The sequence below is a fragment of the Mus caroli genome, unplaced genomic scaffold, assembly GCF_978045245.1.
Source record: "Mus caroli unplaced genomic scaffold, Mus_caroli_1 scaffold_7, whole genome shotgun sequence".
NCBI classification, from domain to species: Eukaryota; Metazoa; Chordata; class Mammalia; order Rodentia; family Muridae; genus Mus; species Mus caroli.
The window spans coordinates 145,975,019-146,047,107 of record NW_028227262.1 but is presented as its reverse complement, the minus strand read 5'-3'; the positions used below and the strand labels follow the sequence as shown (position 1 = coordinate 146,047,107).

Here is a 72,089-nt window from a genome sequence, read left to right as displayed (position 1 = left end):
CTTCCCCTTTTATAAGTAGACTCTCTAGTAAACTGTAGGACCTTGAACAGAATCATGTCTTGGCTCCATTAACCTCTCACCGTCTAAGTCTCTTTCAGCCCCAGCCTGCCTCCCTGGTGTACCCGGTCCTTGTAAGCCGCAGGCCGGCATGCAATGGGCCAGGGACCATGGAAACGGCAGGAAAACACTGAGGGAATTGCTGTCTTGTACGGAGCTCCAAGGGAAGGAAAGAATCAGATCGTATTGGGCATGGTGAGCAACAGGTATTTATGTTAGCTCTGGCTTTAAACTTCATTTTTTTAAAAAAGTGTTGCTGGAGGTGCAGAAGGATATGGGCTAAGTTTGGAACAGTGCTAACCCGGCGCTCTTTCCACTTAGGATTTGACAGTGAAATATGTGTGGGACTAGAAACTGTGAATCAGGCGGTTGTCCACATCTTTTAAAAGCTGTTTCAGGCAAGAGGAACAGAGTTTAAAATAATGAAACAGGCAGTTGTCTGCAGACGAGAACTGCGTCAGGCCAGAGGAATAGGACTTAAAATGATGGAGTAAAATATATAGAGGAAAATGGATTTTGAAACTCTCCCAGAGACAGAGAGAATTCGGGGGACACCCTGCTTTATTCTCTCTGGCTCTACAGCAGAAGTTCTCTGCCCTCTTTGTGTTGTCTAATGTATGGTGTTGATTCATGTGTGTTTTGTTTCGTTGTCTGAATGACTGAATGTTCTATGTTAAATGTTGGAAAATAAAGATTGCTAAAACTTTATCTGCTGGTTTAGCAAGAGAGTGGCCACATGTTTTAGCCAGGATCAGGCACAGCAGGAGGGCTCCTGCTGGAAAAAGCTGTTTTTTGAGAAAAGGAGTCTGCAGCCTCATGGTTTTGAGGGAAAAAAGCTGATAGATGGTTTTTTGCCTGGAGGGTTCTCTGCAATTGTGATTAATGTGTTTAGCAAATGACAAAGTGCTTTTTATTTTATAATTATAGCTAGAAAAATTAAAATGCTCTGATTGGTCTAAGTGTAGCCGCTTCGTTTGGCTTTTTACTGGTCTTAGAGGTGTAATATGCTCTGCGTGTCTTCATCGTAGAGTACTAGCTTATAAGTTAGTGGGTATGATCAAAAAGGTGCAACACTGGTTACTAGAAAGTTAGCTTTAAATTGGTAACTCAGGAGTCTTTCAAACACGTGGCATAAGCAGGCCAAAAAACCGGGCCTCCTAAGACACTTCTAGCTGAGATAATATTTAATGTGATTCTTATCCTAGAAAGTAAGATTAAGATAAGATTTAAAGCAATGTCTCTTTAATGAAGCATTAAAGCTTGTACTGTCATGCATTCATAGGTATAAATTGGCAGCCAAATCTCGCAATGTGGTAGTGAAGTTTTAATGTTGATTCTAAGGTGATAAATTGTTTTGAAATTGGGCTTTGCTTTCCCAAAGTTGTAGTTATGGTCTAATATAGTAAAAGAAACTTAGTAATTCTAAAATCTGTTTTCATGGCAAGAGGAACTAAGTGGTTTGTGTGACTTTCTTTTGTCTTGCAAAGAATACTGTTACAGATCTACCCAGATGTTGTTCTAATAAAGTTTAAATTCTAAATTTATAAAAAGGGTCAATCAGGCTGTAGAATTTATCAGGACATTGCGATTTGACTTGCCTACTTCATGTGAAGTTATTATAGACTTAAGAGTTTGTTTTTTCCTTTGCATTCTGATAATTGTAAAGAGTTTTCTTCTAGTGAACTGGTAATCACTGGAAAATATTGCTGTAGGTATGGCTAACACAGCTTTACATTATATAAGAAAAATTTTTATCATTTCTGCTTCTATACAAGAAGCTAAGAGTTTGAATCTTTCAGTGTATATTGTTTCCTAAGTGAAAAGTATGTTATTAGCTAATGCCTCTCAAGGGAAATTTACCTTAAAGGAGCTTTTAAGTTCTGGGGAGTAGCTGTTGCTCCAGAAAAGATTCAGAGGCAATATTCTTTTAATATTTAGGGTTTTAGTTATACCATAATATCGTGGTAGAGAAAATCTAAGAAAGAGAAATTGATTTGCTTCAAAATTTTATTTTTAAAAGCTTCGAGGAGATGTTAATTGGCTAAGACCTCACCTTAAACTCACCACAGGAGAACTTAAGCCTTTATTAGGTGCTATTAAGTGAGACACAAATTAACTGACAAACAATAAAAGGCTTTGCAGAAAATAAGAAAGCTTTTATAATTGTTATCAATTATAATCAATGGTAATTAAATATTACTTGCTTATTTTAGTTATGTGCCCACAACAATTCCTTGGCAAGAGAAAACATTGTTGTAAAATCATCCTTCTTCACATCAAAGTAAAGTTTTAACACCTATTAAGGCCTCTGTGGTGCTAATAAAGAATTATAAGATAAAGTCATATAATTTGGGATAACTATAACAAAAACTGTGTCTTAAGAACCTGACAAAGTGTCTGTTCCTTGTTCAAAACAGCAATTAATTTGGTTATTACAGAATATTAATAATTGATCTATTGCATACCATCATTTAAAATAAAGTTGACAATCAATATCCCAAAGATAAGTTAAAAATTTGTTTTTATGCATGCTTTTGTATCTTCTAGAAATTCATGCATGCATGCATCCCAGTTGCTGTGTTTAAAAACAACCCCTCTGTGGGAAATAAGTAGATGTGAATTAGATCACACGCTTATTCTTTTGAGCTTCCCCCTGCTTCAGCACAGTTAATTAAGTTGTGTGTTGTAGATGGTGCTTTAAAATGCTGAACAATCAAACTTTAATTTGTATATTAGTAGTCCATATTATATCTCAGAGTTCACAACTGGTTAAGATTGTTTGTCCCTCGGATGCTATTAATTCTCAAATTTGCAATTGCTTATGCATATACAACTCATAAGAAAAATAATACTGTCTTTTTAAGAAGGCTGTTTTTAGACATTTAATAAATAGTTCTAGATTGCCTAGACATCTTAAAGCAATGCCATGCTGGATTTATATCTCAGGCAGTCTATAGGTCCTACATATAAGATAGATTGGATATATAATCTCGTTCTTTATATATTCAAAACAGTTATAGTTTAAGATAATATTTTAATATTCTGAGAAATTGTGCATATCAAATTATAAAAATTTCTTTGCTATTAGTTTCCTCAGTTACTACTTGTTTCCACATAATAGTGTTAATTCTTGAGGACTTATACTTAATAAATTGCTACAAATAAATGCTCATTTCTGATTTAATAAATAAATAAGTTATACTCATGTGACTACTAATAACTTTTCAAGCTTTCTGGATACAACTGCTCTTTAAGAGAAACAATTGAAAGTACAATTAGTCACTGCCCATGTTAGAGTAAAACTGACTATAACAGTCAAGTATTTGTGATGTTTTGTCAACAAATTATTAATTCTCAAGGACAAGGTATTGTGGAATTTTAAAACTTTAGCTTCTTAAAAGACAAAGAAGGGGGAAATTATATCCCCGTCCATATTATTTAGTGCATTCCCATGCACAATATTTAAATCATACTTTTATTTTAGAATTTTGAAATTTGGATGTCAAAGAACGTAATAAATGCCTTATAGTATCTTAAAAGGATCTACTTATTGGCATATGGCTTGATCCTGAACAGCTACCTTATTAGGAAAGGGAAAAGCATAGGTTCTCTCCACAGAACGCTGCAGAAGCATGATGGCTAATTCATGTGACAAGACAGGTGAGTTGGCTCAGTGCCCTGACTGAAGTGACAAGGAAGCTGAATTGGGTTCATGTTTTCGACCCATCCTTGCTTGCCATTTTTCCAGTTTGGACAAGCGAAGCTGCCTTGCTTCAAGCTTTTTAACCTTATGGTAAAAAAGAACATCAAACACTGTGGAATCTGACTTAAAAAGATTAGTCATAAGAAAGAATTATAATGATTCTTCTTTTTCCTTCAATGTGACAAGTTATTCTAACTCAATCTTGCACTGGTCTAGTAATAAGTCCAATATTAGAGATTCCTATTGAAGATAGCTAAAAATCTTACTTACCTAGCAAAGTTAATTTGGAGCACAGCCTTCACTTCCAGAGAATCTCTGGCCTTTTTGCTAATTCTAAAAGCCAGCTACCCCACACCTGGAGGCCAGAGCCTGAGCTTGATTGTTGCTAATTTGCAACTGAATAAAGGACCTGGGCTTCCACAAAGAAGCTTTTATATTGTTGCTTTTCACTGTCCCACCTTTGTTTCTCAAGCAGACCAGTAACACACTTCAGCCTGACTACAGCAGATGTAAAACCTCCCGTCCAACAGAGTGAAAGACCCACAACGTGAGGACTCCCTCACGTTCTGACTCAGGAGAGGCGACACCCCAAAATCACCCACAAGAAACGATCTTGCTGCAACTGCAAGAGGATTTTTATTCGAGAGCGTTCTCGGGCCCATGGTCATACACCACGCAGGGGTAGAGGACCATGGCGCCCTTAGTAGCTGAGTAAGGGGGTATTTAAAGGAAGAAACCACAATTCATGGAGGTGGGGAGGGCGTTGTTGGAAAATACCAAAAATACCAGTTAAGAGTCACAAGGAAGTATAAAGTCTCAAGTGTCAGGTTATCTCTCAAGACAGTTTCTAAGAGCCCCTAACAATCTAAGAGCCCCTAAAGATAGCACATTTGCATTGCAGGTTCCAGTAATGGTCAGGGTGCCATTCTTTGAATTGAACCCAGGAAGCGGGTAGGTGGAGGAATGTCGCTATCTGTTTTATGACCAGTACCTGGAGCACTAAGCCACAAAGGCTACACTCCCAAGCCTGGGCCCAAAAGCCTCGAATTTTGTTTTTACTTTGCTATACTTTTTTAATACTTCTTCATTCCCCACTTCTTCTAGTTAATAGTTCTAATCTTAGAACTAGACACTATCTTCTCCCTGACATAGTTGATCCTTTAGGGCATGGTACTGTTATCTCAAAACTAAAAGCCACTCTGCATTAATTCTTGTTTTAATAAAGGTGACTTGCCTATTTAACACACATGGACCTATAATTAAAAGCAGAAGCAAAATCAAAAGGGGTCCCATAAAGGTAGAAAGTAGGGTGGTCAAGAGTACAAGATAAGGGCCTTTCCACCCGAGTCTCAAGGTTTTCTACGTGGAGACGTCTAGCAGGTCTTCTGGAGCAGGCCTTCTGGAGCTGCTTTTTCGCTCGCTGTCTCACTCACTGGAGCACCTTGAGCCTAGAGAACAAAGGCTGGGAAAGCAGCATGTCAGCACTATGTACAGAGGCTATTTTTTACCAGTGGAGGGGGCCCCCTGTAGAGTAATTCATAAGGGGGTCAGTCTAAACTGTCCAGGGGTGTTTTTAACCCTGAAGAGCAAGGGTAGGAGAGCTATCCAATCATTAGCGCCAGTCTCCGCTGTCAATTTGGTAAGGGTCTCTTAATGGTTCTATTTATTCTCTCTACCTGTCCTGAGCTTTGGGGCCTGCATGCACAATGTAACTTTTAACTAATCTCTAATATCTTGGCCAGTCCCTGATTTACCTGGGCAACAAAGGCAGGTCCATTACCTTGGGAAGATTTCTTTTAGGATCTTCAGTCCTGGTAGGAAAAGCTTCTATCCATCTTGAAACGGTGTCTATAAACACTAACAAGTACTTGTTGCAATATCTAGCTGGCTTAATTTCTGTAAATTCTACCTCGTCATAGCACAGGCCTTGCAGCTTTTGGCTATTTCTTCTGCCAAGTCAGAGAGTCCTGTAACATAGTAGTCAAAGGACCTAACCACACCTTTGAATTTCTTGGCCCCCAGGTGGGTCAAATACTGTCCAAACTTGATAGTGCTCAGGGGTGTATCTAAAGCTGGTCTCTCTGATGTCATAATAATCTTTAGGCTCCTTGACTGCCAGGATCATTGCTCCTTGAGTCACCTGTTTGGCAGTTAGATCTACTATCTGATTTTCTTTAGCCACAGCATCTTAGGTCTTTCTCTGCAGATGTCAACAGCCCTCTTTGTCTGTATATTGCTCCGTACAGTGGCAAAAGCATACCTGCTGTCAGTGTAGACTTTTCTTTTGCCATTTATGGACCTTGTCTCAAAGTCACAAGTTCAGCTTTCTGGGCCGACGTCCCTTCAGGGAGGCTGCTGGCCTAGATCACTTGCTTTCTGTCCACCACCATACTGCTGTCCCCGCCTTCTGCTTACCTTTAACCTCGAGGCTACTGTCATCAGTGTACCAGCTCGAACCCTCAGGCCAAGGCTGATCTGATCCTTCAGATCATTTCAAGAACCAGTTTCTCAGCACAGTGATGAGTAGGTGCAGTCTCACGCAGTGGGACAGCAGGTGGAACGAAGCGAAGGTCACTCGTTCAGTCAACAAAAAGTTCTGATGTGTCACAGGAGCGTTGGTAGTCATCCATCAGTCAGGGGGCTTTTGGATAATGCTTTCAAGAGCGTGGGATGCCATTACAGCTAGTTACTGTCCCAGAGTGAGCTTATCAGCATCCTTGACAAGCAGATTATGGCAATAATAGCTTACGGGCAAGAAAACCACCTGCTGGCAACAGGGTGTAACTTCTTGGTTAGGTAAGCCACTGGCCTTTTTCAAAGTCCCAAAGTCTGAGAAAGGACTCCTCTGGTGACCCCTGATCTCTCTTCCACATAAAGAGTGAAAGGCTTGGTTAGGTCAGACAAAGGCTGGCCATCAGTAGGGCCTGTTTTATTTCTCTAAAGGCTTTCAGGTGATCTGGGATCCACACAAACACTTCCCCTTCCTTGGTTAGGAGGTACAATGGGAAGCTAAGGTCGCCAACCCAGGTGTCTAGAGTCTGTAGAAGCCAGCAAGTACCCAAGAATTTTCTTACTTGCCTTGGCGTAGTTAGCCACTACTTCCCGTCTCGAAGGGTGTATCTCAAGTAAGTAACTTCAGTCTGACACAGCTGAGTCTTTTTAGCTGAGGCTCGGTCTTCAGTTGCCCAGGTTTCCTGTCTAGATCCTGTCTTTTTCTTTCTCTCCTATCAAATTTCTCTCTTGTCTAAGATCCCTCCTGTTTTCTCTTTCTTCTGCCTCCCGCCTCTCTCTCTCTCACACACACACTTTCTCTGCCTCTTTCACTAGATCGCCTAACTGTCTCCCTCTTTTCTCTGAAGCTTCTTTCTGATATCGGGGGCCAACTGCCTTATGAAGGCCAGCCAGGCCACTGAGGCCTTCTGGGCTTCCGAGGTAAGATTAAAGGGAGTGAACTGCCTGAAGGCTTCCATAAGTCTTTCAAGGAACATTGAGGGAGGTTCGATCGGCCCCTGCATTACCTCTTATCTTAGCCAAATTAGTGGGCCCATCTTGAGGCACCTTGGAGACCAGAGCCTGGCATTAGATTTTCAAGCTCTCCTTACCTTCAGCCATGTTGCATTCGCAACTGGGGCGAGTCAAAAGGAATCCCATGTTGATCTCATTTTGTAGCTGTGTAGACCGCCGTTGGCTTCCGGGCCATTTTTCTAGCCTCTAACAGAATTCTCTCTCGCTCTTCGGTTGTTAAGAGCATCTACAACAGCTGTTGATAATCATCTCAAGTAGGCTGATGAGAAAACATAAGGAACTCTACCAACCCTGTGAGGCGTTGGGGATCCTGAGAAAGGGGGTGGTTAGTTTTTCAGTTATAAATACCAACAGAGGAAAATGACCAGTACTGAAGGGTTTAAAGTTTGGGCGGGTCCACCAGAGTCTGCCCGGACTCTGTGCTCTGCAGCTCCATGTACCCGCAGCGGTCCGTCTCTCAACACCCCGAGGGGTTTAGGGTTCCCTCGGCAGCTGGGGTTGAGGCCGTGGATAAGGGGAAGGTTGTGGACTAGGCCACTCAGGAGGCTTCATAGATTTTGGAGGAGCCGAATTGGCTGGTGGCTGCGATTTGGGAGAAACCTTCAATTTTTCTTGTAACATAAGAGTACAACCACAATTTTGAGAAGCAAAACCCAATTTTAACAGTGAAAACAATCTAGTTTTTTCTTTAAAAATGAACTCTAAAAACATTACTTGCTATAAATTTTGGCTGCCTGTTCCTGCACACAAACACAAGAAGGTGTAGCCGCCAATATTTCAAAAAGACAATACCCTAAATCTTATCTTTTATAAATCGGATTTCTAGGATAAGAATTACATAGAATATTACTCAATTTAGGCGTATCTTTAGAGACCTGTTCCCATGGGTTGTCTCATGCTGCATGTTGTAGTTCTAAATTACTCTAACCCAGAGTTAACAGTTTTAAGTCAACTTTTTGTTACCAATGTTACAAATTTTTAATCATAACTAATAACTTATGAGCCACTAATCTATAACCAAGACATATAAAAACATATTTATACTTTTGAAACTATTTAGAAACAAAAATGAAATGGCCGCATACACTTGCTCATTTAAACCAACCAAAATTCTTAATTTTTCTAGCTGTAACTTCAAGAGAGGAGCACCTTGTCACCTGATGAATCTAATTATCACAAGCACAGAGATTTTTGTAGAACTTGAGAAGCTGCTGGTCCCTATAAGAGCAGAATTTATAATCAGCTCCTAGCAGGACTTCTCTAGCCACACTAGATTCCTAACTACAGGTGCAGGGCTCCAAAGACCAATTAATACTGTTTATTTTATTTTATTTTTTACCAAATTATCCCCAGATAGTCGGAGAGTACTGCTTTTCTCAAAACCCATTCTCTCACATCTCAGGTGTAAACTATCTCTAGTCAGGGTATAAAGCACCTATGAGAATTACCTTTGCTTTTCTAGATTTTTACATAGCTCTAAACACATACACAAAAACACATAAAACAGAAACCAACAGATCCAGACACATTCGACCCTTTTTTGTCCTCCACAAGCAGGCAAAAGAATTAGACGATTTTGGAGGGGGAAGCTTCCGCTTCAACAGAACTCGGTCCCTCTGACCGATCCGGAGACGGCCAGGCGTCCCTGGCTCTCCTTACCTCCCAGGGCGTCCCCCGGGGCCACAGCCTGTGGTCCTCCTAGCACGTCTGCCGACCACAGTCCTCGGTCCTTACGGCCCAAAAGGACAGCTGCAAATACCGACCGCGCGCGCATTTCAGACCCCATCATCTACAAACACCAGCATCTGTTTCTACCTAGACGAGCAAAACCAGAGAAGCACACTTGTTCCTCACTCTGCCAGGTGTAAAACCAAGGCACGAGGTGGGACTCGAACCCACGATCTCGCAACCCGAAAACCAAGACACAAATTCAATAAACTCAGATGGATCCGAACTCAGACTTCGCCATGCTTCAGAAACATAGGACAAGACACAAACAACCCAACACAACAAGCACATGTTCCAATGTTCATTTCAGAAAACAGACACTCAAAACAGAGACACCGGCCGGCACACACACAAGAGGGGATCCCCATACCTCCAAGTCGGTTCTCGGGTGTGAGGGGTGGTCGCGTTTCCCGGCCAATGCACCAAATGAAAGACCCACAACGTGAGGACTCCCTCACGTTCTGACTCAGGAGAGGCGACACCCCAAAATCACCCACAAGAAATGATCTTGCTGCAACTGCAAGAGGATTTTTATTCGAGAGCGTTCTCAGGCCCATGGTCATACACCACGCAGGGGTAGAGGACCATGGTGCCCTTAGTAGCTGAGTAAGGGGGTATTTAAAGGAAGAAACCACAATTCATGGAGGTGGGGAGGGCGTTGTTGGAAAATACCAAAAATACCAGTTAAGAGTCACAAGGAAGTATAAAGTCTCAAGTGTCAGGTTATCTCTCAAGACAGTTTCTAAGAGCCCCTAACAATCTAAGAGCCCCTAAAGATAGCACATTTGCATTGCAGGTTCCAGTAATGGTCAGGGTGCCATTCTTTGAATTGAACCCAGGAAGCGGGTAGGTGGAGGAATGTCGCTATCTGTTTTATGACCAGTACCTGGAGCACTAAGCCACAAAGGCTACACTCCCAAGCCTGGGCCCAAAAGCCTCGAATTTTGTTTTTACTTTGCTATACTTTTTTAATACTTCTTCAAGAGCAGGTGACAGTTATTAATTTTCATCAAGAAGAATTATAAGTACATATTGTGGCTTTGGTCTGATTTGGGAATTAGGTGTGCTATGAGGGCCAGTCAGTCAATGACAGGCAACCAGATGCTGGAATCATATCAATCTAAGACAGGGGTACATGCCAAAAGGCTGTGGCTGTTGATAATACACCACAGAGCCATGTTTGTGTGAAATATTACACAAACTAGCCGCATGTAGCCTCCTATGACAGAATTGGAATATTCGAGAAGATCTGAGATCCTAAGGCGGGCACAGCCGAGAGCCACCATAATTCCCAGGCAGGACTATGGAGCATAAATAAATTTTATGCCTCGGTCCAGCTATTTTTATTATATAATCAGGTAGGAATTGTAGCCTCCCTCACCCCTGAAGTAGGCTGATTCAGATGTTGACCTTGGTGCCACTGTGAAGGAAATTACCTAAGGTGGAGCCTTCCGACCTAGATGGCTCCCTGCCACTGCTCTCTCCAAGACACTGCTACCTGCTGAGAAGTACCTGATACATTCCCAAGGAACATCCTATTCTGCACTTCACCTACAGGCTGGCTCCAGACACCAAGAATGGACTGGCGGGGGATGGGCCTTCCCCATTTATAAGTAGACTCTCTAGTAAACTGTAGGGTCTTGAACAGAATCATGTCTTGACTTGCCATCTAAGTCTCTTTCAGCCCCAGCCTGCCTCCCTGGTGTACCGGGTCCTTGTATGCCACAGGCCGGCATGCAGCAACCCATGACTTCCTGGCTGCACTCAGATGAGGAAAGATATAAAAATAGTCCAACCCAAAGGTATAAACTTACTTATAACATTGTGAGTTTGTGTGTGTGTGTGTGTGTGTGAGAGAGAGAGAGAGAGAGAGAGAGAGAGAGAGAGGTAGAGAGAGAGAGAGAGAGAGAGAGAGAGAGAGAGAGAGAGAGAGAGATATTTCTTTTGTAAGTGGACGGCATGGTGTTGAAACATTGGATTCTCCTCTACCATGCAAGGGACTGCAACAGCAAACTTCCTCATACACACCTCCATTAACATCTCACTGTAGATGCACATAAGCCACCAAGAACAGCTCAAGAGTACAATCCTTAAAGTTATATATTTCAAATGATCAAGTTTCCTATGCCAGAAGCCTGCTCAATGCCAACACATTTTGCACTTTACTGCTTATTGTAGTAACATTTATCACTTGATTGGCCGTGTTTTAAAACAAACATTCTACTCTTTATTTCCTGGGAGAAGTTCACAATTCAATATAGAGCCTGTTTCTTCAAATCTAAACTTCATATATATAAATGGACAGATAGGTATACTACTTGATATAAGTTTATAACATTTCAGCATATTTAGTATTGGTTAGAGCAGAAAGGGAAGATTCTGAATGACACAGGCATTGAAAGTGCTGTCTTCTCTGTGTGCAGCAGCCCAACTTGGCCTAATCCAAGCCAGTGTGAACTTCCCAGCACTTTCATCATCACAGTTTTCTAATTCTGTTTAATTAGCAAGCTGCAAAGCAAAACAGATCTCCAGAGCATCAATTTCCACATCTTCTGTCTACATCTTCCTGGAGGAAAGTTTTATGGACTCAACAGAAATGACCCAGGCATGATAAAGAGATGTGTAAATGACAGAGTACTGCCATTTGCAGTCTGTCACCATTTCCTTCTGTACACTTGATCTCACGTGAGCAAGAGGAAGGAGGCAGGAAAGGACCATTTTTACTGATATTATAGTTGTCTAACACCTGATCCCACTGCCCACTCGTTACTCTTACAGAGAATCAAAGGTTCATATACTCACATGCAACTGTCCAGCTCTGACCTTCAGCTACTCACTCCCTGGTTTTGCTATGCTGTCCAACCACCTCTGCTGCCCAGTCACTCCCAACACATGAGTGAGCACATGATGGCCATTTGGATGCCTGGTGTCCCCAGGCTCTTGATTACAAGCCCAGGGCTCTTATGCAACATCTAATCGGGATGCATGAAGTCTTCCTAACTTCAGCAGTAAAAATTTCTTCTCACAGTTATACATATGTCAGTCCCCACCTATTTTCGTGTAATAGTACAAAAATGCAGGATGAAGTCATGAGTCAGATGAATTACTCATACCTGAGCTACGTGCCAGAAACATATCAGAATATAAAGTTGAGTTCTCATATCAGGGTTGGAGGCAGAGAGATATGGGCAGAAATATTTGGTTGAGAAACTAAGCAAATAACAAAAAAAGGGATGAATTTTCACTATTTTCACTCACAACTTATGAAACTGAATAGGTTTCACTTTTCACAGTGCTTCCTCTAAAACCGTTGTTCTTGACCTCCCTAATGCTGAAACCCTTTAATACAGTACCTCACAGTCTGGTGACCCCCCTCCCCCAGCCAGAAAATTATTCCATTGCTACTTCATAACTGTAACTGTGTGACAGTTATAAATTATAAAGTAAATATCTGTGTTTTCTGATGGTCTTAGTCATCCCCAGTCAAGACTCACAGGTTGAGAACCTCTGCTCTAAGGCCTATGTTCAATCTTAATAGCTCTTCCTTGAATCAATCCCTTAAAACCACAGAAGAGGCCACTTTGGAGACTGTATATGCCACTGTATTAATGGTTTCTTCAGAATATCCCATGCTTCTAAAAGGCTTGCACAAACCTTAAAATGTGCTGCAGAATCACACGTATATAAAAATCCCTTAGGAAAAGAAAACCACAGGAAGGCTAATTAGGACTAAAAATAAGTGGTGTGTGTGTGTGTGTGTGTGTGTGTGTGTGTGTGTGTGATTGTGTGTGACAGTGTGTGCATGTATTTTAAAGTGTTCCCAGAATTGCTTATGAGCTTATATAGTATAAAGAAGAGATAGAATTTATATGACTGAACACACACACACACACACACACACAAGAATTGTAGGACTTGTCAGTTTTTCTCAGAGAAGTTAAAGAACTCTATTAACATTGTTCCCCTAGGCCCTTGAATGACATTTGGGGTGAAATATCAGACCTCAGCCCCTGATTCTTACCAGGCACATAAAACTGCCATGATTCCAAACCTTCCTGGCAGAAGCTCTGTGAGCAATCTGTTTCTGTCTCCAACACATGGACTTGACATTAATGTCCAACACACTATGGAGGATGTCATTTTCTAAACTGCCTATTCCTTAGAGTGACTGGAGGACTATGTTTTACAGTAATAGATCATTAAAGTGTTTTTTTTTTCTTTTTGAAGATGCTGCTTATCTTTAAAGGCTATTAATAGAACTGTGCCTAATTTTCAAAAACATTTTTTAATGGAATATTATGGGCACAGTACCATTTACAACAAACACAGACCAGAAATTTTAAGCTCAGAAAATTATCAGCTTTGTTTGAGAATATACTTAAAACATTCTAACCTCAAAGTTTACTTTCCCCTCTTCCATAAACTGTTGCTGTGTAGACACCAATAGCAACAACAATAATAGGAAAGAAGAAATTTTGTACTTACCCAAATTTTCAAATTTCTTCTAAATAAAAAATTTTTAAAAGGAAAAAAGAAAAAAAAACTGTCCATTTTAGTAAAGAAAATCGCTGGATTCTGTATTCTCTTCCTCTTAAGATGTCTGTGAAAAACAACTTCATTTAGTCTTGGTGGTCTTAACCAGTCTGCTTGTCTACCTTAACACCAGCTTAAACTGGCTGAGAGACACCAGGGTGTGGCTGCTGCTGGCAAGGGTGTAAGGAAGTGAAAACCACCTCTGCTTCAGTTTCCAGTTTCGATTCTGATACAGAAAGAGACTTCCTGAAATGCTTTTTTTTTTCTCTTTTTCTGCTCTTTAGCACCAACTATGCCACCTGCTGGTTTGTTTCGGTAAAATCCAAAGTCTGAGGGTTTTTTCCCCCCATTAATTATTTATTCACTATACATCCCAATCAATCAAATCCCTCATCCCAGTTCCCCTCAACCCCCACAGTACCTCCACAATCCCACCTCCCCTTTTCCTCTGAGAGGGTGGAGTATCTCCCCACCCCCTTCAACTGGCACATCAAATCTGCAGGGCTAGGTGCATCCTCTCCCACTGAAGCCAGACAAAGCAGCCAGGTTAGAGCAACAGGATCCACAGGCAGGCAAGATTAAGGACATCTCCCCACCCTACCCCCACCAGTTGTTCAGTACCCACATGATGACCAAGCTGCACAATCGAGGTATACATAAGTGACCCTAAAAACTCTACAAAAAGAACTCCTACAGCTGATAAACACCTTCAGCAAAGTGACTGTGAAGAAGTAACAAAATTCTAGGCCTTTAGGATGAGGCTTGGGAATGTGACCTTTGTGACTCATTGCTCCAAGGTATGCTAATCATACCTTGATAGCGACATTCCTTCCTCCACCTACCTGCTTCCTGGGTTCAAAGAGTGTTCATTCAAAGAAAGTCACCCTGACCAACACCGGAAACTGCCATGCAAATGTGCTATTGTTAGGGGCTCTTAGAAACTGAGAGTTAACCAGAACAATTACCAGGTAGTCTCTGTGACTCTTGTGACTTTGCACTTCCTTGTGACTCTTAACTGGTATCTTTGGTATTTTTCCAACAACGCCCTCCCCACTTCCTTGAGTTGTGGTTTCTTCCTTTAAATACCCCCTTATACAGCTACTCGGGGCGCCATAGTCCTCTACCCCTGCGTGGTGTATGACCATGGGCCTGAGAACGCTCTCGAATAAAAATCCTCTTGCAGTTGCAGCAAGACTGTTTCTTGTGGGTGATTTTGGGGTGTTGCCTCTCCTGAGTCAGAACGTGAGGGAGTCCTCACGTTGTGGGTCTTTCAACTGCTGGATGCAAAATTAACTAAAAAAAAAAATCAGTAGTTCACCTTTATACAAATGATAAATGGGCTGAGAAAGAAATCAGGGAAACAACACCCTTCACAATAGACACAAGTAATATAAAATATCATGGTGTAATTCTAGCAAAACAAATGAAACACCCATCTGACAAGAACCTCAGGTCTTTGAAGAAGGAAACTGAATAACATATCAGAAGATGGAAAACTCTCCCATGCTCATAGATTGGGCTTGCATAGTAAAAATGGCCATCTTATCAAAAGCAATTTATGGATTCAAGGCAAATTATGAGTCTGTTTAACTGATCTCCCTGGGAATACGAGTTATTTATTTATTTACTATAATTAATATTATTTTATCATATATTCTGTTTCTATAACTGAAGACCACAGACTAGGTGTTTCATATTTTTTAAAAAAAAATGTGTTTCTTATGGGTTTTGGAATCTAGGAAGTCCCAGGAGAAGGACCTGTACCTCAGGAGAACCTTCCTGCTGTCTGAGATCTCTGCAGAGGGCACAGATAGCACAACACAGGTTTAAGTAGAAGCAAGCTGGCTTACTTGTGTCTCTCTTCCTCTTCTAATGTCACCACTAAGGATATCATGAGGTTGTGTGACCTCATGATTGCATATAATATTAACTGCCTCTAAAAGGCTCTAGCACAGGAGACCATTAACATTAGACTCCAGTGATCTTTAAATCCCCATTTAAATACAAGTTTTAAGAAACTACAGATTATAGCAGTTAATGTATGTCAGTTTCAAGTAAAGCTAATATTTTTATTGAAATGACAATACTTCAGAAGATCATTTTGATTTTGCTATTAGTATTTATAAATTTTTATACTAAACAAGCCATTAAAATAATAGTGCCACAAGAAGTTGTTAAGCATCCTTTGGATAATTCAAATACCCTATTAATTTAAAAAAAAAAAAATCTGTTCTTTCTGAGTAAATACAACACAAGCCCTGCAGTGGTACTGATGGCTAAGGATGTTTTGGGACTTTTTAAAAGGGCCATGCAGGCTGCTGGTGTAGAATGTGCTTGATGATCTTATCCAGCTAGTCACACTATATATTGACATGCCAGGCAAGATCTGTCACTGTGCATGGCTGTCAACTCTTTTCTGACTATATTTGAGTTCTACTTCACAGAAAGAAATTTATGTCTGGTATTCTAAATTTTGTCAAAAGCCTATGCTGGGGAGATCACAATTCTTGCTGTTTTCCTAAATGAACAAGTCAAACAGCTTTCTGAATGTTTGCTTGGACCACTTCAAACCTTGGTCAACAAGTGCTTCACATCTATTAATGAAGAGACTCACAACTAGTCAAGGTCTTGAGAGTAATTTACTGTTGAGCACTTAGTGCTGAGAGAGACATGTGTCTCACTTTTTCCAGGACTTGTAGAGAATCTCAGAAGAGGTGGTACCAAAAAAAAAAAAAAAAAAAAAATGTGAGCCCTAAAAGATCGGTGGTGTGCTATGACACACTGTCTTGAGGATATGCCATAGCTATTGCAATCATAAGCTCACAGCATCTGTATTTACCTGCATAGGACCATGAGAGTAGGCTCATCAGCCTTCTATCATGGACAGAGAGGGATTCATGAGGCGTGACTGACCATTTCGCAGTTAATGGTTGCTCAAGGAACGAGAAGTCACTTTCTTCAGTGATGAAGCCACCAAAGGGGCACATAACTCCCTAGCCATGCATATACAAGCAACTCTGATCAAAATCACTGCATTTAGGAGGGTGATTACTTGAGGGAAAACAAGAGGCTTATCAGGAGTGGGGGGGGGGAGAATAAGAGAGATTAATGAGGGACAAATATCAAAATATATTGTCTACAGGTATGACAATATAAAAAGTTCAAGTACAAACTTCCTGAAAGTCAAAAGTCTATTACATAGGTATAGCCATAATATTTCTTTTATAGGTATTGGTGATTCTACATTGAAACAGTTTTTAATTGCTATTTTTAAAAATTAGGTTTGCAGCATTATACTATGTTGATGTTTCCTATTTTCATTCATCAATTAGGTATGCTAATAGGCATTGTCTTAAAGATAGAAAAATAAATGTAATCTCAGGATAGAGACACTAATTAATACATAGAAGATGCTATGTATATGTTAATTTTCACTTGAATAAGAGCACAAAAATGAATTCAATTTCAAGAGACTGTAATATAAGACCTAAACTTATGAAGCTGATAGAGGGAAATATAGTTAAAATACATTGGGATATTGGCATAGAAAAGCCTCCCTAAAATCAGCGTGGTCTCATGTATCTAACATGACTGGTATTTCTAAGTTTAACATAAATGTATTTTTTTCTGATATAATTTCTTTGTTTAGCTGGTCAGTCTTGTGTTGGGATGAAACATGGGGAGCGCTGTCATTATTGAAATGTACAACCTGTGTATCAGCTAAGATCACTAACAGAAAATATTTAGGAAACCTGGAGGTGAAGGTTGTCCCACAGCCCTCTGTACACAAATTTTACCCAGAGAGAACTAATCTTCCAGGAATGCTATCACTCCTAATTCCACAGGTGAGACCACCACTCTTGTTCCAAAGAGGGACACCCCCCACCCCAAGACTGCTCAGGGCACAGGAACAGCAGAGCAGCTGGGGACAGGATCTTTCAAATCTCCATTTGTGACTTGAAAATAAGGGTGGTCCACAGCCCTTTATACCCAAAGCCTGCCCAGGGGAGAGCTGGTCTCCCCAGGAGTGCTGACATGCCTAAGACCACAGGCTCTAAGGCCCACAGGGGAGGTTACATACAGTCAGAGACAACAAGACCAACTAACACCAGAGATAATCAGATGGCAAGAGGCAAGCACAGGAACCTAAGCAACAGAAACCAAGACTACTTAGTACCATCCGAGCCCAGTTCTTCCACCACAGTGAGCCTTGGATACCACAACATACCAGATAAGCACGATTCTGATTTAAAATCACATCTCATGGTGATGATAGAGGACTTTAAGAAGGGCATACAGAACTCCATTAAAGAAATACAGTAGAACACATGTCAACAAGTAGAAGCCCTTAAGGAAACACAAAAAAAAATCATTAAAGAATTACAGGAAAACACAAATAACTAGGTGAACGAATGGAAGAGAACCATCCAGGATCTAAAAATGGAAATAGAAACAATAAAGAAATGAGAAATGGAGACAACCCTAGAGATAGAAAACCTAGAAAAGATATCCGGAGTCAAAGATGCAAGCATCACCAACAGAATTCAAGTGATAGAAGGGAGAATCTCAGGTGCAGAAGATACCACAGAAAACATAGACACAGCAGTCAAAGAAAATGCAAAATGCAAAAAGGCCCTAACCCAAAACATCCAAGACATCCAGGAAACAATGAGAAAACCAAACCTGAGGGTAATAAGAAATAGAACAGAGTGAAGATTTCTGCCTTAAAGATCTAAATTTAACAAAATTATAGAAGAAAACTTCTGTAGCCTAAAGAAAGAGATACCCATGACCATACAAGAAAGGGTAGAGAACTCCAAATAGCTTGTGCCAGAAAAGAAATTCCTCCCGTCACATAATAATTAATTTTCTAGACAGATACCAGGAACCAAAGTTAATTCAGGATCAAATAAACCATCTAAAAAGAAATAGAGGAAGTCATTAAAACTCTCCCAACCAAAAAAAGCCAAAACCCCAACAACAACAACAAAAAAGCCCAGGACCACATGAGTTTAGAGCAGAATTCTATCAGACTCTCAAAGAAGACCTAATACCAATACTCTTCAAGCATTCCAGAAAATAGAAATAGAAGAAACACTACCCAATTACCACATACCTAAACAATAAAAGATCCAACGAAGAAAGAGAACTTCAGGCCAATTTCACTTATGAAAGTTGATTCAAAATTATTCAATAAAATTCTCACAAACAGAAACCAAGAAAACATCAACACAACCATTCATCATGATCAAGTACCTTCATCCCAAGGATGGAGGGATGGTTCAATATATGGAAATCCATCAATGCAATCCACTATATAAACAAACTCAAAGCAAAAAAACCCACATGATCATTACATTATTTGCTGAGAAAGCATTTGATAAAATTTAAAACCCCTTCATGATAAAAGTCTTGGAAAGATCAGGAATTCAAGGGCCATATCTAAACACAGTAAAGGTAATATACAGCAAACCAGTAGCCAATGTCAAACTAAGTGGAGAGAAACTTGATGCAATGTCGCTAAAATGAGGGACTAGACAAGGCTGCCCATTCTCTCCCTACCTATTCAATATAGTGCTGGAAGTCCTAGCCAAAGTAATTAGACAGCAAAAGGAGGTCAAAGGTATACAATTTATAAAGGACGGAATCAAAATATCAATATTTGCAGATGATATGATAGTTTACTTAAGTGACCCCCAAATTTCCACCAGAGAACTTCTAAACCTGAAAAACAACTTCAGTAAAGTGGCTGGATATAAAATTAACTCAAAGAAATCAGTAGCCTTCCTCTACTCAAAGGATAGACAGCTTGAGAAAGAAATTAGGGAAATAACACCATTCACAACAGTCACAAATAACATAAAATACCTTGGTGTGACCCCAACCAATCAAGTAAAGTGAAAGATCTGTATGACAAGGACTTCAAGTCTCAGAATAGTGAAATCTAAGATCTCAGAACAGATCTCAGAAGAGATGGAAAGATCTCCCATTCTCATGGATTGGCAGGATTAATATAGTAAAAATGCCCATCTTGCTGAAAGCAATCTACAGAGTCAATGCAAGCCCCATCAAAATCCCAACTCAATTCTTCATAGAGGTAAAAAGATCAATTTTTAAATTCATTTGGAATAACAGAAAAACACAGGATAGCAAAACATATTCTCAACAATAAATGAATTTCTGAGAGAATCACACCATCCCTGACCGCAAGCTGTATTACAGAGCAATAGTAATAAAAAAAACAAAACAAACAAACAAACAAACAAAAACAAAACAAACAAACAAACAAACAAAAAACTGCATAGTATTTGTACAGAAACAGGCAGGTAGAACAATGGAACCGAATTGAAGATCCAGAAATCAATCCACATATCTATGGTCACCCGATCTTTGATAAAAAAAAGACAGTATTTTCAGCAAGTGGTGCTGGTTCAACTGGAGGTCAGCATGTAGAAAAATGCAAATTAATCCATTCTTATCTCCTTTTACAAAACTTAAGTCCATGTAGATCAAGGACCTCTACATAAAACCATATATACTGAAACTAACAGAGAAAGTGGGGCAGAACCTAGAACACATGGGCACAGGAGAAAATTTCCTGAACAGGACACCAATGGCTTAAGATGCTCTAAGATCAAAAATAGACAAGTGGGAACTCATAAAATTGCAAAGTTTCTGTAAGGCAAAGGACACTGTCAATAGGACAAAATGGCAACCAACAGATTGGGGAAAGATCTTTTCCAACTCTATATCCAATAGAGGACTAATATAAAATATATACAAAGAACTCAAGAAGTTAGACTCCAGAGAACCAAATAACCGTATTTAAAAATGGGGTACAGAGCTTAAAAAAGATTTCTGAACTCATGAATCTTGAATGACTGAGAAGCATGTAAAGAAATGTTCAACATCCTTAGTCATCAGGGAAATGCAAATCAAAACAATCCTGAACTTCCAACTCACACCAATCAGAATGGCTAAGATCAAAAACTCTGATGACAGCATACATTAGCAAGGATGTGGAGAAAGAGGAACACTCTTCCATTGTTGGTTAGATTGTAAGCTGGTACAACCACTATGGAAATCACTTTGGCGGTTCTTAGAAAATTGAACATAGTACAACATGCGAACCCAGCTATACCACTCCTGAGCATACACCCAAAAGATGCTCCAACATACAACAAGGCCACATGCTCCACTATATTCATAGCAGCCTTATTTATAATAGCCAGAAGCTGGAAACAACCCAGATGTCCTTAACAGAAGAATGGATATGAAAAAATGTGGCATATTTACACAATGGAGTACTGCTCAGCTATAAAAAACAGTGGCTTCATGAAATTTTTAGGCAAATGGATTGAATTAGAAAATATCATGCTGAGTGAGGTAACCCAATCACAAAAGAACACATAGAGTATCCACTCCCTGATAAGTGGATATTAGCCCAAAAGCTCGGAATACTCTAGCTACAATTCACAGACCATATGAAGCTCAAGAAGGAGGAAGACCAACATGTGGGTGCTTCAGTCCTTCTTAGAAAAGGGAACAAAATATTCAAGGGAGGAAATATGGAGACAAAGTGTAGAGCAGAGACTGAAGGAAAGATCATCAAAAGACTGTCCCAGCTGGCGATCAATCCCATATAAAGATAACAAACTCAAACACTATTGTGGATGCCAATAAGTGCTTGCTGACAAGAGCTTGATATAGCTGTCCCCTGAGAGGCTCTGCCAGAGCCTGACAAGTACAGAGATGGATGCTTGCAGCCAACCATTGAACTGAGCACTGGGTCCCCAATGGAGGAGTTAGAGAAAGGACTGAAGGAGCTGAAAGGCTTTGCAACCCATAGGAAGAACAACAATATCAACTAACCAGACCCCGCCAGAACTCCCAGGGACTAAACCACCAACGAAAAAGTACACATGGAGGGACCCATGGTTCCAGCCACATGTGTAGCAGAGAATGGCCTTGTCAGACATCAATATGAGGAGAGGCCCTTTACCCTGGAAGGTTTAGTGACCCTGAGTAGGGCAGTACAAAGCAGGTAGGCAGGAGTGGGTGGCTGGCTGGGAATGCACCCTTGTAGAAGCATTGGGAGGGAGGATGGGATAGGGGATTTCTGGAGGGGAAACTGGTAGAGGGGATAACATTTGAAATGTAAGTAAATAAAATATGCAATACAAAATAGTAACCTGGAGTCAGCAGTAATATTACATAAGTATTCTCAACAGGATGCCAATTTTGGGAGTTTGTATATAAATATTCTTGTACTGTTTAGTTTTGTCAGTTTGACACAAGCATAGTCATCTGGGAAGAAGGAACTTCATTTGAGGAAAAGCCTCTATCATATTTGCCTGGAGGCAAGCCTGTGGAGCATTTTCTTCATTAACAGTTGATGTGAGAAGACCAAGGTCACTAAGTCCAGTGCTATTCCTGGACAGGTGATACTGGGTTGTATAGAAATGCACACAAGTGAGCCATGGCTTGCTTTAGACAGCATTCCTCTATATTTTCTACTTTAGTTTCTGCCTAAAGGTAACAACACTGTTTGAGTTGCTGCTTTGACTTCTATCACAGTTAGACTGTGATTGAGACCTGTAAACTTTAAGTTGCCTTTAGTCATGGTGTTTCATCACAGCAATAGAAAGCAAACTAGAACAACATCCATAAGATTAGGGATGGGTGTATTAGCCAACCTGCCTGTGTGTGCTTGCTTGTATGTCTGTGTGCCCACTTTCATGCAGCCTGTGTGTGCTGGTGTGTGCTTTGCCCAGAGTGACTAATGAATATGGCATATCACATCTGTCTGTGGATGTTTGCATCTTTAATTTCCCAGTTCTTGGAGCTTCTTCCTACCTAGCTTCAGAGATTGGAGTTCACAGGGGAGCACAGTTCTAGTAGGCACCAACCTCGTTGTTAGATCATTCGTGAATGTTTGATACTATCATGGTACAAAAAATTGTCCCCTAAGAAACTTACTTGAGCCTTTCTTTTATGAGACATTAAGGGATGGGGCTGTGCGGAACCTTTAAAAGATCATTAGGGCTGTGCCCTCATGAATGGATTAATCTACTCAGGGGTTAAATGATTCATGAGTCAATGGGACATTTCTAGAGTAGCTATACTACAAAAGTCACTTGAATTGGACCTGTCTTACCCTGGCACTCATATTTCACAAATACTACTAACTCAGGATTCTCCAGGATGAAGGCCATCAGTAGATGCAACCTTTTTTTTTCTTAGACCATGTCTGTGAGCTATAAACCTTCCCCTTACAATATATCCATTCTGTGGCATTGTGCTTATACTGATATATATATATGAAGCCAGCAAAAATATAGCCACTGCATAGCAGGAAGAACCTTGGTGGGATGGAATGACAACTAGGAACAGGTGAAAAAAATCCTTTTTAGCTTCAAGTTAATGAATGAAAGAGGGTGTGTTCTTCCTTTCTCTTGGTTAACTTCCTTTGTTTCTGCTGAAACACAGAGGGAGAATGGAAACTAGATTGAGCAGCAGCCCTGATTAAGAACCACCTTGATTTTGGTAGGGTAGGCACTTTAATTAACTGATTGGTTCTTGTTCTTCATATAATTTGTGTGTGCATGCCCGGCCAATCAGAGCCTGCCTGGGTCTGTGGGTAATGCCTTTTAGTCAGTATGACTCTCAACTGATGCGCTGCTTAGATCCTGCTTCCTAGCTGCTTGAGCTCTATACACAGAGGAAACCTTTGGAGTCAGATTTGCTTCCTCATAGAAATATGGAGATAGGCTGGTCTGATTTAGTTTCATTTTGTTGCTCTGATAGAACAGCCTCACCAAAAGCAAGATAGGAAGAAAGAGTTTATTTGCGTTACAATTCCAGGTTACAGTCATTACTGTGGGGAAGTCAAGGCAGGAACTCAAAGGAGCTAGTCACAGCATGTCCATAGTCAAGAGCAGATCCAAACAAATGTACCCATGCTGCCTGTGGCTGCTAGCTAGCTTTCATATAGATTTCTTCTGGTTCATATAGCCTAGGATTTTCTGCATAGGGAATGGCATTGCCCCAAATGGGCCTGATATTTGTACATTAGTTTTCTATTAAAACAATCCCCCATAGTTATGGCCACAGTTCTCCCTCAATTGGGGCATTCTTCTTAAGTAATCCTATCTTGTAGCAAGTGGACACTTAAAATTAAGCATCTGGATTTAGCTGGAGACTAACTGAACTCAAGAGAAGTTGTCCCTGCCTGGAGGAAATCTATCTGCTTTTAAGATCCATAACTCTTGCTACCTTCAGTCTTTTTGACAATGTTTTCTCCATAAATTTGCTCTCAGAGGCCCACTGTTGGTTGGCTTTCCCTTGCCTATCTAGAACATCAGAGCTGTCATACATTTTGGAAATGCCTTGGCTGATACCCCTAGGCTTGACAGCATTTTAAAGCTATTACACTAAAAGGCATTACTATGGTGTTGAGAACCAGGAGCCTGCACTGAGATATTGCAGGCATAAATTTTATTTCTATGTCCATGCCAAACGTACACTCCTCTTGAGATTAGGTGAAGAAGCGTCCTCAACCAAAGGGGGCCTTTTATAACAATTCCAAAGAAGTGGTTATAAAAGTAGCAGTTTTGCAGTTAGCAGTTAGCTATTTTTTTTCAATAATGAAGAAAGCACACATGGGGGTTTATGTTCAGTCATAATGGAAACAACTCATGATGTGCAAATCACAAGATTATAGAGGAAGAATGAGTTAGAAACAAACAAAAACAAAACAAAATAAAACAAGTTGTCCTTTAGCTTAACCTTGGGGCATGATTAAAGCAAGTACCACAAGGAACAATATGAAAATAAATCAAAATGTGACTAAAGGAAAAATAGAGCCAGCTATTCCATTAAAGCAAGCACTCTCAATTGGCATCCTGCATCAGCCAAGGCGTTTCCAGAAGGCCAATTGGGAGTACAGAGCCTCTGTTTTCATGTTTGTATTGTTGCTGTCATGTTATAAATACAAATTCATCATCTATGTCTACATACTCCGTATCTGAAGGTGATGAGACAAGAACCTAAGAATCAGCTGCCTTATTAATAACAAACACCAGACTAAAACACAATCAGCAGGAAAAGATTTATCTTCTTAATATCATAAAATGAAGTACTTAAATTGATGGAAGAATTATGTCCAGCTATATATTCTTTTCAATGTAATTGGATATAAGTAATAAATTTGAAATAACTATAAGCTTACTTTTTGTTTCACTGTTAATGAAAAGTTTCTTGCCTCTAATGTGGTAGTTTTCAAACAGGTAAATACTGTGTTTATTCAAAACCATGTAACAGACCTACAAGTGAGATTCAGTATGTAAAAAAAGATAAACCGAACAGTGTAGGAAAATGGAGTATTGATGAATACATTTCCTTAGACAAAGTCTGAAAGGTGTGGCAAAGGTTAGAGAAAAGTAAATTGCCCTTCATGACAGAATAGATATCAATCTTACCCAGCCTTGAACCATTCAAGCTGCAATAATGACTGGCCTAGAAAGACATGCACACTGGTCCAATAATGTCATAGACATCATGAAAGAAATCACTTTCTGGTTGAATTTAAATTCTGCTCCACAAGATGAAACCCATAGCTGGTATGATTCTTAGGCCCAAAGCTTGTGTCCAGATAAGAACCTATTACTATTAGTTGGCCAAATTGACATAGTATTAAACTAATTCTTAATGATTTATCCTTATACCCATAGATTAATCAATCTCTCAACGATTATCAGAGAAGCATCTTTTTGTAGTATATGGTAATAGACTCCCCCAGTGGTTAAGGCAGAGGGAATATTAGATCATGGAAGGCTCCTCCTAAAGGGGATATCTATATGGAGATGGGCACAAGGTCCTTGTACTCATGGATAGCACTAGAGAGATCAGTAATGTTGAACTCACAGGCTTTTCTCTTCAACAGAAAGGATTTACAACCATTTTCACCTAGAAGGCTGGGAGTGGATATTGTTAATAGCCTAGTGGTTTTCTGCTAACTATAGGGCCAGACTTCACCTGAATTCCCTAGACTCTCTTGTTTATGCCAAACTCCTGAGTATTGTTTCTCAGTCAATAGAGCCCATTCTTTTATCAGTGGTCCCATGTATTTTGCAAATGACATGTACTTTGCAAAACAGTTTTGATGCACTAATGCCCCAAGCTTTGTTGTGAAAATTATCATGAGAAAACATTTTCAGAATATTCTATGCTTATATTTGTCAAAAATAAACTACTTCACTTCAGACTCTGGAAATCTGAACACTTGCTATCTAAGATGTGCTAAACTTGATTTCCTTCTTCCCTCATACAGATTATTCCTCTGCCAGCCTCAGTATTTGCAGGAACACCCCTCCACCCCCCCACCCCCCCCACACACACATACACACTCTGCTGGCATCAGTATTTGCAGGAACCCTCCCCACCACCACACACACACATATACACTGCTGGCCTCAGTATTTGCAGGAACACCCCTCCCACCCACAGGCACACACACACAGACACACACACACACACACACACACACACTTCTTTATCACAATCCTTTCCTGAAAGGCTCAGAGATCATTGTGGAACAGGGGAAGAAATGAGTGCAATAACCAGAAGAGGTGCATAACTACAAGGAAACACAATCCTCTGGACACAGTAGGGCTGTTGCACAGTGGTTATAGCAGAATTTATAAGAGCTGTGCAAGCTTTAGCCAGACCAAATCCTAGACTGGAGAGGAGGTATGGACAGAGTTCTACCTCTAGCCCAAGGAACTTTGGGCTGCTGGAGGTAGGAAGAATGAGTTTTCTTTAAGAGTATAGTCACTGGCTGATCATCCATACTCCAAGGGAAGGCCACACATCTAAGCACATACAGGCATTACAAATTGAATTTGATAGGGGGATAAAAAGACAAAATTTGATGAGTAAGGGGGGAGAATGAGTCTGAGAGGAATTAGAAGAGAGAAAAAATAGAATAAAAACATACTGTATGAAAATATCAAAGAAGTAGTGATACTGTGCAGCCGTGGTATGCTTCTTCTTCTTTTTTTTTTTTTTCTGTGTAAAAAGAAATGGAAGTGTAATCCAGGTGTAGTGGCTCACGCCTTTGATCTCAGCACTTGGGAGGCAGAGGCAGGCAGATTTCTGAGTTCGAGGCCAGCCTGGTCTACAAAGTGAGTTCCAGGACACCCAGGGCTATACAAAGAAACCCTGTCTCAAAAAACCAAAATAAAAAAAAAATGGAAGTGCTAATGTGTGGTATGACATGGATGAACCTGAATCACTCCGGAAGTAAGATAAATCATGCACAAAAGATCAGCTATTGTATAAGTTCATCTATATATATATGTATATATATATAGTATAAGTTCATATATATGTCAATCTTCATCATATATTTATAATTAGTTTCCCTCTCAGTTTATACACGAAGAAATCACTGTACTACTGTTTTGTGAAAGCAAACTCAGAAGCCAGACACGTAAGCACAACGAAGTGACCTTAAAACCAACTTTATGAAGATGATAGAGGTCCTTAAAGAGGAAATGAATAAATCCCTTAAATAAATTTAGGAAAAAACAAACAATTGGGGGAAATGAATAAATCCCTTAAAGAAAGTCGAGAAAGCAAACACACAGATGAAGAAAATGAATACAACTGTTCAAGACATGAAAATGAAAATAGGGGCTGGTGAGATGGCTCAGTGGGTAAGAGCACCCGACTGCTCTTCCGAAGGTCCAGAGTTCAAATCCCAGCAACCACATGGTGGCTCACAACCATCCGTAACGAGATCTGGCGCCCTCTTCTGGAGTGTCTGAAGACAGCTACAGTGTACTTACATATAATAAATAAATAAATCTTTTAAAAAAAAAAGAAAAAAAGAAAATGAAAATAAATAATTTAAAGAAAACACAAACTGAAGGAATCCTGGAAATAGAAATTCTAGGTAAGCTAATAAGAACTATAGACACTAACATCATTAACAAAATGAAAGAGATGGACTAGAGAATCTCTGGCATAAAAGATATGTTAGAAGAAATTGATACATCATTCAAAGAAAATAATAAATCTAAAAAAGTTGTCACACAAAACATTTAGGTAATCTGGGAACTATGAAAAGACCAAACCTACAAATAATAGAAATAGAAGAATCCCACCCAGATCAAAGAAGCAGAAAATATTTTTTTATTTAAGGCATTTTTATTAGATATTTTCTTCATTTACATTTCAAATGCTATCCCCAAAGCCCCCTATATCCTCTCCCCACCCTGCTCCACAATTCACCCACGCCCACTTCCTGGTCCTGGCTATAGTTCCCAAGGAGCTAAAGGGGTCTGCAACCCTATAGGAGGAACAACAGTATGAACTGACCAGTACCCCCTACAGCTGTGTCTCTAGTTGCATATGTAGCAGAGGATGGCCTAGTTGGCCATCAATGGGAGGAGAGGCCCTTGGTATTACAGAAAATATTTTTAACAAAAATCATATAATTTTTTTCTAACCTTAAGAAGGGCATGCCTATAAAAATACTGTAAGTTTATAGAATAGCAAATAGATTGGGCAGAAAGAAAAACCCTCATATGCCACTAAATAATAATCCAAACACTAAATATACAGAAAGAGGTTTTAAAGCTGCAAGGGAAATAAAACCAAGTAACATACTGAGTTACACTCATATTTTCAACAAAGACTATCAATGCCAGAAAGCCCTGGACAGATATCTTGCAGACTCCAAGAGATTATGGATGCAACCACTCTATCCAACAAAACTTTTCATCAGCATAGGTGGAGAAAATAAGACCTTTCATGATAAAATCAAAATTTAACAATATCTATTTGAAAATCTAGTCCTATACAAACTCATGTAAACTGATCAACTCTATACTGAATGACATGAGGGCCAATACAGAAAAATAACAAAAACAACAAAGAATGACAAAAAACAAACAAAACAAGCAAACAAATGAACAACAACAACAACAAGCCAAACAGGATAGCTATATCAATTCTATATAATAAAAGAATTTCTGAGATATTACCATCCCTGATCTCAAACTCTACTAAAGAACTATAGTAATAAAAACCCCATGGTATTGACATAAAATAGACATGTTGACAAATGGAATTGTTTCAAAGACCCAGACATAAATCCATACACCTCTGGACACCTGATTTTTTTATTAAAAATTCATAAATATAAAATGGAATGCAGAAAGCATCTTCAAATAAGAGCGTTGTTCTAACTGGATGTCTATATGTAGAAAAATGCAAATAAATCCAAATCCACTGCAAAACTCAAGTCCAGGTGGATAAAAGACCTAAACATAAAAACCAGATACACTGAACCTGATAGAAGAGAAAGTGGAGAAGAGCCTCGAACACATGGGCATAGGGGAAATTTTCCTGAACAGAACAATAATTCAGGCACTAAGATCAATAAATCACTAATTAGCAAACTTCATGAAGTAATTGTTTTTAATAGTGGAGTGGTACTCCACTTGTGTAAATGTATCACAATTCTGTATCCATTTTTCCATTGAGGGACATCTGAGTTCCTTCCAGCTTCTGGCTATTATAAAGAAGGCTGCTATGAACACAGTGGAGCATGTGTCCTTGTTATATGTTGGAGCATCTTTTGAGTATATGCCCAGGAGTGGTATAACTGGGTCTGCAGGTAGAACTTTTCTGAGGAACTGCCAGATTGATTTCCAGAGTGGTTTTTACCAGCTTACAATCCCATCAGCAATGGAGGAGTGTTTCTCTTCCTCCACATACTCACCAGCATCTGCTGTCACCTGAGTTTTTGATCTTAGCCATTCTGATTGGTGTGAGGTGGAATTTCAGGGTTGTTTTGATTTGCATTTCCCTGATAACTAAGGATGTTAAACATTTCTTTAGGTGTTTCTCAGCTATTCGATATTCTTGGGTTGAAAATTCTTTCTTTAGCTCTGTACCCCATTTTTAAATAGGGCTATTTGGTTCTCTGGAGTCTAACTTACTGAGTTCTTTATACTTTGGATATTAGGTCTCTATCAGATGAAGGGTTGGTCATGATGTTTTTGCAATATGTAAGTTGCCTTTTTGTTCTATTGACAGTGTCCTTTGCCTTATAGAAGATTTTCAATCTTTTAATGTCTCATTTATCAAATGTTGATCTTAGAGCCTGAGCCATTGTTGTTCTGTTCAGGAAATTTTCTTCTGTGCCAAAGTGTTCTAGGCTCTTTTCCAAATCCTCTTCTATTAGATTCAGCTATTAGATTCTATTATGTGGAGGTCCACTTGGACTTGAACTTTGTACAAGTAGATAAAAATCGAACAATTTGCATTCTTCTACATGCTGCCTGTCAGTTGAACCAGCACCATTTCTTGAAAATGCTGCCTTTTGTTCCATTGGATGGTTTTGGCTTAATTGTCAAAGATCAAGTAACCATAGGTGTGTTGGTTAATTTCTGGGTCTTCAATTCTATTCCACTGGTCTACCTGTCTGTCTCTGTACCAATACCATGCGGTTTTTATCACTATTGCTCTGTAATACAGCTTGAGATCAGGGAAGGTGATTCCCCCAGAAATTCTTTTATTGTTGAGAATAACCGGTTTTCCATATGCTAGTTTTGTTTTTGTTATTCCAGATGAATTTGCAAATTGCTCTTTCTATCTCTGTGAAGAATTGAGTTAGAATTTTGATGGGGAATGCATTGAATCAGTAGATTGCTTTTGGTAGAATGGCCATTTTTACTATATTATCTTACCAATCCAGGAACATGGAGGATTTCTCCATTTCTGAGACCTTCTTTAATTTCTTTCTTCAGAGACTTGAAATTCTTGTCATACAGATATTTAACTTTATTGGTTAGAGTCACACCAAGATATTTTACTCTCTATGTGGCTATTGTGAATGGTGTTGTTTCCCTAATTTCTTTATTAGCCTGTTTATCCTTTGTATAGCAGAAAGCAACTGATTTATTTGAGCTAATTTTATATTCAGCCACATGGCTGAAGTTGTTTTTCAGCTGTAGGAGTTCTCTGGTAGAATTTTTGATGTCACTTTGGTCTACTATTATATTATCTGCAAATAGCGATATCTTGACTTAATTCTTTCCAATCCAATTTATATTTTTGACCTCCTTTTCTTGTCTCATTGCACCTGCTACAACTTCAAGTACCATATTAAATAGATAGGGAGAGAGTGGTAAGCCTTGTCTTATCCCTGATATCAGTGTAATTGCTTCGAGTTTCTGTCCATTTAATTTGATGTAGGCTATGGGCTTTCTGTATATTGCTTTTATTACGTTTAAGGATGTTCCTTAAATTCCTGATCTTTCTGAGACTTTTAACATGAAGAGGTGTTGTATATTGTCAAAGGCTTTTTTTGCAACTAATGGGATGGTCATATGTTTTTTTCCCCTTTGAGATTGTTTATATAGTGAATTATGTTGATGAATTTCTATATATTGAACCATCCCTGCATCCCTTGGATGAAGCCTATTTGATCATGATGAATGATTGTTTTGATGTGTTCCTGGATTTTGTTTGTGATAATTTTATTCAGTATTTTTGCATCGATATTCATAAGAGAAAATGGTCCGGTCTGAAGTTCTCTTTCTTGGTTCAGTCTTTGTGTGGTTTAGGTATCAGAGTAACTGTGACATCATAGAATGAATTAGGCAGTGTTCCTTCTGTTTCTATTTTGTGGAATAGCTTGAAATATAGTATTAGGCCTTCTTCTTTGAAGGTCTGACAGAATTCTGCAATAAAACAAACTGGCCCTGGGATTTTTGTGGTTGGGGGACTTTTAAAGACTGCATATATTTCCTGAGGGGGTTATGGGACTGCTTATATGGTTTATCTGATCCTGATTTAACTTTGGTACCTGACATCTATCTAGAAAATCATTTCATCTAGATTTTCCAGTTTTGTTGAGTATAGGCTTTTGTAGGAGGATTTTTTTTTAATTTCTTCACTTTCTGTTGCTATTTCTCCCTTTTCATTTCTGATTTTGTTAATTTGGATAATGTCTGTGTGCCCCCTGGTTACTCTGGCTAAGGGTTTGTCTACCTTTTTTATTTTCTCCAAGCACCAGACCCTAGTTCTCTTGAATCTTTGTATAGTTCTTTTTGTTTCTATTTGGTTGATTTCAGCCAAGGTTTGATTATTTCCTGCTGTCTATTTCTCTTGAGTGTGTTTGCTTCTTTTTGCTCTAGATCTTTCACATGTGCTATTAAACTGCTAGTGTAAGATCTCTCCAATTCTTTATGAAGGCACTCAGAGCCATGTGTCTCTTAGCATGGCTAATTGTCTCTTAGCATTGCTATCACTGTGTCCTATAAGTTTGGGTTTGCTGTGCCTTCATTTTTGTTAAATTCTAAAAAAAGTCTTTGATTTCTTAGAGAGTTATTCAGCTTCCATGAGTATGTGGGCTTTCTATTGTTTTTGTTGTTATTGAAGTCCAGCCTTAGTCCACGGTAGTGTGATAGAATGCATAAGATTATTTCAATTTTCTTGAATTGGTTGAGGCTTGTTTGTGTCCAATTATATGATCAATAATGGAGAAGGTATCATGAGGTGCTGAGAAGAAGGTATATTCTTTTATTGTAGGGTGAAATGTTCTATAGATATCTGTTAAATCCATTTGGTTCAAAATTTGTTAGTTTTACTGTGTCTCTTTTTAGTTTCTGTTTTCATGAACTGTCTATTGGTAAGAGTGGGGTGTTGAAGTATCCCACTATAATTATCTAAGATTCAGTATGTGTTTTGAGCTTTAGCAATGTTTCCTTTACAAATGTGGGTGCCCTTGCATTTAGGATATTGATGTTCAGATTTCAGAGTTTATCTTGGTGGATTTTTTTCTTTGATGAGTATGAAGTTTCCTTCCCCATCTTTTTGGATTACTTTTGGTTGAAAGTCTAATTTATTGGATATTAGAATGGCTATCCCAGCTTGTAGCTTGGGACCATTTTCTTGGAAAAATTTTCCAGCCTCTTACTCTGAAGTAGTGTCTGTCTTTGACACTGATACATTTCCTGTATGCAGCAAAATGCCTTGTCCGATTTACATATCCAGTCTGGTAGTCTATGTCTTTTTATTGGGGATTTGAGACCATCAATGTTGAGAGATATTAAAGACCTGTGATTGTTGTTTCCTGTTATTTTTGTTGTTAGAGAATTATATTTGTGTCGTTCTCTTTATTGGGTTTGTTATGAGAAGATTAATTTTTTGTTTTTTCTTAGGTATAGTTTGCATCCTTGTGTTTGAGTTTTCCTTCTGTTATCATCTGTAGTTTAGTTGATAGATATTGTTTAAATTTGGTTTTGTCATGGAATATATTGGTTTCTCCATCTATCGTAATTTATTTTTGTTGGGTACAGTAGCCTGGACTGGCATTTGTGTTCTCTTAGGATCTCCATGACATCTGCACAAAATCTTCTGGCTTTTAGAGTCTCTGTTGATAAGTCTGTTATAATTCTGATAGGTCCACCTTTACATGTTACTTGACCTTTTTCCCTTACTGTTTTTAACATTCTTTCTTTGTTCTGTGCATTTGGTGTTTTGATTATTATAGAACAGGAGTATTTTCTTTTCTTGTCCAATTTATTTGGTGCTCTGTAGGTTTCTTGTACATTTATGGGCATCTCTTTTTTTTTTTTTTTTAGGTTAAGGAAGTTTTCTTCTATGATTTTGTTGAAGATATTTCCCACCCTTTGAATTGAGAATCTTCCTTCTCTTCTGTACCTAATATTCTTAGATTTGGTCTTTTCATAGTGCCCTGAATTTCTTGAATGTTGTAGGTTAAGAGCTTTTTGCCCTTTGTATTTTCTTTGAATGTTGTGTCAATATCTTCTCTATCTTCTATGCCTGAGATTCTCTCTTCTATCTTTTGTGTCCTGTTGGTGATGCTTGCATCTGTGACTCCTTATCTCTTTCCTAGGTTTTCCATTTCTAGGGTTGTCTGTCTTTGTGATTTCTTTATTATTTCTATCTCCATTTTTAGATTCTGAATGGTTTTTTTTTTTCAATTCCTTCACCTGTTTGGTTGTGTTGTGTTTTCTTGCATTTCTTTAAGGGACTTATGTGTTTCCTTTTTAAGGGATCTTGCCTATTTGCCGGTGTTCTTCCATATTTCTTTTATATATATATATATAATTTTAATTAGTTTTTTTCTTCATTTACATTTCAAATGCTATCCCAAAAGTCCTGATACCCCCCAAATCCCCTACTCATCCACTCCCACTTCTTGGCCCTGGTGTTCCCCTGTACTGGGGCATATAAAGTTTGCAAGACCAAGGGCCCTCTTTTCCCAATGATGGCCTAGTAGGCCATCTTCTGGTACATATGCAGCTAGAGACACGACCTCTGGCGGTACTGGTTAGTTCATATTGTTGTTCTACCTATAGGGTTGCAGACCCCTTTAGCTCCTTGGGTACTTTCTCTAGCTCCTCCATTGGGGGCCCTGTGTTCCATCCAATAGCTGACTGTGAGCATCCACTTCCGTGTTTGCCAGGCACTGGCATCACCTCACAAGAGACAGCTATATTCTGGGTCCTTGCTGGTGTATGTGATGGTGTCTGCATTTGGAGGTTGATTATGGTATGGATCCCCAGGTGCGACAGTCTCTAGATGGTCCATCGTTCCGTTTCAGCTCCAAATTTGTCTCTGTAACTCCTTCTATGGGTATTTTGTTCCCAATTATATGAAGGGGCAAAGTGACCACACTTTGGCCTTCGTTCTTCTTAAGTTTCATGTGTTTTGCAACTTGTAACATGGGTATTCTAAGTTTCTGGGCTAATATCCACTTATCAGTGAGTACATATCATGTGAGTTCTTTTGTGATTGGGTTACCTTACTCAGGCTGATACTCTCCAGGTCCATCCATTTGCCTAGAAATTTCATAAATTCATTTCTTTTAGTAGCAGACTAGTACTCCATTGTGTAAATATACCACATTTTCTGTATCTGGCTTCTGGCTATTATAAATAATACTGCTATGAACATAGTGGAGCATGTGTCCTTATTACCCGTTGGAACATCTTCTGGATATATGCCCAGGAGAGGTATTGAGGGATCCTCTGGTAGTACTATGTACAATTTTCTGAGGAACTGCCAGACTGATTTCCAGAGTGATTGTACAAGCTTGAAATCCCACCAACAATGGAGGAGTGTCCCTCTTTCTCCACATCCTCGCCAGCATCTGCTGTCACCTGAATTTTTGATCTTAGCCATCCTGACTGGTGTGAGGTGGAATCTCAGGGTTGTTTTGATTAGCATTTCCCTGATGATTAAGGATGCTGAACATTTTTTAAGGTGCTTCTCAGCCGTTCGGTATTCCTCAGGTGAGAATTCTTTGTTTAGCTCTGAGACCCATTTTTAAATGCGGTTGATTTTTTGTAGTCCACCTTCTTGAGTTCTTTATATATATTGGATATTAGTCCCCTATCTGATTTAGGATTGGTAAAGATCCTTTCCCAATCTGTAGGTGGCCTTTTTGTCTTATTGACAGTGTCTTTTGCCTTACAGAAGCTTTGCAATTTTACGAGGACCCATTTGTTGATTCTCGATATTACAGCACAAGTCATTGCTGTTCTGTTCAGGAATTTTTCCCCCATGCCCATATCTTCAAGGCTTTCCCCCACTTTCAGTGTCTCTGGTTTTATGTGGATTTCCTTGATCCACTTAGATTTGACCTTAGTGTAAGGAGATAAGAATGGATCTATTCCCATTCTTCTACATGATAACCGCCAGTTGTGCCAGCACCATTTGTTGAAAATGCTGTCTTTTTTCCACTGGATAATTTTAGCTCACTTGTCAAAGATCAAGTGACCATAGGTGTGTGGGTTTATTTCTGGGTCTTCAATTCTATTCCATTGTTCTGCCTGTCTGTTGCAATACCAGAACCATGCAGTTTTTATCACAATTGCTCTGTAGTACAGCTTTAGATCAGGCATGGTGATTCCACCAGAGGTTCTTTTATCCTTGAGAAGAGTTTTTACTATCCTAGGCTTTTTGTTATTCCAGATGAATCTGTAGATTGCCCTTTCTAATTTGTTGAAGAATTGAGTTGGAATTTTGATGGTGATTGCGTTGAATCTGTAGATTGCTTTTGGCAAGATAGCCATTTTTACTATATTGATCCTGCCAATCCATGAGCATGGGAGATCTTTCCTTCTTCTGAGATCTTCTTTGATTTCTTTCTTCAGAGACTTGAAGTTCTTATCATACAGATCTTTCACTTCCTTAGTTAGAATCACACCCAGGTATTTTATATTATTTGTGAGTATTGTGAAGGATGTTCTTTCCTGTTACCTCCTTCCAGCCTAGCAAGGCTGGCTGTGACCATCTGATAGGGGGGGGAGAGGTTGGAGACCATACTGTTGGAAAGGCAAGCCCTTCACAGCCTCCCACCCTAAAAAAGCCAACTGGCCTTTTACTAAGGAGCAGGTCGTAACCCCCTCCTCCCTGTTCCCCACCTGTCATCCAAGAATGCAGAGGAGGATCCATGTGCTCTCCTTTAGTGTTATCTTATTATCGTGCTTTTTAAAATCAAATCCTGATATAGTTAAGTCTTTACCAGAGTTCCAAATGTCCTAGTGACTGTGAAATTCAGTAGGAATTCAGCAAAGAAGTTACTAGGACAGAAAAGACAGTCTTATCCAGATAAGGTTTACCATGAGAAAAGTTAGGGATTCCCACTGAGACATGTTTCTTCATTATACCCTAAGAATTCAGACAGAATTATAGAGCATAAATAAATTTTTTGCCTCAGTCCAGTTTTGTTTAAAATGATTTAAAGGGGGGAAACGTTACCTCCTTCCAGCCTAGCAAGGCTGGCTATGAGCATCTGCTGCTTAAGCAGAGCCACCTGCTGTGCTGCTCCTTTGATGTGCCACTACCTGCCTGAGGCCTCTCTTCCAAGACTTTCTGGGTTAACACCGAACTGTGAGCTTCAAGAGTTCTCACTAAAAGGCTGACCTATCTACTTCAAAGAACTTTACATGCCTAAAGATGGGCCTCCCCTCTTATTTATAAAGCATGTTTGCTGACATTAAAATTGAACCTGGAGCAGAGCCTTGTCTTGGTTCCGTCCTTATCTCGCGCATAAAAATGTAGCTTCTGGGAGTTAAGGCTAACTGCCTGTTACACAGTTCCTAGCTCCTGTTAAGCTTCACTGCTGAACCTAAGTGAATTAGCACTCAGGTTAAACGCTGTTTCAACTTAGCCCATACCAACCTTCTCTGGTATGAATTTCCTTTAATTATTTTCTTCTTCTTTCATGGAGCTCCAAACCAGCAGTGCTTCTTCCAAATGTCCTCTGCCATTTCTCAGTCCCGTGTTGGTTCGCCAAATCTGTTGTGTCCGGCCAGCAGCTCACATGTCTGGATTCCAGCCTGGAAAGGCATTTTGGAAACCTGGAAGAGAAGAGGGGCTAGACTGCGCGAGATAAGGACTGAACCAAGACAAGGCTCTGCTCAAGGTTCAATTTTAATGTCAGCAAACATGCTTCATAAAGAAGAGGAGAGGCCCATCTCTAGACATGTAAAGTTCTTTGAAGTAGATAAGTCAGCCTTTTAGTGGGAACTCTCACAAAGATCGCAGTTCAGTGTTAACTCCGAAAAGTCTTAGAAGAGATGCCTCAGGCAGGTTGGGCCTCAGTCAGGTAGTGGCACATCAAAGGAGCAGCACAGCAGGTGGCTCTGCTTAAGCAGCAGATGCTCACAGCCACCTTTGCTAGGCTGGAAGGAGGTAACAGTTTCCCTAATTTCTTTCTCAGCCTGTTTATCATTTATGTAGAGAAAGGCCATTGACTTGTTTGAGTTAATTTTATATCCAGCTACTTCACTGAAGCTATTTATCAGATTTAGGAGTCCTCTTATGGAATTTTTAGCGTCACTTATATATACTATCATATCATCTGGAAATAGTGCTATGTTGACTTCTTCCTTTCCAATTTGTATCCCCTTGATATCCTTTTATTGTCGAATTGCTTTGGCTGGGACTTCAAGTACTATATTGAGAATAGGCAGGGAGAAAGTGGGCAGCCTTTTCTAGTCTCTAATTTTAGTGAGATTGTTTCCAGCTTCTCACCATTTATTTTGATGTTGGCTACTGGTTTGCTGTAAATTGCTTTCATTATGTTTAGGTATGGGCCTTGAATTCCTGATCTTTCCAAGACTTTTATCATGAATGGGTGTTGGATTTTGTCAAATGCTTTCTCAGCATCTAACGAGATGACCATGTGGTTTTTGTCTTTGAGTTTGTTTATATAATGATGGATACGTTGATGGATTTCCGTATATTAAACCATCTCTGCATCCCTGGAATGAAACCTACTTGGTCAGGATGGATGATTGTTTTGATGTCTTCTTGGATTTGGTTAGCGAGAATTTTATTGAGTATTTTTGGATTCATAGAATGAATTGGGTAGAATACCTTCTGTTGCTATTACGGGGAATAATTTCAGAAGAACTGGAATTAGATCTTCTTTGAAGGTCTGATAAAACTCTGCACTAAACCCATCTGGTCCTGGGCGTTTTTTGGTTGGGAGACTATTAATGACTGCTTCTATTTCTTTAGGGGATATAGGACTGTTTAGGTAATTAATCTGATCCTGATTTAATTTGTTACTTGGTATCTTTCTAGAAATTTGTCCATTTCATCCAGGTTTTCCAGTTTTGTTGAGTATATCCTTTTGTAGAAGGATCTAATGGTGTTTTGGATTTCTTCAGGATCTGTTGTTATATCTCTCCCTTTTCATTTCTGATTTTGTTATTTAGGATGCTGTCCCTGTGCCCTCTAGTGAGTATGGCTAAAGGTTTATCTATCTTGTTGATTTTCGCAAATAACCAGCTCCTCGTTAGGTTGATTCTTTGAATAGTTCTTCTTGTTTCCACTTGGTTGATTTCACCCCTGAGTTTGATTATTTCCTGCCCACTACTCCTCTTGGGTGAATTTGCTTCCTTTTGATCTAGAGCTTCTAGGTGTGTTGTCAAGCTGCAAGTGTGTGCTCTTTCTAGTTTCTTTTTGGAGGCACTCAGAGCTATGAGTTTTCCCCTTAGAAATGTTTTCATTGTGTGCCATAAGTTTGGGTATATTGTGGCTTCATTTTCATTAAACTCTAAAAAGTCTTTAACTTCTTTAATCCTTCCTTGACCAAAGTATCATTGAGGAGAGTGTTGTTTACTTTCCACATGAATGTTGGCTTTCTATTATTTATGTTGTTATTGAAGATCAGCCTTAGTCCATGGTGATCTGATAGGATGGATGGGACAATTACAATTTTTTTGTATCTGTTGAGGCCTGTTTTGTGACCAATTATATGGTCAATTTTGGAGAAGATACTATGAGGTGCTGAGAAGAAGTTATATCCTTTTGTTTTAGGATAAAATGTTCTGTAGATATCTGTTAAATCCATTTGTTGCATAACTTCTGTTAGTTTCACTGTGTCTCTGTTTAGTTTCTGTTTCCAGGATCTTTCCACTGATGAAGTGGGGTGTTGAAGTCTCCCTCTATTATTGTGTGAGCTGCAATGTGTGCTTTGAGATTTACTAAAGTTTCTTTAATGAATGTGGCTGCCCTTGCATTTGGAGCATAGATATTCAGAATTGAGAGTTGCTCTTGGAAGATTTTACCTTTGATGAGTATGAAGTGCCCCTCTTGTCTTTTTTTGATAACTTTGGGTTGGAAGTCGATTGTATTCGATATTAGAATGGCTACTCCAGCTTGTTTCTTCAGACCGTTTGCTTGGAAAATTGTTTTCCAGCCTTTCACTCTGAGGTATTGTCTGTCTTTTACCCTGAGATGGGTTTCCTGTAAGCAGCAAAATTTTGGGTCCTATTTGTGTAGCCAGTCTGTTAGTCTATGTCTTTTTATTGGGAAATTGAGTCCATTGATATTAAGAGATATTAAGGAAAAGTAATTGTTGCTTCCTATTATTTTTGTTGTTAGAGTTGGCATTCTGTTCTTGTGGCTCTCTTCTTTTAGGTTTGTTGAAGGATTACTTTCTTGCTTTTTCTAAGGCTTAGTTTCTGTCCTTGTAATGTTTTTTTGTTGTTATTGTTGTTTTGTTTTGTTTTTATCCTTTGAAGGGCTGGATTCATGGAAAGATATTGTGTGAATTTGGTTTTGTCATGGAATACTTTGGCTTCTCCATCTATGGTAATTGATAGTTTGGCTGGGTATAGTAGCCTGGGCTGGCATTTGTTTTCTCTTAGTGTCTGTATAACATCTGTTCAGGATCTTCTGGCTTTCATAGTCTCTGGTGAGAAGTCTGGAGTAATTCTTATAGGCCTGTCTTTATATGTTACTTGACGTTTTTCCCTTGCCGCTTCTAATATTTTGTCTTTATTTAGTGCATTTGTTGTTCTGATTATTATGTGTCGGGAGGAATTTCTTTTCTGGTCCAGTCTATTTGGAGTTCTGTAGACTCCTTGTATGTTCATAGTCATGTCTTTCTTTAGGTTTGGGAAGTTTTCTTGTATAATTTTGTTGAAGATATTTGCTGGCCCTTTAAGTTGAAAATTTTCTTTCTCATCTACTCCTATTATCTGTAGGTTTGATCTTCTCATTATGTCCTGGATTTTCTGGATGTTTTGAGTTAGGATCTTTTTGCATTTTGCATTTTCTTTGATTTTCGTGTCCATGTTCCCTATGGAATCTTCTGTACCTGAGATTCTCTCTTCCATCTCTTATATTCTGTTGCTGATGCTCCTATCTATGATTCCTGATTTCTTTCCTAGGGTTTCTATCTCCAGAGTTGTCTCCCTTTGGGTTTTCTTTATTGTTTCTATTTCCCTTTTTAGATCCTGCATGGTTTTGTTCACTTCTATCTCCTCTTTGGTATTGTTTTCCTGTAACTCTCTAAGGCATTTTTGTGCTTACTCTTTAAAGGCTTCCAGCTGTTTACCTGTGTTTTCCTGTATTTCCTTCTTAAGGTCCTCCATCATCATCATAAGAAGTGACTTTAGATCCATGTCTTGCTTTTCTGGTGTGATGGTGTATCCAGGAGTTGTTATTGTGGGAGAGTTTGATTCTGATGATGCCAAGTAACCTTGGTTTCTGTTGCTTCTGTTCTTATGCTTGCCTCCTGCCATCTGATTATCTCAAATATTTGCTGACCTCTATATATCTGATTGGAGCCTGTCCTTCCTATAATCCCAGTTGATTCAGGACTCCTCAGAGTCCAGCTTTCTCTGTGATCTTTTGCTTGTGGGCTCCTGTGAACCTGAGATTCCGAGTATATCAGAGTTCTTGGCAGTCAAGTTCCTCTGATACCCTGAAATACTGGTGTGACCAAGCTCCTTTTTTCCTGGGATTCTGTTGTCAAAGATCCTGGGCTTGTTACAGTTCCTGGAAGTGGTGTCTCCTTTGAGGAGCGTGGAGCTCTCTGGTCAGTGGTCCTAAGATCGCAGGGAGAGTCCTCTAGGGACTTGGGTGTGTCTGCCAACTCCTCGCACAAGGTGACCAGGTACTGGTGCCCACCAGAAGGGATTTGTGACACTGGTCAGGCCAGGTTTTCTGCTTTGACAACAGAATCTGTCTCAGGTCCTGCTTGATTGGATTGGAACAGAAGTTGTGTTCCACTCACCAGTGACCCTAAGATTGCATGGAGAGTCCTCTAGCGACCTTGGGGGTGTCCGCCGACTCCGTGCCCAAGGTGACCCTGTGCTGGTGTGGACCGGAAAGACCTCCATTATTTCGTCAAGGAGTTATTTATGTCCTCCTTAAGGTCATCTATAATTTTCATGAGATAGGATTTTAGATCAGAATCTTGCTTTTCAGGTGTGTTAGGATATACAGGGCTTGGTGTGGTGGGAGAACTGTGTGCTGATGTTGTCAAGTAGCATTGGTTTCTGTTGCTTATGTTCTTGCACTTGCCTCTTGCCATCTGATTATCTCTGGAGTTAACTGGCCTTGTTGTCTCTGACTGTGTCTGTCCCTCCTGTGACCCTGGTTAGGTTGGTTGTCCTCGAGTCAGGCTGTGTCTGGATATAGGAGGGTGTCTGGCCTTATCGGTGAGCCTGGGGGTGCCAGAATTTCTGGGGGTCAAGTTGTATCTGTATGGTGTGGATGGGATAGAGAATAAGGCTAGAGCACAGAATCTGCTCCTGGGAGCAGATGTGTACCAGAAGGAAGTTTTGTCTTTGGCAGGGCAGGAGGTCCTTTGTCCTCTGATCCCCAGTGATCCCAGTTAGGCCAGTAATGGGGAAGTGGAGAACTCACCTGTGAGCCTGGGGATGTCAAATCTCCTGGGTGGTCAAGCTGTCTTTGGGTATGTGTGTGCGGGGGGTGGGGGGGAAACTAGAGCATGGGATCTGCTCCCAGGTGCAGATGCAGACCAAGATTTTGTTTTGTTTTGTTTGTTTGTTTGTTTGTTTGTTTACATTCTGGAGTATCTCCTTTATCTCTTAGGGCGTATCTCCCTCTATTTTCCTTCCTTATACTCCCCCTCTTCTGGGAGCTTCCAAGCTCTCTACCTCACCTGGCCTGTTCTCTCTTTCTCCTGTTCCCAATAAATTTGTGATAAATTGTCCATTAGGTCTCTTCAGAGTCTGTCTTCAAACTCATTTAACAAGACTAAGAACCTTCAGAGAGGTCTTTATGCCTGAGAGACATGAAGTTAGCTTTGGCTCTCATGAAAACCTAAAGTTTTTCATCTTTTCATTATAACTTCCCCCATCCAGATTACACCTTGGGATGTATTAATTTATGGATGCTACAGCTTGGGCTTAGTTGTTTTGTGAGGAACTTACAGATAAAACTATATCTACAGGGAACTTCAGAAAATGCTGCCACTTGGAAAAATCTGTAAACAGATGGAGGGGTAGGATGCAGAGGAGGAAGCAGTTGTTAGGAATAGATACAGTAGCATGTGTGGCTTCTGGACATGAGAATGTTTTTATGGACTATGTGAGCACCTCCAGATTCAGTGGCAATAAAAACCCTGACAGAGTAGAGCCTTATTGATGACAAGAAGCACGGAGTCTGGAATGGCTTTTGTTATATTTAAGAAGATTGAGAGATGAAATATAAATGCATATATAATATATAAATATCATTTTAGCCTGTGCTTCATTTTAATGTTGATGGATAGCTTTCAAGTTTCAAGGTCTGGAATGTTGTTTAAAGTTATTTTGGCTACTAGATATTTAGGAATGAGCTTCTGGGATGCCATTCCTTGTACTAGAAAGAGGTTAGAAAGGTAACATGCTGCCACTAGGAGGCCATTAATCAGGCAGGGACTGTGTGTGGCCAGAGAAGAGTTCCTGGTAGAGGTGATGCTAGACTGGAATTGTGAAGGATAACTCCTTTTGGGGGGGTTCTGGGTGAAACTAAGACAGACTTAGAGGGAGAATAGCAAGCACGCAGAATAGGCTGAGAAGTACTGAGAGTAAAAATGTAGGAATGGAGAAAAGAAGGCAAGAGATAGTATCTAAAGTCTAGGTGGGGGAAAGTCTGTGTTCAGGGGTGGCAAGAAGGGACTATGGAGCAGGTTCACTAAGAATGGACATAAAAATATGGTGAATTCAAACAAGAAAATGCTTCGAATTTTGTTTGATTCCCCTTTGCATTCCTAAAATAAAAAGGTGGGAGAGGGAATTGTGTATGTGGATATATGCTATGGGAGTTTAATGGAGAGCTAGGCACCAATGATTTTACTTTACACAGACAGAAGCTTTAACTAAAACCAAGTGTTAGTAAGAGGCAAGTAGAACACTACAGGTACTTGAAGCCACACTAAACTGCCCAGGCAATGCTTTTCCCCCAACCCACATAAACATGCTCACACACACAAGGTGTTAGTGGTGGGGCAGATGAGCATTAGCTCCCCTTGTGCTAAATTTAAGAGGTTGTGAGCCACTGATGTGGGTGCTGGGAACTGAGCTCAGGTCCTCTGTGAGAGTAGCAAGTGCTCTTGACTGCAGAGCCATCTCATTACCACCACTTTCATTATCTTCTTAGTTAGTCTATGTCACAGTGAAGAAATAATTTAGAAAAGTCATTTAATTTACAACAGATGTTTTATTGATGAGCCAAATATGTCTGTTTGGGAATGGCTGATGCTACTGTGGGCCAAGCTCTGTGGTATGGTCATATTTCTTGTCCTACAAAGTTTCCCATAACTGATACAGAGAAAAAGAAGCAAACTATGTGATTATAATTAAGCCAAAAATGCACTCTATGGGCTAGAAAGAGTAAGTACAATGATAGATGCAAATTAACATTGTTGAACGAATATACCTCCTTAGATTACTTTTATGCCATATGCCAGAGGACCCTCAATTGAAAATCCTAGGTAGAAGGACACTCTCTCTATGTTTCTTCCACTTCTGAGTGGAGCTGAATACACAGAAGTCACTGGTATTTTTATTTTTGCCTCTGTTCCATATTCTAGTGAGATTAGTTTGCCTTCAGCCTGGCCATCCAGCAGGCGTAGGAGGTCTTTAACCTCTCTTTTTTCCCACACTACTCCACTGTGCCAGAAGGAATTTGAATCTTGCACTTCCCTGAAGTAGCGCTCAATTTCAGCCTTGTGAACAAGACTGTTAAGACCCTTCTTCTGCCCCAGGTAGAAGAGCGTGCTTGGCTGCCTGGACCTGCACATGTGCTTGTACTGTCTCCTGAAGGATCGATTCAAGGATGAGACATACTTTTCTATTAGTGTGGAGTCTTCATCTAGCTCTTTGTTTTCTGGCCAGAATAGGAGGCAGGCCAAGAAATAAGGATCGGGATATGAATGAGTTAGCCCCACAATCTGCAGGACCTCTCTGAGCTTTTTTTTCAGTGTGCTAAATGGCAAGATATACTTGGAACTGGGCTTTAGACAACTGAGAATAATGTTGGCCAAAATGAAATTTTGTATGTCCTTGGTCAGCACCTTTGACAGTGGCTTGTTTAGGATATCCTGTAATAGGAAGGTATAGTTTTCCACTATATTTTCTATTTTGTTAGCTTCTTTGTGATTCGGATTAAGATATTCAAGGAGTCCTGAAAATGTATCTGCTCGCCAAGCTTGTATGCGCTTCCTACAGTTCTCCTTTTGAAGTAACAGATCTTCTTTGCCCTGTACCAAGTTGGTATCCAAATGGCAGAAAAGTTCTACATATTTCTTGAAACAGCGGCTCACTTTCTTACTTAGTGAGAGTTCTGTTAATTCTTTTGGAGTGTTCCTTGGTTTCAGAAAACCCATATAATCCCAAAAAAAATGAAAGCATCTTTCCAAATCTGAATGTAAATTCTGTAGAAGGGATGTAAATTTGTTGAGAACAACACAATATTCACCTTTTGGGTCTGAAAGGATGGTCCCCTTTCCAGATAAAAACTCTGCCATAGATTCTTTTGATATTTCATTTTCTTTATGGAAAAGGGGTGTAAGCTGAAGAAGCTGGATAGTGTCAAGACCTACTTCTATTTCTCCGAAGAAGCCAGCTGTGTTGTATGTGTCATATCTTCTTTGGGAATTCTGTGGTGACCATGCCTCAGTTCCATAGTCCTTGCTATCAGTTTGCTTCTGAGACTCTTTGAAGGCTTTCGAAGCCTTTTCAGCAACTTCTAGGAAATAGGCTAGATCATCCACACTAATATTTCTACATGTCTTATTTTTACCCAACCACTGTTTGAGCTCACTTTTGTAAACTTGACCAAGTGTATCTGAAATATAAGAATTCTTAGGTGCTTTCCTTTTGGCCAGATTTGCCCAGACTAAAGCAGTACTAAAGTTCTTCTCTTTAATATAGAAGTGTCTTGCTAAAGCTTGACAAATGAATGCATTTTGTGGGAATCGATCACTTCCTGCAATCAAGACCTTTTCAGTTTCCTCATTCTGCAATTCTTCAATCAATGGGGAAAAGAGAGTGTCTATTTCAGCTCCATGTTCCTTGCGTTGTCTTGTAAGCAATAGAGTTTGCACATCATATTTAAATTTGTCTCGTCCTAGACCAGAATCATACAATATATCCTCTTCTAGCATATTTAGTGCAATCTGACACTTATCCATTCTGTAGCTCATTTCCAGTTCTTTTAAACAGTGGGTGGCAATTAGAGGGTGAATGATACGTATACCAGAGTACCTCCCATAGTCTGAAACTTCAGTTCTTATTAGAAGTGTGGAATAGGTTCCCATGTTCTTTTCTACAGTTTCAGGTTTCCCATGTTTCATGGTGTAAGTGATTCCCAAAAATATTTCACACTGTGATACTGAAATGGTAGAATCTGTAACATAAGAGTTGAGTAATGCCAGGTAAGAAATGAGCTGGGCTTTCCTGCTTTTAGCATCCAGGTCCTTCAGAGTATTCTTCACTACATTCTTTATGTAAGTTGTGTCAAAATTGCCTTTCAAGATCATGAACGAATAAAAGTTTTCACAGTTCTTATGCTCCTTTTCAATTTCCTGTAGTTTGGCCTCAAAGGCTCTTTGTTCTTTTGGAGAAAGTTGGTATTTTAGTGAAATGCTATTTGCTAACTTTGCACTTTCATCTGGATTCTGAGATCTCATGCAGTTCAAGATTATTACTAATGTTTTTTCATATCTCAGACCCTTTTCTGCTATAAAGGCATTGATGGCATTTTGCAGAATATAGGCGTTCTCTTGTTCTTCGAAATCATCCACAAGGAGAAGAACGGGAATGAAGTCCTCATGGCTGGTAGCCTTGTAGCTGATTAGCTTGCTTACTTGTTCTCCAATCTCTACAAAATCAGTTGCTTTGTTTTTCAAGACAGCACACCGAAACTTCTGCTTTAAGTCCCAGAGAACATGCATCGCCAATGTAGTACCTCCACAGCCTGGGTGATGGTAGAGATTGATGACTTTGACAAACACTGGTTTAGGAGAGTCTGCACACTGTTGTATTAATGTTGTTAGCTCTTCAAAACTATCCCTTTTTACAAAAGCTGAAGAATAGTTTTCAGAAGAAAAATAGAAATTCCACCAGGATACTCTGCCTCCTCGATAAAAGTGTTCTTCTCTTGATTTCTTAAATTCTAGGAATTGAGATTCATCTTTCTCTATGTCTGTGTCTTTACACTCATTTTCACAAAGGATTTCCAATGCACTCATGATATCTTCATCCATTTTCTCCAGAATAACAGAGGAGGAGCCACAGGAGGGCAAAAATCTCCTTGAAGATTGAATCACTGATTTCAGTTTGAGGATGGTATTGTTGACTAGTTCTATGTTTAAAGTGGAAATGCTATGTTTTGCCAAATCATCTTTGATTTCCAGTCTTACTTGTAGTAGATCACTCCATTGTTGGTAGATAGCTGAGTTGACACAGATACACAACATATTGTCCATTCCATTGAAAACTTGATAGAAAGCACAAAAAGTTTCAATGAGTGGATCTTTTTGGTTTTCTATGGGAGAAAGTAAGAGGAACACCACCAAAACCTTCCCTTTTACTATGATATTTTCGTCTGTGAGGAATGAAATAAGTCTTCTAACCCCAGAAGCTCTATCTCTCTGCCATAAATGTGGCTCTAGAGGTTGACATGACAAGTCTACTCTGCCATTGCAGAAGATCCAGCTAGGTTGCTCATAAAGTTTCAGAGTAGAAATTTTCTCTGCTATGGTAGTTTTTTCCTCATAGTGACTGGGTAGGTGAAGGTTTGCTACTCTGCTTTCTCTGTAAGCTTTGACCACTCCCTTGATGTGAGAATAAGGATCAAAATCTAGCACAGCAAACAATTTAATTTCCTTTATGAACTCTAAGTGCTCTAATTGAGTTGGTGTACAGGTATTTGTTACAAGAATGTACCAATCATAGTAAGATTCATCAAGTGAGCCTTGGTGTCTGGTCAAAAGTTTAGACAGTTTTAGTCCTTCACTCTCTTTCTTAGTTACCATTCTAAGTTCTTCTTCAGCCGCTTTTCTAGATGCTGTCCACATCTTTAAATCCTCTAGAAATTTCTTGAACTCTCTATCCCGTTGGTTGGGATTGCCCAGGATATTCTTAGAGCTAGCTCCTTCTCTTACAAACAATGAAGTATCTTTGCTTTGTTTCCATGTTTTGCCTGTGTTACTTTGCATCATAATGTAGAAATACTTTTCTTGACATATAGAATGTCTGGGAATAACATCTACCTCAATGACAAATCTATTAGATTGTGTATTATTCTGCAAAAGGACTTCCACGAACCGTGGTTCCCGGATACAAGCCCTGGCTTCACTGATTTCACTGTCTTCAAAATACTTCGTGATCATTGTGTTGAAATGGTTAACAAAGATATCTTTACTAGTGACTTGCACACCAACAATTTCCCCGTGTGGTTTGTCTTTTACTCCAAAATGAATAGTGCCATTGGTACGTGAATTCATACAAGCTGCTGCAAATCGGAAAGTCTCATTGCTAAATTTCATTTTTATGTCCTCTTCTGTGGCTTTCTTTGTGTTTGTAAAGGCTTTGAATTCATGTATCGGGTCAATGAGATTGAGTGGCCCTGTCTCAGCAACACGTAGAATAGAATGTTCTATGTATTGTTTGACATCACAAAAAGAATCAAAAGGGTATGGCATGCAAGACATCTGTTCTGGTTTGGGCTTATTATCTTCCATGTCTTTAGTCACCACATCACCTAACATGTTTTCTTTCATAAGACTTGGTTCTTGTTCTTCATTCTGCTCTGTCTCCCTGAGACCATGATCACTGTTGGATGAAACTGAGTTTTCTTCCTCATTTTTGGTCTTTTTTTGCTGTTCTTTTGTTGAGAGTTTTTTATCATTTAATTGTCTGGAATCTTGATTGTGACTTTCAGGGGAACTAATTAGTTTGTTATACATACGTTTTATCAGAAGTGCTGGACCCCGTGGCAAGCCCATTTCTCTAAGATCCTCTTCAGTTAATTCCTGCAGGACCATCCCTGTTACCTCTTCTTTGAACAAGATTTGAGCATATTTATCAACAATGTTAAGATCTTCAGTTACCCATTTTCTTACATGTTCTTTGGTCCAGTCTTTGATCAATTTTGGTTGAGTTACTTGTCCACTCATCTTCAAGCTTCAAATTTATTCCCTGAAAAAAGTAATATGATAATATTTTAGCATTATAATTTATCAGAAATCATGTAGGCAGTTTGGATTAAAACCTCATACAAAATTATATACAGATGCATGATATTTTTCAAAAATTACTGAAAACTGTTTGGGATTCATTCTATACATTGCCCTAAGTATTTCACTGCTCATTTCACAGGCAATTACAATTGTGATTCTGAAATAAGCAGTAGCTGCTTGTCAGGTAATAAACTCTTTGTCTTTGATAATGTTCCCTTTTAGACTAATCTGTGTGGAAATTGGGATTTTGTAACTTAAAACTAGAATCTTGAGTAGCAGAATTACTTTTTCATAGAATAATATCTTATTTAAACGTTTTATTAGATATTTTCTTTATTTACATTTCAAATGTTATCCCCTTTCCTAGTTTCCTCTATGAAAATCCCCTATCCTCTCCCCACTCCCCCTGCTCCCTAACCCACGCACTCCCATTCCTGATCCTGGCATTCTCCTATAATGGGGCATAGAACCTTCACAGGACTTAGGGTCTCTCCTCTTATTGATAACCAAGTAGGCCATCCTCTGCTACATATGCAGCTAGAGCCACAAGTTCCACCATGTGTTTTCTTTGATTGGTGGTTTTGTTCCAAGGAGCTCTGTGGGTACTTGTTAGTTCATATTGATGTTCCTCCTATGGGGCTTCAGACCACTTCATCTCCTTGGTACTTTCTCTAGCTCCTTTATTGGGGACCTTGTGCTTCATCCAATGGATGATTGTGAGTGGATACTTCTGTATTTGCCAGGCACTGGCAGAGCCCCTCAGGAGACAGCTATATCAGGCTCCTGTCAGCAGGGAGTCCAAGAAAACCAGCAGGGGTAGGACAAGGAGGATCTGGGAGGCTTCTGGGGAAGGAAAATCAACAACAACAAAGTATAGAAAAAGGTTGTGATCAAACTCATTACTTTGTATGCTGATTTAACAAAACTAATTTTAAAGAGATTTAAGGAATGTCTGTCTAAAATTAATGTATGAATCACTAATTATAAAGGCTAACAAAATATAGATTCAACCTATGTTTGGCATTTCTTGCAAAAATTCCCTTGGAGGCTCTTCTCAAACTCTGAATAGGACAGTAATAAGAGAGTCTTGAGAGTGCAGGACCATGATGGGCCAGAGAAGGAAAAGAGACGGGTGGTATATTTATCAGAATGACTGGAACAGGCTACAGCCTTTGAGGAGCTTCCACATTGTTGAATTTCTTCCTGGCTGTCTAAGTGTCTTAAATTCTCTTAGTTACTTTTGGCTTCAATATAAAGTCACAACCAGTCCCTAGCCAATGGGGACTATGAGCAATAGGCACAATGAACCCTATAAATGTATTTTAGATGATCAACTTGTTCCTTTGGAGTACAGTTGGGGTTGTCTTGGAAATTCCACAGAAGTAGGGCATCTACTGTATTCAGAGATTGGTGCTTGCCTTCTTTTATTCATTCAAGAAGAAGTTAGTGACTATCTATTATGAACAAGACATAACCTTCAAGAAAATCAGTGGTAACAGAAACAGATGTCAAGTTCTTCCATGATACTCATACTCTATTTAGAAGGATTAAAAAATAAAATTCATACAAGTTACACAAGCATATTCATAAAAGGTTATAAAAATAAAGTTGTGGTAGGTGTCAGACATAAAGAGGGGTGTTAGACTGGGCTTTATGGAGAGAGTGCTCTGAGTAGGAGAAAAATGTGAGACCGTCTTATGTGAAGTTAAAGGTGAGAGGGAGGAACAGAAAGATGCCTTGAAGGGTGACTGAAGGAGCTGAGTGTTAGTCTACCTAGGCTACTTCAATCCTTCTTGGTAGTCTCAGGAACATGGTATGTGTGATCTAGCAGTAGGCAGTCTTCATGAACCAATGGTCAAAGCATTGGTTTGCTCTGGAGTTATCGTGGGCAAAGAAATACAGATCAATAGCTATTTCTTCTAGCTTGTGGGCTGAGTAAATATCCCTTATCTTCTTACTTCTCTGCAGACGTCCTCATTATTCATGTTCTGGTTTTGAATCTAGTTTTTCCAATGTTTCCAAACCTTTACAGGCTGAGGGTGGGGCTTATCTGGCAGAAGTAAGTCACTAGAAACAGGCCTTTGAAGTTATTGCTGCCCTTAGTTCCTGCTTCCTTCTCTACCCTCTGGTCTACTGTGGTACATATGGCTCTCCTCTGCTATAGGCTCCTACTACCACAAGATCCCAAAGAAACACAAGAACACAAGCCCAAAAGAAAACTCTCAAACTGTCAGGTAAAATATCTATTCTACCTTTAAACAGTTCGGTAGAATTTTTCAGAAAAACACAGAAATAGCTAATTCAGTCATTTCAGGTAACACCCAGGAGAGGGACCTTGTCATATCATATATTTATGAGCTGTAGATAGAACTGAGAGTATGGGCAACTATTCTATATATCCTTAAAGGTTTTGCTGAAGTCACTTTAGAAAAAAGGTTGATTTTTTAAAATTCCTCTCTTTTATATGGGATGTTAAAAATATAAATCTCTTATTATTTTAACTTTAGTCCAATGTGGGGCTGGAGAGATGGTTTAGGGAATAAAGTGTCCCAGCAACTGCATAAAAACGTGGGCTCTCACTTATAATCCCAGCACTTGGAGAACAGAGACAGGGAAATCCCTGGAGCTTGTTGGACAGATAGCCTAGTGTAATTAGTGAATTTCAGATTCATCGAGAGGCTGTCTCAAAAGCTAAGAGGTGGAGTTATTGAAGAAAATGCTGATATTGACTTCTGACTTCTATACACAGGTGCATACATAGTGACAAGCACACATACACAAATTATACAAATAATAACTTGCTAAATAATTGATCTTTGTCCTTTTATTTTTTTAAATATTGTGACAAGTCCACATGTAGCTGTGGCTGGACTGAAGATCAGCCTTAGTCCATGGTGATCTGATAGGATGCATGGGACAATTACAATTTTTTTTGTATGTGTTAAGACCTATTTTGTGACCAATTATATGGTCAATTTTGGAGAAGGTACCATGACATGCTGAGAAGAAGTTATATCCTTTTGTTTTAGGATAAAATGTTCTGTAGATATCTGTTAAATCCATTTGTTGCATAACTTCTGTTAGTTTCACTGTGTCTCTGTTTAGTTTCTGTTTCCACGATCTGTCCATTTATGAAAGTGGGGTGTTGAAGTCTCCCACTATTATTGTGTGAGCTGCAATGTGTGCTTTGAGATTTACTAAAGTTTCTTTAATGAATGTGGCTGCCCTTGCATTTGGAGCATAGATATTCAGAATTGAGAGTTGCTCTTGGAAGATTTTACCTTTGATGAGAATGAAGTGCCACTCTTGTCTTTTTTTGATAACTTTGGGTTGGAAGTCGATTGTATTCGATATTAGAATGGCTACTCCAGCTTGTTTCTTCAGACCGTTTGCTTGGAAAATTGTTTTCCAGCCTTTCACTCTGAGGTAGTGTCTGTCTTTTACCCTGAGATGGGTTTCCTGTAAGCAGCAAAATTTTGGGTCCTATTTGTGTAGCCAGTATGTTAGCCTATGTCTTTTTATTGGGAAATTGAGTCCATTGATATTAAGAGATATTAAGGAAAAGTAATTGTTGCTTCCTATTATTTTTGTTGTTAGAGAAGGCATTCTGTTCTTGAGGCTCTCTTCTTTTAGGTTTGTTGAAGGATTACTTTCTTGCTTTTTCTAGGGCTTAGTTTCTGTCCCTGTATTGTTTTTTTATTTTGTTTTGTTTTTATTGTTAGAAGGGCTGGATTCGTGGAAAGATATTGTGTGAATTTGGTTTTGTCATGGAATACTTTGGTATAGCGTAATAGAATTAATCCATCTAATCTCTTGGCCTTTTACCGTGCTAACTACTTTTTCCTGTTTAATAATCTCAGCCTCAACTCACTTACACAACTATGGTCACACACTGACCTTGTCATTATGATTATGGACTTCTAGACCAAACTCAGCCCTCCCCACACAAGTTCCTACATTCACATTCTAGTTTCTATTCGCTAAGCATATGGTCTCACTGATGAACAAAGTTGTTTTATGTGCCACAACTTAACATTAAAGGTCATTAGGGGAAAACCTAATCCATTATATTTCATATAATTTAGGTGGAGTCACCAGACTGCTCAAAAACTTCCAGTGCCTTCTCATTTAATATGAATTCAAGCTGAGTGCCCAATGTTCTACAGGTTCTGTCTACATGCTGCACTTATGATCTCCCTGCGTCTGCTGCCTATTGTTCATTGGCTTGGCTGGCTGCTCTCCACACACACCAGCCTACTACAGAATAGATCCTACTAGATATTTCCTCTGCTCAGATTGTCCTTTTCCTTACACCTACATTCCTACTGTCATTACCTTTCAGCTCTTTACTCAAATTCAACAGGGCCTCTGTGAATGCCTTTGTCAACACTTAACATTAAATAAGACTCTCTCTCCTCCTTCCTTCAGCACTCTCAGCCACTCTTCCCTGTCTTGAGTTTTCTTTTTAAGACCTATACACAATATGTTTTACTTAATTGTTATTCTCATCCTGTCTCAGAAACTAAGATACATGTAGAAAATAGACTGTTTTTCTTTCTCATTTATAGGTGAATCCCTAGGGTGCAATATTTGGTGAATGAAGAAATTACAATTTTCAAATAGCAAAACAATTATATTTTATTTTTGGAAATTCATGATTTAGCAAAGTCTATGTAACAAAGAACTTAGAAACCTCTTCATTTTATTACCCAGAGAGAAGACCTAACTATGTTTTCTAAGTTAACTACCATAACTAAGAGAAGGATAAACATATACTTTTTAAAAAGAGAAGTTGGTAAACATATATTCTTCAGGAACCTGAAGCCCCTTCATAAAACATTTTTCCTTATCAGTTGTGGTTTGCCTAATTATGCCTTCCCAAAGAACATGTTTCTCAGACAAGTTTTCCTTTGGATGAGAACTCTTTCTATCCAAGATTGTCAGCCCTTGCAATTATGGGGAAATGGAGGCTCATTTTGAAAGGTTCCTCTCATGCTTGTCACACTGACCCTGGTCTGTCTTAGGTTGTATCTTCTCTTGGACAGAAACCTTCCCCAGTAAGTCAGTCCACCAACTTCTTTCTTACAACTGCACAAAGATTTTAAGAAGCAGTTCTGGGCTTCCTCTTCTCTACTGGCTACTAGTTACAGCTTTTTCTATACATGCTAGCCATCGATAAAGGCGGCATATTAGGATGTCCTATTCACTGGCTACTGTGTACATAGTGCCAACTGTGTATGATGGTGTATACAGGATGTCTGTGAGTGTTGTCATATGGACAGTGTGTATTTATGTGGTGTATGGTGTACATGTGTTATGTGTCTATGGTATAGCATATATGTGTGTGTGTGTTTGTGAAGCGTGTGTGTTTGTGTGTGTGTGGTATGTGTTTATATGATATAAAAGGATCTTTTATTTGCCTAATGTAATTGTTGTCTCCGCTTACTGTTGAATAAACTCACCCTCTCTAGCTCTTTCTGAACTCTGGCTGGCTAGTTCAACTCAGCTGTTCGGGCTCAGACTCTTCTGACTGATTGAATATAACTTCTCTAAGCTTCTCACTGAATTGCTCTATGAATTTCTTCAAATCTAGCAGCTCCTTTTTATTCTCTTGTTTCAACTGCCTCTGCTGACCTTCACTGCACTCAGAAATGAACTCAACCACATTACACAAACAGCACTGACTAAACTGATTCCCAACTGACTGACTCTCCTTGACTTCTCTTTCTTGTGCTATTCTTATAAGAATTGGGGGTCAGCAGGGCATGGTGGCACACGCCTTTAATCCCAGCACTTGGGAGGCAGAGGCAGGCAGATTTCTGAGCTCGAGGCCAGCCTGGTCTACAAAGTGAATTCCAGGACAGCCAGGGCTATACAGAGAAACCCTGTCTCGAAAAAAACAAAACAAAACAAAACAAACAAAAGAGTTGGGTGTCTTCTATCTCTGACTCATTCTGTCAAATCATTCTGTGATTTATCACTTTTTCTTCCTTCACTTTCAAACATAGCTGCTTCCTTCTCCAAACTAACCAAGCCTTCATTATTAGGGATTAAAGGTGTGTATTAAGGGTGTGTCAGTAGTGGGATCACACAAACCTAGGCCATCTTTATATGGTTTTTTTTTTGCCAGAGAAGACTTTTTGTTGTATAAAAATTCCTCTATAATGAGGTATGTCTGCATACCTATATGTGGGATGTGCATGTGAAATGTGGGACTGGTGGGCTCTCTGCTCTTGCATTATCTCACACAATGGCAGCTTTTCTTCGTTAAGTCCTTGTCTGTTTGAATTACAGGGAAAGAGAAGCATCCATCTCAAATGCAGTGATGGTCATCTGGTCTTCCCAAGTCTGCTATCATTTTATCTTTTCCTTATTACAGAAGCTTCCTCATTGTTCAGGATGAAGATCTGGGTAACGTAGTGATATTCTGACTCAAATAAAAACTTTAGATATCAAACAAACGAACAAACAAAAATCAAAACAAAACTGGTTGGTATATATTTTCATGGCAGAGTCCTTGCCTAGCAGGTGCAAGGTCCTAATTCATCCCCAAGCCCCTCCCACCCCACACCCTCACCCACCACAAAAAAAAGAAAAGAAAAGAAAAGTTGTAACGTTTTTACAGCATCACAAACTTCCTCAGCTCCCCACATCTACTATGGTGGTTAAAATGTAATGCAAAAAAAAAGCCTTTTACAGGATCTCCTCCTGCCTCCTCTCTCTCTCCCTCTCTCTCTCTCTCTCTCTCTCTCTCTCTCTCTCTCTCTCTCTCTCTCTCTCTCTCTCTCTCTCTCTCTCTCTCTCTCTCTCTCTCCCTCTCCCCTGCCCCTTTCATACTGGGGACAGAACATGTGGAAGGCATGCACTCTGCACTAAGTTATATCCTAATCTTGTGGCTACTGTATTTGTGACACTTGCACACAATTTTTCTTTCCCCTTTCCCTCTGTCAGTCTGAAAAACATTTTATATGTCCATGTAGCACAATGCATGCAGAAACTACATGTTTATTTAGTTCAAGGTGGCAATGGTTTGGGTAAAAATGTATTCCTAGCACCTCCACACAATCCCTTGGCTCTTTTTATGACTTCAACTTTAAATCCTGGATGGACTGTAGGAATACTTTTTAAACACATGGGCCTTTGATACTGAGCAGAAAACCACAATGTGTTTATATAGGCGAAGAAGTTGTTACCAGGAAAAACATCTGATGTTAAAAGTAGGTCTCTTCCCAGCCAGGCTGTTCCATAAAGGGGGCAATATGAGGGAAACTATTGCTGATTGTGTTCACCTGTTTCAGAGGAAATGCATGGGAAACCTCTGTGTTAACATGGGAGAGGGGTGCTAGCCATTGCTTAGAGAATCTTCCCCTGTATACCTGGGCAGACTGAGCAATTCTGGGATTCCGTTTTCTTATTAGTACTCAATTCTGCAACCTGTTCCCAAAGAACTTTTCCTCTGTTATCTTTGGAGACCAACATTATAAGAGAAGCACATTGTCATGGCTGCAGACTTTGTCAAGGCAGCTAGGCCTGAGCATCAGCACAGCAGCCCTGCCTTAAAGCCTGGCTGGAGCCCAACAGGACACACCCATCTTCAGCCTGGCTGAAGCCCAGCAGGATACAGCCTGCCCTCACACCAGGAGGACAGGAAACTACATAGCACTTAGTTGCAATTTCCTGAAGGGTATATATTACCACAATGCATTTTTTTCCCATATAGTTGCTGCCTGCTGGCTGTAAAGGAAAGACTCAATGACAATAGTACTAACCTTTGTAAGTCTCTATCTTTGATTAGATGTCACTTTTGACATGCTACACAGTATAGAGTTTGTAGTTGGTTAAGCTGCTTTACATCATTTAGTGTGCTTAGATTCTTGGTCACCACCCAGGCTGCAGACACTTCCACCTCCAGAATACTCTACATGTTTCTTCACCAGTCTGTGAAAGGCAGCTCTAGTACATGGAGGAAAGGAGTGATACTTCTCCATCCTTCTAGAATATTTAATAAGAACAGAGGTTTCAGGCTAACAAGTGTTCTGCTCCTTAGGCTAGAACAAGCCCCAGATTTGAGCACTGCTCACAGAAAAACAGAGTTTTAAGAAAAGACAAGATAATAAATCAGCTTATTTTGTCCTGCCATCTTTGCAAGAGTTCAGTTTCACAACATATTGTCTCACCTTCCTGTTGGGGCATCAGATCCAGAGGAGGGTACTTCTTTTAGAAGGTAGCACTGGGTGAGGCCTGTTGGTGTTCAGGGCCTCCCTGCCCACTGCAGAAACTGACTTCCCTGCCAGGGACTTGCCCCTCCCACAGGCTCACACACAGCAGGGTCAGAAACAGTGTTGGTTTCCAGTCCAAACCACTCAGTTAAATATTTAACTCACCACCCTCCCTCTGCTATCTAGAAGGCTGAGGTCAGATTTCCTCTTTGGATTTAACTGAATGTGGGAACAGAAATCCCAACAAGACTTGGTATTCGAGAAAGCACTGCACATCAGAATTTCTTCTGCAGCCCATCTGTTCTTTCAGGCAGTGAGTGCTGCCAAAGACCTTGGCTACTAAGTGGGCTGTTTTCAGTCATTCAAAACCAGAGGCTGCTGTAAGCACCAAATAGGTAGATAGATTCTCAGATAGGAAAACACCTCGACTCCCTGAATCCCAATCCTAATAAGTGGAATATATTGTCTCAGTATGATATGCTGAACTCTTCAAAAATTCCTTTAGAAACGATAAAATGTCAAAAAGTTCCCCAACCTGCCTCCAACATTCTAGCAGTTCAGAACATAATTCAAACCTATGCTATTTGTTCAGTGAAGCTTTTAAAAGGCCTTGTCACTTGACAAATTTAGAACATCTGGACATTTAGTGTTGAACATAAATAAACCAAACGTCTATGGTAGGTTTGAACAACTTTTCAGAATATCAAGTCCTTAAATCTTTGCTCCTTAGAACCCTGTAGCTTGATGTTTTTAAGTATGGACAAAAATCTCTTCATTAACTATGTGAAATATTCAAGGTAGCTACAGAACTCCAAGCTCCACAGAACTTGGCTTTTTAAACTCTCTCTTGCTGAGCAAGAAGGACAAGCAAAGCTTCACCTCAGGGGTCCAAGACCTGATCTCCAAGCCCAGAGGAGGACTGCTTAAAGGGACAGAAACATCCCAGTTTTCACTGCAGCCCCACGGAGCTATGCACTCTGAGGGTCCCATGAACTAAAACTAAACACAAGCAAGGTAGTTTTGTTTTCATGAAGAACACACTAACATAACACGACACAATAAAATGAAGCAACATTACAACAACAACAACAAACCCCTGTACTACTTCCTCAGCTCCCTTGCTGTCTGAAATAGCTGCAAAGGGAAATTTAAATGGCTATCTCTGGAGGGCATTGCCTTTGATGAGTTTGAAAACAAAACTTGGAAAAAAATCTTACATTAAGTAGAAAGGAAAGTAGAAATTGACAATATTACCCAGGACCCCAGATTCCACCACTTTTTGTTTAACTTTGTACTTCTTTTGTGTTATTTGTCCATCTTTCTTATCTGCCCGTGTGGCACAATGAGGAACCCACTCATTACCCTGACCAGTTCTCATTGTTCTAATTGTACTTAATGAAGCATTTCTGCATAGGAAAGCATTTCTAAGTTATCATCAGTTAAATAAACTCTTATATTTGTTATGTGCTGCTATCACTAATTAACTTAATATTTTATATATAATGGTTCAGTTTAAAAGTATGGATTGATACAAAAATACAGCTAGAGCTTTTAGAAATAGCTTTCTTTTTATGGGAATAAAAATGAGGAAAGATATCAAAATTCAGAAAATTTCCAGTTTTTTGAAAACTTTATTATTCTAGAAGCTCGAAACAGCATCTTTATGCTGTGTTTTCTAATTTTCTTCAGATACAATTCTCAGGATCCTGTTCAGAAATAAAAAATGCTAGGTTGTTAAGGTGCAAAATTCTCTGCCTTCAATCCTCAGACACTGAGAATGCCTTGTAGAATCAGAATGAGGAAGTAGTTTCAGTTTTGTTTTAACCCATAATCTTGAAGAGGGAGTTTTTTTTTTATAGGGCTTGTGACTGTGGCCCATTTAGAGTACTTAATATGCATGAGGCTCTGTGTCTGGTCCCCAGTGCTATAGTGGACAGTAGATAGATTTACAAATACATTAGAGAAAATTATCAGTAAATGGGAACCATGCATAACAATTTTTCACCAGACACATTTTTAAATCTCAACAGCTAAGACACTGGAGAGAATACAAAGAAAACAGACATTCCAGGAAACATTACAAGCCTTTGATTAGGTATGGGCTAAGCATTTGTTATGGGTTATAATTCTAAGCCTACATAAAGACCTTTTGGTTTGTTTGTTTATTTATTTGTCTGTATGGACAACAACTATAGTTAAATTATTGATAATCATTTAGGGTTTGACTATTGAGCAAATTAATCTAAAACAAAGCAGATGCCTTTTACTGTGGGTTATAATCCAGGAGATCGTGTGTGTGTGAGTGTGTTTGTGTGTGTGTGTTTGTGTGTGTGTGTGTGTGTGTGTGTGTGTGTGTGTGTGGTATGTTTGTGTGTATTCATTTTCTCCTTTTTTAAATTTTTGAGTCTATAATTTAATTATATTTCTCCCTCCCCCCTCAAATATCCCTTTATATACCTTCCTGCTCTCTTTCAAATTCATGGCCTCTTTTAAAAAACTAATTGTTATTACACACACACATACACACACACACACACACTATATATATATATATATATATATATATATATATATTTATATTTATATTTATATTTATATTTATATTTATATCTTCCTGAATATAGTCTGTTCAGTCCATGTAATGCTTCCTGTATGTATGTTGTCATATCTGATTGTTGAGCATTGGACAATCGATTGGTGTGCTCCTCTTTGGGGAAGGCCTCTTCTCTCATTTCCAGCCTTCCTCAGTTGCCTATAGTTCTGTGAGCTTTAGGTACATAATAGTTTTTTATAGTTGTATTCATCGGGAAGGGAGGGCTCTTTCAGGAGGGAAGTAATGGCAGGATAAAAGTGACTTGATAGGAGAAATTGGAACAGAGAGACTCCTGATCTGATAGGAGGAGGGAGGTAAATAGAGAAGAAAGTGGGAATAGATAGATAGAAAAAAAGGACAAAAGAGGATCTCTTTAGGGAAGGAAGATGGAAGTAAATATTGAAGAAGAAGGATGTAGGTAAAAGAAGAAGAATATCTGAAAAATCAGAAGAAATGATGGTATTAAAGGGCTTTGGCCAAGTTACATCCCTCTGGCTTGGCCAGTCACCACAGACATAGCTCATGTCATAGGCTGAGGCTGGCTCCACTCCACCAGCTGCTGCTGTCCTCTGTGATTGCCTCACAGTCTTGGAATCATCAATATCTTGAGATCTCCACAGCAACTGAGGGCTCACTTTCACCAACAACCTCCTGGGCTTTCTATAGGAACTCCAATACTGTCACATGGGCATGGTGCCAATACTAAACTTCTCCCCATGACCTCTTCAATCTTGGGGTTCCCAGTGGCTTCTCACAGTGCCAAACCTCAGCTTGTTTCCTTGACCCCAGCAAATCCTGTTGTTTTCTTGCTGCCCAAACTAGTACTACATACAAAAACCTTGCACATTACCAGGGTGCGCTCCCCAGTCTGAGATGCAGCCTTGGCTTTCTCTCTGGACCACAGTTTCTGTCTACTAACTCTGAGGGAACACTTTCAAAAAGATTTCAACTTGGTGCTAGTCTCTTCTTAATTGTAGCCGATGCCAGCATCAGTTTGCCCTAGGAAAGCAGTCATTTGCTAAGTAGGACTGGTATCCTATTCATCAAAGACTACTCTTTAGCCCTGGGTGACCACAAATCACAGACTGTTAATTCAAATCCATCACATGTACAGCCCTGACAGCGTCTTTACTTCCCTTTGAAACTTCACCAGCCAGGCTTCCATCATCAGCATTGCTCTCAGCACTCTCAACTTCCAGGTTCCCCCAAAACAACGCATTGAGCTGTAAACATTGATGGGCTTTCTAGTCTGAAACTCTGAACACTTCTACAATCTTCCCCACATCATCAGGCAGGTCAGACACAATCATAGCCTGCTCTTTGGTACCAACTTCTCCCCTAGGTTGATTTTTACTTCTATGATGAAATAGTGACCAAATACAGCTTGGAAAGGAAAGTTTGACTTGTGTGACTTAATCACATGGTAGCAATTTAATTTGCACTGAGGTAACTGAAAGCAGGAACTGAAGCAGTAAGCTGGTAAAGTTGTCTCTTTCAACTTGACTCTAGTATGTGTCAAGTTGAGAAAACAAGACAAAACAAAACAAAAATTTTACAGGCACACCTCCCATAAGGATGTGAAAACTACCATGGAAGAATTCAGAAATGGTTAGAATTTGTTAAAAATACTCCAAAAAGTCAAATTAAACTAGTGGTGACTAGTGAAATCTAGAAAATTAGAACACCAAATCTAACTACAGAAATGTATCATAACCCATCAAATGGCATAGAAACCATGCAAATATAAATGAATCAGTAAATGGAAATATTTATGAAAATATTATGTGTATTTCATTACATTTGAAATTTCATCTTCACAAAATATCTTCTAATGACAAAAGAAGAAAAGCCAGCATCACTATGGGGAAACCTAACCAAAGAAGACCCTTTTCGCTAGAATTTCAACTCATCAAAATGAATGTCATCTGAAATGGACAAATGATAATCATGGATGGCCTAGCTTTGCCATCTGCTTCTTAGTCAGCCACCATGAAAGGGGTCTCCAGCATACACTACAAAGTTAGGAATTCTGGCATACCTTTCCAACCATGAGGGACTTTTACTCTCTGTTTCCATTTCTACCCTTTGAGTTTTTTACTCCATTTTGAGGGAGGAGGATGGCTGCAGGCCCTGTATGGATCCAGAACCGGTCTTTTGGGTCCCATCCATCTGGTAAAGACTAATATATGACTTCTTTCTGGGAGTAGAAAGGGAGACCATTTATATATTTATTGGGTAAATTGAGGGTGTGGGAGCATATGAGTGTTTTAAAATCATATCAGAGAAACCAGATCCAAGAATTTACCAGATATGCCAGACCAAGGAAAAGGGTATAACTCTGTACTGGCTGGTTTTGTGCATCAATATGATACGAGCTAGAATCATCAGAGTGTAAGGAGCCTCTATTGAGTAAATGCCTTCATGAGATTCATTTATAAATATTTTCTCACTACCAGGGTGGTACCATCCCTGGGCTATTTGGTCATGGTGTTTTGTCACAGCAATAAAAGCCCTAAAACAAACTCCTTTGTCTGGAGTTCATAAAGTGATGAATACCTATTATGGGGACCACATGGTCCCACCCCAACCTACCATCTAATGCCTGGGTTAGTATCAAGGAGCAATAACCAGTGAACTCCTGAACTGTCCCTGGAGCTTGAGCTTGGCTTGATTTCCCACAGGTAATATACCCTACTTGACTGCCTGCCCATTTTACTGTGACTCAGTGTGGATCTGGACATTAACCTCTCATTTCCAAACCTAGAGCTGCTTTGACTTGAACTATGCAGCAGCTTAGATTTCAGGTCCTAGCTCCAGCAGACCCAGCAGCAATTCAACCCATCACTGCTTTGGTCCATTAGTTTACTGTAGGAGGTGGTTCTGATGGGTTCTGTTCCACAATTGGTTCTTTATCAGTCCGTAAGGAAAGCCAACTGTTGAGCAGAAGGGACAGGTGGGTTTTCCAGGACTCTGGAGGCACAGAGAGAGACACAAGGGAGGGAAAAGAGTTCCCCATGCCTTGGAGAGAGGAGAACTTGGCAACCATGTAAGATCTCAAAACAGAATGACCACAGTGGCCACTCCGACAAGTGGGTGTTCAGAGAAGTTTAACACTAAAGTTTCAGGCAAGTGGAGAGATGGAGAGAAGAAACTGGTAAGGGCACTCTTTTCGAAGCAGGAAATAATAATGCCCAGCTATTGTGCCAGGTCAGTTGTAATTGAAAAACGGTGGGCCTATGTCTTTAGTCCAAGGATTCAAGTGAAGCCAGGGGGTGGCTGGTAGCACAGTCACCTCTCAGAGTTAAAGGTGACTAGGTCATAAAACTACATGCTACGGTTTACTAATAAATACTATCTCTCAGATCACTGGTGAAAGTCTTAGAACAATGCTGCAAACTCTTAAATGTGTATATTCACTTTTTAAACTGCATATATGTATATAGAAATAGTTACTGTACGCTATGTTTCATGAGAATTAATATTTGTTTTTAAGAACCTGCATCCACCTTGGCTAGGCTGCCAGGGTAAGGTTACATGACAAAATTGTGTCATTAGAACCAATAAGCCTTATGAATTTATCATTATTAAATAAATCAGTTGGTTTTAGTGCAGAATTCTATCTGACGTTCAAAGGATATCCATGTCCAGTTCTCCTCAAACTATTCCACAAAATAGAAACAGAAGGTACTCTACCCAATTCATTCTATGATGCCACAATTACTCTGATACCTAAACCACAAAAACACCCAACAAAGATAGGGAACTTCAGACCAATTTCCCTTATAAATATCGATGCAAAAATACTCATAAAATTCTCGCTAACTAAATACAAGAATACATGAAAACAATCATCCATCATGACCAAGTAGGCTACATCCAAGGGATGCAGGGATGGTTTAATATAAGGAAATCCATCAACGTAATCCACTATATAAATAAACTCAAAGAAAAAAACTACATGATCATCTCGATAGATGCTGAGAAAGCATTTGACAAAATCCAACACCCATTCATAATAAGTCTTGAAAGATCAGGAATTCAAGGCCCATACCTAAACATGATAAAGGCAATCTACAGCAAACCACTAGCCAACATCAAAGTAAATGGAAAGAAACTGGAAGCAATCCCACTAAAATCAGGGCCTAGACAAGGCTTCCCACTTTCTCCCTACCTACTTAAGATAGTACTTGAAGTCCTAGCCAGAGCAATTCGACAACAAAAGGAGATCAAGGGGATACAAATTGGAAAGGAAGATGTCAAAATATCACTATTTGCAGATGATATGATAGTATATATAAGTAACCCTAAAAATTCCATGCGAGAACTCCTAAACCTGATAAACAGCTTCAGTGCTGTGGCTGGATATAAAATTATCTCAAACAACTCAATGGCCTTTCTTTACACAAAGGATAAACAACCTGAGAAAAAATTAGGAAAACAACACCCTTCATAGCAGTCACAAATAATATAAAATACCTGGGTGTGACTCTAACTAAGGAAGTGAAAGATCTGTATGATAAGAACTTCAAGTCTCTGAAGAAAGAAATCAAAGAAGATCTCAGAAGATGGAAAGATCTTCCATGCTCATGGATTGGCAGGATTAATATAGCAAAAATGGCTATCCTCCTAAAAGCAATCTACAAATAAAATGCAAGCCCCATCAAAGTTCCAAATCAATTCTTCACTGACTTAGAAAGGGCAAATTTGCAAAGTCATCTGGAATAACAAAAACCTAGGGTAGCAAAAACTCATCTCAAGAATAAAAGAACCTCTGCTGGAATCACCATGCCTGACCTCAAGGTGTACTACAGAGCAATTGTGGTTAAAACTGCATGGTACTAGTACAATAACAGACAGGTAGACCAATGGAATAGAATTGAAGACCCAGAAATGAACCTACACACCTATGGTTACTTGATCTTTGACAAGGGAGCTAAAACCATCTAGTGGAAAAAAAGACAGCATTTTCAACAAATGGTGGTGGCACAACTGGCAGTTATCATGTAGAAGAATGTGAATTGATCCATTCTTATCTCCTTTTACTAAGGCCAAGTCTACATGGATCAAGGAACTTCACATAAAACCAGAGACACTGAAACTTATAGAGGAGAAAATGCTGAAAAGCCTTGAAGATATGGGCACAGGGGAAAAATTCCTGAACAGAACAGCAATGGCTTGTGCTGTAAGATCAAGACCTGACAAAATGGGACCTAATAAAATTACAAAGCTTCTGTAAGGCAAAAGACACTGTCAATAAGACTAAAAGGCCACCAACAGATTGGGAAAGGACCTTTACCAATCCTAAATCAGATAGGGAAATAATATCCAATATATATAAAGAACTCAAGAAGATGGACTCCAGAAAATCAAATAACCCTATCAAAAAATGGGGCCCAGATTTAAACAGAGAATTCTCGACTGAGGAATAACAAATGGTTGAGAAGCACTTGAAAAAATGTTCAACATCCTTAATCATTAGGGAAGTGCAAATCAAAACAACCCTGAAATTTCACCTCACACCAGTCAGAATGCCTAAGATCAAAAATTCAAGTGACAGCAGATGCTGGCGAGGATGTGGAGAAAGAAGGGCACTCCTCCATTGTTGGTGGGATTGCAAGCTGGTACAACCACTGTGGAAATCAGTCTGGCGGTTTCTCAGAAAATTGAACATAGTACTAATGGAAGATCTAGCAATTCCTCTCCTGGGCATATACCCAGAAGATATTCTAACTGGTAATAAGGACACATGCTCCACTATGCTCATAGCAGCCTCATTTACAATAGCCAGAAGCTGGAAAGAACCCAAATGTCCCTCAACAGAGGAATGGATACAAGAAATGTGATATATTTACACAATGGAGTACTACTCAGAAATTAAAAACAATGAATTTATGAAATTCTTAGGCAAATGGATGCATCTGGAGGACATCATCCTGAGTGAGGTAATCCAATCACAAAAGAACACTCATGATATGCACTCACTGATAAGCTGATATTAGCCCAGAAACTTAGACTATCCAAGATACAATTTGTAAAACACATGAACCTCAAGAAGAAGGAAGACCAAAGTGTGGATACTTTGTTCCTTCTTAGAATGGGGAACAAAATACCCATGGAAGGAATTACAGAGACAAAGTTCAGAGCTGAGACAAAAGGAAGGATCATCCAGAGACTGCCCTACCCAGGGATCCATCCCATATACAACCACCAAAAGCAGGCACTACTGCATATGCCAGAAAGATTTTGCTGACAGGACCCTGACATAGCTCTCTCTTGTGAGGCTATGCCAATGCCTGGCAAATACAGAAGTTGATGCTCACAGTCATCTATTGGATGGAACACAAGGCCCCTAATGAAGGAGCTAGTGAAAGTACCCAAGGAGCTGAAGGGGTCTGCAACCCTAAAGGAGGAACAACGCTATGAACTAACCAGTACCCCCAGAGCTGTGTCTCTAGTTGCTTATGTAGCAGAGGATGTCCTTGTCAGCCATCAATGGGAGGAGAGACCCTTGGTATTGTGAAGATTCTATGCCCCAGTATAGGGGAATGCCAGGGCCAGGAAGTCGGAGTGGGTGGGTTGGAGAGAACGGCAGGGGAAGAGTATAGGTGGCTTTGGGGATAGCATTAGAAATGTAAATGAAAAAAAAATATATATATAAAGAGAGAGAGAGACAGAGAATGGAAAAAAAAAAACTCACATTGTAAAAGGCACAAACATATTGGTCCATGTTCCTGGCCTAAGTTGTGTTCTCTTTTCCTGATGATTCACAACAGTACCCTGTGGGCATAAATTTTTTGCAACCTACTTTTAATAAGGGCTCAACCTCTCCTCTAGCCTACTACCCAGCAGAGGTGTAGAAGAGAAAAGCTATTAGGATACGGGGAAGTGGGCCTGTTTAGCAATGGTTTTTTGGAGGTGAGCTTGATCATCCTTGGTAGTAGTTCAGTCCCATAGCAAACACAAATACAACTCAGCAGCTGCAGACCAGTTGTCCAGGCAAGTAGACAGAAGGCATGAACCAGCAGCTGTAGTTAAATTCTCAAGAGGCTTGTCAATCAGATGCACAGAGACTGTGAATACTGAAGGTAGCTGTGTAGGCCCAAACAAATTGTCTAAAGGTGCACTTGGCTGCACATTAACATGTTGTACCTGTACCATTTCTTGTTCTTTCAGGCCCCTGGAAGCAGGGTTGAGTGGCAGTTTACCTTCCAACTTAGGCACCTACCTCTATCTCTATTCACAAATTCTCTAGAGGCACAGCCAACTCTGCACTCTTTTCTAACAGAAGAGAATTTTCAGGTTTCCCATGAACTTTTTCCAAAAGGGTACCCAAAACTAAAATAGAAGCTGTGTAGAAACAAGACTGCCCTGTGGCCTAGAAATAAGGTTAAGAACTAGAACAAGTCTAGGTATTCACATCTTACTGTTTATCACTTTGTATTTCTACAGCAGATTTCAGGACTAGCTTTGACCTCTTTATTCCACTCACAGTTAATTCTTAGTACTGTTTTCTTTATTTCTTCAAATCTTAACTCTTAAGCCTGCTCAATGCCAACACTTTTTGCACTTTACGGCTAATTGTAGTAACGTTTATCACTTGATTGGCCGTGTTTTAAAACAAACATTCTACTCTTTATTTCCGGGAAAAAGTGCACAATTCACTATAGAGCCTGTTTCTTCAAATCTAAACTTCATATATATAAATGGCCAGGTAGGTATCCTACTTGATATAAGTTTATAACAGTTCAGCATATTTAGTATTGGTTAGAGCAGAAAGGGAAGATTCTGAATGACACAGGCATTGAAAGTGCTGTCTTCTCTGTGTGCAGCAGCCCAACCTGGCCTAATCCAAGCCAGTGTGAACTTCCCAGCACATTCATCATCACAGTTTTCTAATTCTGTTTAATTAGCAAGCTGCAAAGCAAAACAGATCTCCAGAGCATCAATTTCCACATCTTCTGTCTACATCTTCCTGGAGGAAAGTTTTATGGACTCAACAGAAATGAACCAGGTATGATAAAGAGATGTATAAATGACAGAGTACTGCCATTTGCAGTCTGTCACCATTTCCTTCTGTACACTTGATCTCACGTGAGCAAGAGGAAGGAGGCAGGAAAGGACCATTTTTACTGATATTATAGTTGTCTAACACCTGATCCCACTGCCCACTCGTTACTCTTACAGAGAATCAAAGGTTCATATACTCACATGCAACTGTCCAGCTCTGACCTTCAGCTACTCACTCCCTGGTTTTGCTATGCTGTCCAACCACCTCTGCTGCCCAGTCACTCCCAACACATGAGTGAGCACATGATGGCCATTTGGATGCCTGGTGTCCCTAGGCTCTTGATTACAAGCCCAGGGCTCTTATGCAACATCTAATCGGGATGCCTGAAGTCTTCCTAACTTCAGCAGTAAAAATTTCTTCTCACAGTTACACATATGTCAGTCCCCACCTATCTTGGTGTAAGAGTACAAAAATGCAAGTTGAAGTCATGAGTCAGATGGATTACTCATACCTGAGCTACGTGCCAGAAACATATCAGAATATAAAGTTGAGTTCTCATATCAGGGTTGGAGGCAGAGAGATATGGGCAGAAGTATTTGGTTGAGAAACTCAGCAACTAACCAAGAAAAAAGGATGAATTTTCACTATTTTCACTCCCAACTTATGAAACTGAGTAAGTTTCACTTTTCACAGGGCTTCCTCTAAAACAGTGGTTCTTGACCTCCCTGATGCTGAAACCCTTTAATACAGTACCTCACAGTCTGGTGACCCCCCTCCCCCAGCCAGAAAATTATTTTCTTGCTACATCATAACTGTAACTGTGTGACAGTTATAAATTATAAAGTAAATATCTGTATTTTCTGATGGTTTTAGGCATCCCCGGTCAAGACTCACAGGTTGAGAACCTCTGCTCTAAGGCCGATGTTCAGTCTTAAAAGCTCTTCCTTGAATCAATCCCTTAAAACCACAGAAGAGGCCACTTTGGAGACTGTATATGCCACAGTATTAATGGTTTCTTCAGACTATCCCGTGCTTCTAAAAGGCTTGCACAAACCTTAAAATGTGCTGCAGAATCACACGTATATAAAAATCCCTTAGGAAGAGAAAACCAGAGGAAGGCTAATTAGGACTAAAAATAAGTGGTGTGTGTGTGTGTGTGTGTGTGTGTGTGTGTGTGTGTGTGTGTGTGTGACTGTGTGTGCATGTATTTTAAAGTGTTCCCAGAATTGCTTATGAACTTATATAGTATAAAGAAGAGATAGGATTTATATACTGAACACACACACACGAGAATTATAGGACTTGTCAGTTTTTCTCAGAGAAGTTAAAGAACGCCAATAACATTGTTCCCCTAGGCCCTTGAATGACATTTGGGGTGAAATATCAGACCTCAGCCTCTGATTCTTACCAGGCACATAAAACTGCCATGATTCCAAAACTTCCTGGCAGAAGCTCTGTGAGCATTCTGTTTCTGTCTCCAACACATGGACTTGACATTAATGTCCAACACACTATGGAGGATGTCATTTTCTAAACTGCCTGTTCCTTAGAGTGACTGGAGGACTATGTTTAGCACTAATAGAACATTAAAGTGGTTTTTTTTTTCTTTTTGAAGATGCTGCTTTTCTTTAAGGGCTATTAATAGAACTGTGCCAAATTTTCAAAAACATTTTTTAATGGAATGTTTATGTTATGGCCACAGTACCATTTACAACAACACACAGACCAGAAATTTTAAGCTCAGAAAATTATCAGCTTTGTTTGAGAATATACTTAAAACATTCTAACCTCAAAGTTTACTTTCCCCTCTTCCATAAACTGTTGCTGTGTAGACACCAATAGCAACAACAATAATAGGAAAGAAGAAATTTTGTACTTACCCAAATTTTCAAATTTCTTCTATATAAAAAATCTTTTAGAAGGAAAAAAGAAAAAAAAAACTGTCCATTTTAGTAAAGAAAATTGCTGGATTCTGTATTCTCTTCCTCCTAAGATGTCCGTGTAAAACAACTTCATTTAGTCTTGGTGGTCTTAACCAGTCTGCTTGTCTACCTTAACACCAGCTTAAACTGGCTGAGAGACACCAGGGTGTGGCTGCTGCTGGCAAGGGTGTAAGGAAGTGAAAACCACCTCTGCTTCAGTTTCCAGTTTCGATTCTGATACAGAAAGAGACTTCCTGAAATGCTTTTTTTCTCTTTTTCTGCTCTTTAGCACCAACTATGCCACCTGCTGGTTTGTTTGGGTAAAATCCAAAGACTTCAAGTCTGAGGTTTTTTCCCCCCATTAATTAATTTATTTATTCACTATACATCCCAATCAATCAAATCCCTCATCCCAAATCCCCCCAACACCCACAGTTCCTCCACAATCCCACCTCCCCTTCTCTTCTGAAAGGGTGGAATATCTCCCCACTGCCCTCAACTGGCACATCAAGTCTGCAGGGCTAGGTGCATCCTCTCCCACTGAAGCCAGACAAAGCAGCCAGGTTAGGGCAACAGGATCCACAGGCAGGCAAGATTAAAGGACATCTCCCCACCCTACCCCCACCAGTTGTTCAGTACCCACATGAAGACCAAGCTGCACAGTCGAGGTATACATAAGGGACCCTAAAAACTCTACAAAAAGAACTCCTACAGCTGATAAACACCTTCAGGAAAGTGACTGCTGGATGCAAAATTAACTAAAAAAAAAAAAATTCAATAGTTCACCTTTATACCAATGATAAATGGGCTGAGAAAGAAATCAGGGAAACAACACCCTTCACAATAGAGACAAGTAATATAAAATATCATGGTGTAATTCTAGCCAAACAAATGTAACGCCCATCTGACAAGAACCTCAAAGACTTGAGGAAGGAAACTGAAGAAAATATCAGAAGATGGAAAACTCTCCCATTCTCATAGATTGGGCTTGCATAGTAAAAATGGCCATCTTATTAAAAGCAATTTATGTATTCAAGGCAAATTATGAGTCTGTTTAACTGATCTCCCAGGGAATGCCATTTATTTATTTATTTACTGTATTTAATATTAGTTTGTCATATATTCTGTTTCTATAACTGAAGACCACAGACTAGGTGATTCATATTTTTCTTAAAAAAAAAATGTGTTTCTTATGGGTTTTGGAATCTAGGAAGTCCCAGGAGAAGGACCTGCACCTCAGGAGAACCTTCCTGCTGTCCGAGATCTCTGCAGAGGACACACATAGCGCAACACAGGTTAAGTTAGAAGCAGGCTGGCTCACTTGTGTCTCTCTTCCTCTTCTAATGTCACCACTAAGGATATCATGAGGTTGTGTGACCTCATGATTGCATATAATATTAACTGCCTCTAAAAGGCTCTAGCACAGGAGACCATTAACATTAGACTCCAGTGATCTTTAAATCCCCATTTAAATACAAGTTTTAAGAAACTACAGATTATAGCAGTTAATGTATGTCAGTTTCAAGTAAAGCTAATATTTTTATTGAAATGACAATACTTCAGAAGATCATTTGATTTTGCTATTAGTATTTATAAATTTTTATACTAAACAAGCCATTAAAAGAACAGTGCCACAAGAAGTTGTTAAGCATCCCTTGGAGAATTCAAATACCTTATTAATTAAAAAAAAAATCTGTTCTTTCTGAGTAAAGACAACACAAGCCCTGCAGTGTTACTGATGGCTAAGGATGTTTTGGGACTTTTTAAAAAGCCCATGCAGGCTGCTGGTGTAGAATGTGCTTGATGATCTTATCCAGCTAGTCACACTATATATTGACATGCCAGGCAAGATCTGTCACTGTGCATGGCTGTCAACTCTTTTCTGACTATATTTGAGTTCTACTTCACAGAAAGAAATTTATGTCTGGTATTCTAAATTTTGTCAAAAGCCTATGCTGGGGAGATCACAATTCTTGCTGTTTTCCTAAATGAACAAGTCAAACAGCTTTCTGAATGTTTGCTTGGACCACTTCAAACCTTGGTCAACAAGTGCTTCACATCTATTAATGAAGAGACTCACAACTAGTCAAGGTCTTGAGAGTAATTTACTGTTGAGCACTCAGTGCTGAGAGAGACATGTGTCTCACTTTTTCCAGGACTTGTAGAGAATCTGAGAAGAGGTGGTACCAAAAAAAAAAAATGTGAGCCCTAAAAGATCGGTGGTGTGCTATGACACACTGTCTTGAGGATATGCCATAGCTATTGCAATCATAAGCTCACAGCATCTGTATTTACCTGCACAGGACCATGAGAGTAGGCTCATCAGCCTTCTATCATGGACAGAGAGGGACTCATGAGGCTTGACTGACCATTTCGTAGTTAATGGTTTCTCAAGGAACGAGAAGTCACTTTCTTCAGTGATGAAGCCACTGAAGGGGCACATAACTCCCTAGCCATGCATATACAAGCAACTCTGATCAAAATCACTGCATTTAGGAGGGTGATTACTTGAGGGAAAACAAGAGGCTTATCAGGAGTGGGGGGGGGGAGAATAAGAGAGAGTAATGAGGGACAAATATCAAAATATATTGTCTACAGGTATGACAATGTAAAAAGTTCAAGTACAAACTTCCTGAAAGTCAAAATTCTATTACATAGGTATAGCCATAATGGTTCTATTATAGATATTGGTAATTCTACATTGAAACGGTTTTTGATTGCAATTTTTAAAAATTAGGTTTGCAGCATTATACT

At 39.5% G+C, this 72,089-nt stretch overlaps 1 protein-coding gene across 2 annotated transcripts; it reads right to left on the bottom strand.

Annotated features, from left to right (window-relative positions):
• Positions 1-43,547: 43,547 nt before the first annotated feature.
• Positions 43,548-69,548, bottom strand: Samd9l (sterile alpha motif domain containing 9 like). 2 transcript variants are annotated; one of them, XM_085840843.1, is made up of 2 exons: positions 69,294-69,548; positions 43,548-48,552 (listed from the first exon to the last, which is right to left on the bottom strand). In XM_085840843.1, exon 2 carries the CDS (start codon positions 48,528-48,530, stop codon positions 43,791-43,793), a length of 4,740 nt encoding a protein of 1,579 aa, XP_085696969.1. In that variant the 5' UTR covers positions 48,531-48,552; positions 69,294-69,548; the 3' UTR covers positions 43,548-43,790. The 2 variants fall into 2 exon arrangements, with proteins under 2 accessions (XP_085696969.1, XP_085696970.1); XM_085840844.1 differs by lacking the exon at positions 69,294-69,548 and adding an exon at positions 56,771-56,847.
• Positions 69,549-72,089: the final 2,541 nt, after the last annotated feature.

Bases quoted from the DNA above. Each gene is read 5' to 3' on its own strand.
- Samd9l (XM_085840843.1), bottom strand. From the start codon at position 48,530: ATGAGTGGACAAGTAACTCAACCAAAATTGATCAAAGACTGGACCAAA.